The sequence below is a fragment of the Tenrec ecaudatus genome, chromosome 18 (assembly GCF_050624435.1).
Source record: "Tenrec ecaudatus isolate mTenEca1 chromosome 18, mTenEca1.hap1, whole genome shotgun sequence".
Classification (NCBI taxonomy): domain Eukaryota; kingdom Metazoa; phylum Chordata; class Mammalia; order Afrosoricida; family Tenrecidae; genus Tenrec; species Tenrec ecaudatus.
In genome coordinates, this window is record NC_134547.1 from 68,985,178 (window position 1) to 69,057,266 (window position 72,089).

The window sequence follows — 72,089 nt, forward strand, 5'->3', positions numbered from 1 at the left end:
GTGGCCCTTTGTCACTCTCAGGCCTCAAACAGGACTCACCCACGTGGCTCCAATTTTTAGCCAATTGACCGACAGGGCTATATACATGTAACCCTGGCACTAGGGTAGACCCGCACTCCATTTGAGAGGGAAAGGGTAGCAGTGACGCAAGAACCAAGTCCGAAGGGTGAAGAGCGGAGGAGGAGGAATGGAGACAGGAAACGCCGGGAGGACGTGGGTGGGCTGAGTGATGTTAGGTGGAGGGGATGACAATGCATGAGAAGAAATAAAAGAAGTGTGGATTGTTTATAGTGAAACTGAAGATGGCTCTGCACACCTTCATGTAGTTCACAACTGAGAGACAGAGAGAGAGAGAGAGAGAGAGAGAGAGAGAGAGAGAGAGAGAGAGAGAGAGAGAGAGAGAGAGAGCAAAGGGGTTGGGAGGGAGAGAGAGAGAGGGAAGCAGACAAGTGTCTGCTCTACTTAATCTTCTTTACTTAAATGGATTCACTCGGAATCTTGAGGAAGAGCCACTTAGCATGCAAACGTGAAAACTGGTATCCACACGGAGAGCTAGGGAGATAAACAGGTTTACTCTGAGCAGTGCTGGCTGGGCACTGGACCACATGGGGCCTGGACAGCGTTTTTTACATGGACTTTCCTGAAAGACGTGCCCAGATGGGGGCTTAGGAACTTCCATGCTGCCTGCACTGGCTTAGGGCTGTGCAGGAAGACGGGGCAGAAGGGTTCTGCCTTTGTTCCTTGGCCCTGAGCCAACTGTTTCTCCTGGTGTGTTTCAGTTTACCCGGCTGCGACAAGGCTCCCAGAGGAGGGCCGAGGCTTAGCAAGGCGCCCGGCCCAGAGTGAATCTTCAGCCAACACGGATTCTTCCCCTGGCGAGAGCTGATGTGAATGACTGCGCTAGGGCGCCAGGTGCCATGGGCATCTCTGCGCTCGTCTCTTGGGGAACTTCCATGATCTAAACGCAAGTCTTGTTTTCCAGCATGGAGACCCACCGTGCCCTCAGTGGCGACGCTCAGCACCCAGGGGTGTGTGTGTGTGTGTGTGTGTGTGTGTGTGTGTGTACAGGGCCAGAGCTCCAGTTTGGGTTTGGGGCGGGACTTAGGCACCAGTTAAAGGGAAGAGGGATGGGAAAGAGACCAGCGAACCAGTGGGCACTCCTGGGAAAGTTCATCAAGTTGATAAAGTACTTATAACAACACATACACCAGAAAATACCCACCCCACCCCACCCCAAAAAAACCTGACAATGTCACATGTCCCACCCTCTATCTTAGGGCTATGAAAAGCCAGAAACGGGGAAGGAGGGGGCGCGTCTAACAGGTATCTGCAGCATCCCAGTTTGCAGCGTCTCTCCTTTCTGTCCACCCCACTACCCCTCCCCGAAAAAAAGAGAGAAATTATATAAAAGCAGGGCAGGCCACGTTAGAAGGGCTCCACAGCCCAGCCCGGAGAAGGGGCGGAGCCCGAAACACCCCTCGCGTGTCATTGGCCCACCCGTGTAGCAACAGCCGCTGGCGGGCCAATGGGAGCCGCTCTGGGAACTTGGCTGCAAACAGGGCCTAGGCTTTGCCAGGAAAACAAGCCAGAGGGACGCTTCCAACTCCAGTGCTAACTTTTCTTTCCTCCCTCGCTCCCCTCCCTTGTTCCCTGTGCAGTGTATTCCTCCCCAGTGGGTGCCTGCCTTTGCAGTACTCCCCCAAATCCAGACGCCGGGGAACCCGCCTTTTCTGAGCATTCTTTACACCCAGAAGCTAAACCTCGCTGGTCTTGGGGACCAGCTAACGAGAAAGAATCCAGAGAAGGGACACAGTCTTTCAGACTCCTGAGTCCTGCTTGGCCCTAGGGGATTTGCAAACCCCAATGACAAGATGCAGTGGGGCGCGCCTTTGTGTGAATGAATCTGCAGGATCCATGCCCAAAGGAAGGGTGGGGGCCTCGAGGCCAAACACCTCTTACTCGCCAGGCTGTTTCCTTGGGGCTTTGTGTCTTAACTGTGTTTAATTCTCATTTGCAATTCCGGCAAAAGGGCTGCCCTGTCCCTTCTCACTGTTAAACAGAAATTACAAAGCTACCTTGGATTCAGCTTAGACTCTGGGTGACTCCACGTGGGTCGCAGCAAAGCTGGGCTCCACAGGATTTCACCGCGGCTGGTGTTTCTCTGCAGCTAATCGCCAGGCCTTTCTTCTGAGGCACCACAGGGTGGAGTCAACCCAATGATCCCTTTGGTTAACAACCAAGGACTCTCCAAGGTGTCTATTTAACACAAGCAGAAACTGAAGTTCAAAATGGCTAGGGAAAGAGGATGAGACAATTTGATCCCCACGCAGGGTGATAGGATGCTAATGGAGTGCGCAGGAACCCAGGGCACACAGGCCTTACCAGTGCATCCCACCCTGCTGGCTGCTGGCAGCCCATCTGCAGTCTTCTGACCAAGCAGGCTCTTCTGCGCTTGGGACCTGGGCAGTCCTACAGGGGCTCGGTGCTTTGAAGACTCCTACACTTGGTCTGCACTTGGCAATGTGTTTGCAAGAAGGAGCCTTGGCCTTGCCATTTCCCTCTGGGTCTGCCAATTACGCGTCAGGGCTTGAATCCAAGTGTAAGAGGCTCACAGGTGGCAGGTTCAAGTCTACCAAGGGGGCCCTCGGAGGAAAGGCCTGGCAGTGTGCTTTTGCCAATTCAGCCACCAGAAATTTTAAGGAGCATAGCTCTTCTCTGAACATGCACGGGATCACATTGTGTCAGAGTTGCCTGGAGAGCCACTAGAAGGAGGGTCTTATGAGGTTACTGTATTTCAGTGTCCCACGGGAACCTCATATCCTCTACATTTTAGACCTCAAAGAAAGGGGGCTTATAAAGTCTCTGGCTCTCCTTCTCTTTCTCACACACACACACACACACACACACACACACACACACACACACACACACACACACACACACACACGCTCACGCCCTTTAGACCACTGAGTTTTATTATACTTTAACTGTCATCTGAATCTCTAGTCTATTAGATGGAAGTGTATGTATTTATGGGCGTGGGCACCTGTGGGTTTGCGTGAGTTTTCTGCCCACAGGTGCTCACAGAGAGAGGGAACAGGGATTGTCGGCATTAACAGCACACAGGCAGGACTCTAATTACCCGCTTGGATACCCGAAACTGGTCCCTACTTTTATGAAATGCATACTTGCAGGGCTTTGGGGTCCACGTGACTGTGAGGTGGGGGTGGGGCTAAGTTCTAAGGGAGGGGCCAAGGCTGGCAGCAAAGCCAGGCCACGAATGGCTCCAAACCCCAATCCTCTTTCCTGGCCAAAGAGAGGCCGGGCGTTTCTTGTCTGAATTGTGCGGATTTGGCTCTCTGAGTCAAGAGCTTATGGTGCGTCCCTATTCGAGTGAGAGCGGAGATATGGGGAAAGGCTAACAGTGGCGCTGATGTACTGTGACCCCCACGGCTCTATGGGGGGGCCTTGTGGGGTCTATAAGGGGTGTGGGGATGACCAAGAAGAGAAATCACTCATCACCACAAGGACCGTGCTGAGTGGGCAAGAAAGCTGAGGTGCGGAGAATGAATATCTGGGTCAGGACGAACTACTCCGGAGCCTCCAACCTGGGGCTTTCAATTCCTTAGAAGCCCTTTCCACAATCAGTCCAGGTGGAGAGAGATTGTGGTTTAAGGAAATCATGGGTCAAGGGGACAAGGTTGCCACCAGCTAGGACTACTCGCTGCCTGCCCTGCTTTGGTAGCGTCGGCTCAGTGTCCTGAATCTGCAGGCTGCGGAAGGTTTTTTGTGTTCTGAACTGCGGCCCGCGGAAGGTTTTCATTTCACAGGCGAGCAGAAGGAGGCACACAGTCATGCCCGGACCTGCCTCCTGCCACTCCACGTGTCAGTGGACTAGCCAAGCCATGAACTCAATTTTTCTCCCAATCCCTGAATAAGCCCAGACCAACCCCAGTGGGATAGGGTGGATTCAGAGCAACTCTATCAAACTCAGAAACTCCAAATCACCGTCACCGAGTTGATTCCGGCACAGTGGGCACCAAAGTGAGCTACTAACCTCCAGGTTGGCGGATCAAACCCACCAGCTACTCTGTAGCAGAAAAATGAGGCTTTCTGCTCCCATAGAGTTACAGCCTCGAAAACCCACAGAGGTATTTCTACCCTGTCCTCTAGGGTCGCTATGAGAGTGATCAACGTTATAAGACAGAATATAACCTGTTTAGGTTTTCCAAGGCTGTGAATCTTTATGGAAGCAGCCTGCTACACATTTCTCCCATGCAGAAACGAGTTACCTTAAAATCATTAACCTTTCAGTTAGCAGCCGAGCGCGTCAACCTTTGTAGGACCAGGGCTGCTAATCCTTGGATAGTCTGACTCACAGTGATCCTCTAGGCTAGAGGAGAACTGACCTAGAGGCTTTCCAAGGAGGTAATCCTCACAGAAGAAGACGGCCTCCCCGGTCTCCTGGTGAGAAAGGCCTGGTGTTCTGTTGGAGCCTGTTGTTGCAACCTCTGTGCCATTCCGTCTCACTAAGTAAGGGTCAGCTTCTTACCGGCTGTCCCTCTGCTTTACGAAGCCTCGTGTCTTCTTTCAGAGACTGGTCTCTTCTAACAAGTCCAAAGTCAGTGGATCAGAAACCAAACCCAAACTCATTGCCATCGAGTCAATTCCAGTTCATAGCAACCCCGTAAAACAAGGTAGAAGTGACCCTGACCCTGTGGCTTTCTGAGACGCTAACTCCCCGTGGCCGTAGAAAGCCGCATCTGTCTTCCATGGAGTGGTTTGTGGTTTCAAACTGCTGACCTTGTGATATGGAGCAGCGCATCCTGGAACCCACTACACCGCCAGGGCTCCCTTTGTTTTGGAAGCCCTTGGACATGAATCCAGTAGTCACCCCACCCCACCCCCAAGTCTTCTCTGTATGGTCTCACAACAGTTACCACCTGCAACCTACCATCTCCCCTGCCAGTACACAAATAGGAAAATGGAACTGGTCCATCGTGATTCTATGTCACCAACCTGGGGGCCTGGGAGTGAGTTCTGACTGCCTACTTCTATAAGAAATTGACCCACTTTCTCCCCAAACAAGACTTTATCTGGCCCACAAACATTGGTACCCTAACTGAGAAAACTCACTGCCATTGAGTCAATTCTGACTCACAGTGACCCTAAAGATAGAGTAGAACTGTCCCTGTGGGTTTCTGAAGTTAAAAACCCTTATAGGAGCAGAACTCCTCATCTTTCTCCTATGGAGCAGCTAGTGGGTTTGAACTGCTGACTTTGTGGTTAGGGGTCCAATGCACAACACACTATGCCATCAGGGCTTTTTGGTAGCTGAGGCTTCTCAGAATCTCCCTGATGATCAGCACCACCTGGGGGTACTTGTTAAGCACAGTACAAACTCTACAGAGCCCAAGCAGACCTGCTGCTGCACTGTGGCTCCAGGAACACTCAGAGGTGACTGCACAGGACCTCACCTGGGGAGCTCTAAACTGAGGGATGGCTGCTTTTGCATCCTGAGTTTCTGGTGGGTGTGATCTGGAAGACAGTTTGGCAATCAGGAGTTGGAAAAGCTCCCCCATTGAAGCGAATGTGCAACTGAGGTTGAGAACCACGTGGGAAGCTGTGTTGTAAGCAAACCAGGTAGTTCGTGGGACCAGAGAAGCTGGGAACACTGCCCCATGTATCTTTCCCATAGGGATGAGAGGAAAAACAGGCTGGGTATCAAAGTGGAGGATGTTCGGTAGAAAACAATGTGAACTCAGCGTTTCTCTAAAACCAGGCCTTTTGTTGTTGCTAGGTGTCATCCAGTCTGACTTATAGAGATCCTGTGTCCAACAGGATGAAACGCTGCCTGGTCCTGTGTCATCCTCACCAGTGTTTGTATGTTTAAGCCATCGCTGCAGCCACTGTGTCCACCCATCTCATCCAGGGCCTTCCTCTTTGTCGCTGCCCCTTTCCTTGACCAAGCATGATGTCCTTCTCCAGGGACGGGTCTCTCCTGACAACATGTCCAAACAACTTGAGACAATTCCCACCATTCTTTCCTCTAGGAAGGATCCTGGCTGTACTTCTTCCAAGACAGGCTTATTTGCTAATTTGGCAGTCCTTGTCACTTTCAGTATTATTTGCCAAAGTAAGTGGATTATAATCCAAACACATCCATTCTACTTGGCTCTTCCTTATTCAATGTCCAACTTTCACCTGCAGATGAGGCCACCGAAAATACCATGGCTTGTGCCTTTGTCCTCAAAGTAACATCAGATGTTCTTCAACATCTGAACGAGGTCTTATCCAGCAGAATTACCAGATGCAAAACTTGTGGTTTGAGCTCTTGGCTGCTGCTTTCATGGACCTTGACTGTGGACCCAAGCAAGATGAACTCCTTGACAACGTCTATATTTTCTCCATTTATCATGATGTTCCCACCTCTGGGTCCAGTGGTGAAGAGTCTGGTTTTCTTGACATTGAATTGTAATCTACCCTGAAGGCTGCAATCCTTGATCGTCATCAGTAAGGGCTTCAAATTTCCCTGACTTTCAACAACCTAGGCAAACTAGGTTTAGCTGTGGTATAATCTGAATTTTTTGCTCTGTTTTTTTTCTAAGAGATGGAGTTGGTGGTAGTTTGAAGAGAGAAGGTAAGAAAGAGTCAGAACCTTGAAAGTTCTGTATAGACTCGTGTATAAGCTGAGTTTTTCAGCACATTTTTTTCATGCACTTTTTGGTGGTAAAATTAGGTGCCTCGGCTGATATTTGGGTCGGCTTATACTCAAGCCTATGTGGTATATCCCATTCATTCTGCTCGTGGACATCTGCTTCTGCTCATTTTGCATTTGTTGCTCATCTGCTGTATCTTAAAAGAACCTTGCTTAAGTGCCAGGTTGCTAGCTCAAAGATCGCTGGGTAGAATCCACCAGCAACTACTATGAGGGAGCAAAGACCTGGTGATCTGCTTCCATAAAAAGACAATAGCCTTCAAAACCCCACGGGAGCAGGTAGACTCTGTCCAGCAGGGTCTCTGTGAAGTGACATGGATCCCACAGCAGACAACAAAAGGGGCCATGCAAATTTTGGGCTAGGAGAGCTTACAGGTTTAAAATGTCCTGGGCTGGCTTTTATGACTGAGAAGAGTCCTCACTGATTTAAATAAAAAAGAAACAAAAAACCAGGATATACGCAGAGTTTTGCACCTGATCCTTTTCTTCCTAAAAAAGCCCCAGACCAAAACAAATCACAGCCACTGAGTCAATTCTAACTCATAGAAAACCCTAGAGGTCAAAGTAGAACCGCCCCTGTGGGTTTTCAAGACTGTAAATCTTTACTGGAGCAGAAAGCCTCATCTCTCTTATATGGAGAATCTGGCGGCTTTGAACTGCCGATCTTGCTGTTGGTAGCTCAATGCATGAAAATGCTCATTTAGAAATCTTTAGGTACCTTTGTCAACAGTGGATCCCTTGCTATGTTGGCATCTCTCCATAATTCAAACAAACAACCAAATAAGCAAACTGACTGAACAATGGGTCAGTTTTCCAGAGGGAAAGTTAGAGGGCCGTAATCAAGTTTGATGGACGCATTTTTACCATTGACCATTGAGTAAAAATGTACCCACATCCTGTATTAGTCTAGGTACTTTAAAGAAACAAATCCACAGAAACTCATGTATAAGAGAGTTTTATATAAAGGTTAAGTGTGCATCAAGAGAACATCCCAACCCAATGCTGCCCAAGCCCACAAGTCCAACATTAACCCATATATTCAACACCAATCCACAAAGTCCTCCTCCAATTCACAAAACAGATGCAATGATGCCAACTGCAAGAGGAAAGCCAAGTCGGTGAATATGCAAACATCTCAGCGCTGGCAGGGGTCTCCATATGGCTGCTCCAGCAACCAGGGCTGCATCGGGGTAAATCCATATGGCTTCTCCTCAGGAATGTCTTGTACGAAGTGAGCCTTGCCAGCTGAAGCAGGACCTGACTAAGGCAGCTGCACCCTGGTCTGACCATCACAAAGCAGGAGACCCAAGAGCTAAGAAGGCGAGGCTCACTGAGCCATTTATCACTCCGCCTTTCCGTTAACCCCACATGTGTTTATCGGCCAGGTTGGCACAATCAACTACCTCACATCCCAATGTCACCTTCTAATCAAAGAGAACGTGAATGGGCCTGGAAAGCAGTTATCCATCCCTGTCTTGGAAAAAGTCCCTCTCCTTCCTGCCTTGTCCCTCTGCTTTTTTCTTCTCTCTAGAAGGTTCCATAACCACTGCTCACTTCTCTCATCATTAAGCAGCTTTCAACTTTGGCAAGTCTAGTGTTCAGAGATGCTTCTCGGCAATGCATCTACTTTCACAACTGGGAAATGTGACAAGCAAGGAGTGCTTTCCAAAGCACGTGTCCCTGCGCCAGCCCATTCCTGGGCCCCTGGTGTTATTTCAGAGGGACGCGACTCCATTTTTTCCCTCGCCATGATCAGATTCAAACCTGATTACACAACTGCCCAGCTATGTTTTATCCACCACAGAAGGGTGTTGCAGGTTCAGGCTGGTGGAGACTCTGAGGAGGACAGGGCAGGGGGCCAAGACATGCTGCGGGAAGTGCATCTGGGCCTCGCTTCCAACAGCCCTGGGACCTGTTACCTCACCCATTTTATAGATGTGGAAATTGCACCCCAGGGAGCTTAAATCTGTGTGCATTAAAGGAACTGGGTAGCAGGAGGTGACTAACCCCCAAAGTACATTTTTCTTGCATGTGTCAGAGGACTTTTGAGTTTCTTTTTCACCTTTGTGTGATTTGGAACAGGACAGGGGGCAGGAAGACGCGGTGCAAACAGAGCATTCTATTGTGTTCAACCCTCATCCAAGTCCCAGTCAAGGCCCTTATGCACCTTACGCACCTCTGTTCTTGGAATGGCTGAGGGAGGGGCCCATCAAAGACCTATTCTGAGACAGCAGCGTCTTCCTGCAACAAACCTGCCTGTTCTGTGTCTGGAATGATCAGCAGTGGGGGAAAAAGTCTTGGTGATTCCAGGTCAGCTCTAGGTTGGCTGACCTACCTGATATTGAACACTGCTTGCCAAACCCTTGTTGCATGACCCTGAAGCCCTGTGTGGGGATGTCCAATTCAGCGAGCTCAGTCCAGCTCCCAAAGGGCAGCTCGGCTGCTCACTCTTCTTTAAGGAAGAAGCTGGGAAGACTGTTTATACAGATTCAACGGGAGAGGGCTGGGGTCTGCTAGAGGGAGCATCTCGGATGCCTACATGGTTTCCCCTACCATTTCTGCTTTTAGCTTGGGAGTCTTTCTTCCAAAGCCAGTGATTTCTAAGGTTTGAAGTGAAGCTTGAGGGTGATTATTTATTTATTGTGTGTGTGTGTTACTACAGGGAAGTCAAAATAGAGCAATCCCTTATCAACCATATCACTGGAAACGGTCTCACCTCACCTTCTCCAACCACCGTCCCCCCCCCCCCCCAAATGACTGTTTTAATGGTTGCTTTAACAAGGGAAACCATTTTACAGTCCCAGCACCCAACATTCCATTTGTCATGCCGAGGTGGCAGCGTGTTGTTGTGGTCCTGAAAGCCACGTCACTGGGATTTCTAATCCATGAGGCTCATCCATGGAGCATAGATTTCAGTGGCCCTTTCAGGCTATGACAGCTTGGGAAGAAAGGCCTTAGTGAGGCCCTGTCAAAATGAGGCAATGGAAACTTCAGGAAAGAATCACCAGTGGATATCCTCTCACAGAACGCTGCACGGTGAGCCTCTTCGGGTGGAGAAGTCAAGATTCACACTCGTTGCCATCAGTGGATTCCAACCCATGGCAACACTGTAGGGCAGGGTAGAACTGCCCCGTGGGTTTCCCAGAGTCTAACTCTTGATGGGAGTAGAAAGTCTCATCTTTCACCAGATCAGTAACTGGTGGGTTTGAATTTCTGACCTTGCTGTTCACAGCCCAACGAGGAACCACTATGCAACCAGGGCAGTCCCCAACCCCTCCACGATGGGAATCAAACATAAAGATGGGACTGTGTCCTGTTCGGAGGTCACCATGAGTCGTACCAAAGGGACAATCACTAGCAACACGAACAATTTGAGCTGAAAGATTAGAGTATAGATAAACTCAAACGCATTCCGTGTCAGAGTCGATCCCGACTCACAGTGATCCGACAGGACAGGGTAGAGCTTCCCCTGTGGATCCATGAGACTGTGTCTTTACAGGATTAGAATGCTTTGTCTGCTTGGTGGTTTCAAACTGCTGACCTTATTGTTAGCAGCTCAATGTGTAACCACTAAGCCATGGGGATTCTTGACTTCGTGTATGTCTAGGTTTTAAAGTACCCGCTTTATTGGCTTCTTATCATGAGCATGAACACATAGATATGCTCATGTATAAAATATGTATGTGTTAAAATAGTTTATAAAAAGGAAATCTCTCATTTTTTAATTCTATTTTTCCAAGAACTTTTTGAGTGGTTCCAAGTTTTTTCCCTCCACGTACCTGAAAGTAAGCAACGGGAGTTCTAATTAGAAAATAATAATAATAATAAAGATATTATAGAGTTAATATTATTGAGTTTTGTAAATACCTTGAATTGTCCTGCTTTTTCTCTTCCCCTCTCCTGCTCATCTCTTTCCACCCAGCTCCCCAACCAAGCATTTTACTGAATTCAATTTCCCCCCAAATTTCCTCTTCGTATCTCTTCCTGCCTCTCTCTGCCCACGCCAGCTTGAAGAATCAGTTTCATTCCTTGCCTTGCCTCCAACACCATAAATTTAAAAGGAAACACATGGCCCCGGACAGGGTGCTGTCTTCAGGTTTCTACTGCCTTCTTCGGATACTTGCTTGTTGGTTTTGGATCCTGTCTTCCAAGCCCCAAGAGGACACTTTCTAGGTATGGAGTAAGCAAATAAGGTTGTTGTTTCTTGTTTTTCCCCCACTCAGCAGAATCTTGCTGGCTGTGTGGGATGTACGGACCCAGTGGTGCAAGATTTGATTGTAAGCAGCTGACGAGCCCCAGCCATCTGGTAAGAGCGCTCACCAAAGAGGCTGTCCCTTGTGGTTGCTTAAGAAAAACATTTGTAGTCTCCGGGTCACACTGCTTTGCCTTTGTTCTCCTACATGCTGAATTCAGGCTGGCTTTTCCCCAGGGGTCTGGGGCGAGGCATCTCAAGGGGCAGCTAGAGACTTATGGGGGAGACCCCAGCTCTGTGGACCACCTTGGTCTTCTGTGTGAACACTGACCTCCTCAAGACATTTTCCTTGGTTCTTAGGGGGACATAGGATCAATTCTTGTGTATTCACTGATTCTTACGGGGACATAGGATCCTCCACTACTTGCTTCTAGGTGACATGTTGGTGTGACCTAGTCGTGGTGCCCCTCAGTCCTCAAAGTGACATTAAAACACAAAAGCAAACAAACAAATCTGTTTTAGGGGTCAATGGCAAAAGATTTGCCCAGTGCAACATATCATTTGAGTTTGTGAATACAGTGTCCAGGAGTGTTGATTGAAGACTAAAGCGTACCTGACCCAAGCCCTGGTATCTTCAATCTCCTCGTAGGCATGCTAGATGATGAATAAGGAAGACCAAATTAGGAACCGTGGTGTTGGTGAAAGGTGAGGAATAAACCATGGACTGCCAGAAGGACAAACAAATTTGTTATGTTGGAAGTACAGCCAGTATGTTCCTCAGAAGTGAAGATGGTAAGATGCCCTTAGAAGTGAAGACGGTAAGATGCACTTTGGACGTGTTATTGGAAGAGCCCAGTCCTGGGAGAAGGACATCATGATGGAGAAGGAGATGACCAGTAGAAAGAGAGAGACCCTTAACAAGCTGGATTGCCAAGGATGACCGCAGCAATGGACTCCGACATAGCTAGGATTGCGAGGATGGTGTAGGTCCAAGCAGTATTCATTTCTCTTGTGCATAAGGTTTCTATGAGTCAGGACAGACCAGAGGGCACCTATCAACAGCTTATCAACAACGTAATAGAGCAGCCATGCTATCTTTTCCAGGAGACTGCAAGCTTCCTGAGGGCAAGGAATGGGTCCAAATATCAAACTAGGCACAGAGTAGCTAGTTGATACGTATCTATTATTGAGCACTTCAATGCATGCATGAGTGTGGGCTCTTTGCTTAGCCTCTCCCATCCAGTTTAGGAGTGGGGGTTGGCCAATAGACACAAACACAGAGAGAGGGTTGACTTGAAGCCACGGATTTGCCAAGGGAATTTCTTGCCTCATCCTTCAGCGAGGGCCCAGATTTACCCTTGGGACTTACACTATGCAGGGGTTTCAAATAGTTCTTTGAAAAATTGAATTAAGAGAAAGTGCATTTTCCCCACATACTCTTTGAAATCCCTTCATATTGGGGCAGCCAAAGAGAGATGGCAGCCCAGTAGCTGTACATTTACACTGTTAACCACAAGGTCAAAGTCACTCTGTGGGAGAAAACTGAGGCTCTAGGCTGCTGTAACAATGTTTGGTCTCAGAAACCCAAAGGTAGACGGTCAATTCTAGCCTGTAGGGTTGCTATGAGTCAGTATTGGCTCCCCGGACATGAACTAGGAGCTTGGTCTGAGAGGTAGGGTTGTTTGATGGCTAACTGAACTCCGAGGAAGGTTGTGGATGGTCCCAGGTGGAGAATAACCAAAGAATGTCCTTTAGAAGCTCCATCTGAGAGCCTAATTGATTGGGGTCTCCCTTGCTCCCGCCATGGCAGCGAGGGCCTGAGAGGCATGCCTCTGGTGAGCATACATGTTTCAAAACTGTGTGTTCATATTTCTCATGAATAGACTTAGCGTGTTAGCAGTGTAGATCGGCCACACGTTACACCGGGCTGCCCTTCCAGGCGAGGTGTCATCTGGTTGACATTACCCTTGAAGCAGGAAGAGTAGAGGAGGGTGGTATTGTGAGGCCCAGAGGGGCAGTTTCCGTTTTTTCCTCTCACCACCTAATTTTCAGGTAGAGTTTGCCAGGGATTCAGGAGTCTCTTTGGAATCGGTGATGCCTGAGCTCTCCTGTTTGCATTTCCCCCAGAGGAACATTCTGAAGCATCCTAAGACCTTGGCTGCAAAGTTGCTTGGTTTGCTTCCCTCTGAAATGCAGAATTAATGAAGCCTCATTTGAGGACCCTCATCCCTTCCTACTCCTGCTTCATGAGCTGTTAGCCAACCCTCGGGGTGCCCACAACCCTGAAAATATGGTGTGGTGTGTTCTTTTCTTTTCTCTTGTTTTACTGGTGGGCTTTGGGGGAATGCACGCACCCAGCATGAAGCTGGGTAGAAGTTCTGTGGGATGAAAATCATTCATGGAAATCCCTGGATGGACTCCTAAACTCTGGCTCCCCTGACCTGTTGGGTGCAGTTGTGCTGGTTTGTTGGAATTCTGTCAAACTCTCTTGAGAGAAAGGAGACAAATCACTCACTATCTTCCTTTGTTTAAGAGTACATCCTAGGCTTTTCCCACGCCCAGGTCAAAGAAACGTGGCTTGAACAACTGGTTGAGATGAGGGGGAAATGAACATTTTTAGAAGAATAAAAACTAAACACTAAGCTCACTGTCACCAAGTCAATTCTAACTCATAGCAACCCTATAGGACAGAATTAAACTGCTCCTTAGGGTTTCTGAAGGAACTTTGAACTGTGGACCACCAGGGACCCTACACAAAAGAATCATGATGGTGGAAAAGGAAACGTGGGGGACAAGAAAGCCCCTCCGCCTGCCACTTCCCCTTTAGGAATCCTAAGAAGACAAAGCGTCTTCTCCTTTTGGGAGGCTCTCAAAGTGTCTTCAATTGTAAGTGCAGAATCATGTAATGAGTCTCTGGGGTGGCCTCATAACCCAAGACCAGAACTAGTGAAAGATTTCCGCTTCACTCAACCACTGGAAGAAAGATACAAGCATGGCCACCCAGTGCTTCATCAGCAGGTGAAGCCAAGCCTTTCACTCGATGTAGACTGCAGTCAACAGAGAGTTACTGCTCCATTAACCCCTCTGTATGAATACCGGATAGCCAATAAACTCATGAATCATATCCTAAGGTGAACTTTCAGTTGAAGAAAGCTCCTCTCCTCAAGTAGACACACACACACACATAAACAACACACACACACACCCTCCCCACCCACTCATTACCCCGCCCCCCAAAAAAGAAGAGAAAATCCTGCTGAAGCAATGGGAAGTAAATTCTGGTAGCAGGCAAGGCAATTAGGATTAGTGAATTCCATTTCATTTAAAGCTCCAAGATCTAGAAACCATTTATCTCGAAAATTAATAATGGCAGTGACGTGCTTAATGTAGTAACATGTCCTGATATTTTATTAGTAGAAGCCAAACAAAGTAGTATGATGATAGGCAAGCTTTGCACGCGCGTGCGCACGCACACACACGCCTTTTAAAGTCACTATGTTCTGATCGTGGGAGATTTATGCGCCATGTCTAAATTAGTTTCCACTTCAGTTTGGAATGATACATTTAATATTATGACTGTGGAAAAATCAATATTTTTTAGTGTTTCTTTCATTTTAAAGAGCTTTGTCATCTGGGTAATTGTGCCACCGTAAGAGAAGAGCGGGGATGATAAGGTGGCTCCTGTTTCATGGGGAGATCATAAATGGGGCTCCCGGGTGGTCAGGCAGAAGAAGGGAGTGGAGGCCAGGAAGCTCCTCTCTCTTTGTTAAAGCGAGGGAAGGGATGAGATCTATCTTCCAAGTGTGTGCGGTAAGGACATCAGGACAAAGATCCACTGACTTCCCGCTTCTCTCTGAGTGTCTGGAGTTATGCTGGTAGCCCCAAGCAGATGGCCAAGCCCACAGAACAATTCCCTTCTGACGGTTTCTCTGGAGAAGGATTCGTTCACCCACTCGACAGAAGCATACTGTTTTCTGTACCACATACCAAGCATTTTGCAATTGCTAGCTGTATAGCTGCTAGCGGTCAACCGCCGGGGGATCAACTAGAATCAGCTGCGCACAGTTCCCACCTATAGTTTCTGCCCCTCCATGGAGATGTTCAATCACAACCCGCTGGGGTGGCTTTAGAAAAAGGCAAATGCATCCCCACCCCCAGTCCCACCAGCTTCCCGGCGGTGGAACCTAGCTCAGGTGAGAGCTGCAGTGTCTGTGACTTACAAAACAGGAACATACATTATTTTCGACAGAGGTGAGTTATTGAGTATTGTTCTGAGAATTTCTGGTATGTGGTGAGAGCCTGGGGGAACGAGTCATCTTTCCATTTTCTTCAGGTAAGTAAAGTCTTAGCAGGGCCCTCAATATCTTAAATAAGCGTTACCATGGCACCAACAACCAATGCTACCTGGTAGGCACCCACCTTGCCAGGATCTTTCTGAAATATGTTCCGCGATCCTATGAGAGCAGCTTCGGTTATCCGATGTGTGATGGGTAGGGAGGACCTCAACTAGGCACTACCAGGTAAGGGTAGGGCTGGAACCCAACATACCAATGGGGTTGTAACTTGATGACACCCCCTTGGTGCTATAAACCTTTTGGTAGAAGAGAGGGAGATCTAGTAGAGTTGACCCTTTGATCCTTCAAGCCTAGTAGAGTAGACTCTGACCTTTCGCCATCTGCCAGAGCTGGATCTTGCATCTGGTTCCTCTATTTCCTGTTGTTTCACTTGCCTATCCCAGGAGCCATCAGTGGACTCCCGATGATGGATTCAGTAGGGCAACTTTGAACATCTATATCCACCAGCATGTGCTTTCTCTCCTTCCTCAGCTTCTACAAGTCAAGAGAAGCCTGAACGGAACCAGACTGAACTAACCTGTTCCTACAACTGTGTGAGCCACTTCTTGATATAAATCTCCTTCAATCTTCAACAAATACAAGCGTCACTGATTTTCCTTCTCTCTAGAGAGTCACTATGAGTCAGTATTGACTTGACGGCAGTGATTTGGGGTTTTTAGTGTGGTTTGGGGTGGTGCAAAGGTTGACATGCCTGACTGATAACAGGAAGGCTGGCCGTTCCAATTCACCCAACGTAACGGTGCCTCAAAAGAAAGGCTTGGCGATCTGTTCCCTGATGGGCACGGTCTTAAATCCAGCATCGCTTAGTTCTGCTCTGCACGCATGGAATTACTAGAGGTTGGAGTCAATTCTAGAGTAATGGTTTTGCTGAGTATTTATGACAATATCCCAAGTACTGGGCATTTTAATCTTGTTCCAACCCCACATTTACACTCAACACATGCTTAGTGAAGCTGGGCGTTCATGAGTATCCATCAGTGTGTGCCAATTAGCAGGGCAATTCATAATCCCATACAACCACCCTGCGAGATCATTACGCACTGTTATGGTCCTTATGCGAATGCTAAAGAAAACCTGGAGCAGGGAGTGGCTAGTGAACGGTGAAGACTAGTCTCATATCATGCTATATTGTATCTGAGAAACTTGCTTTAGTGCGGGGAAATCAAGGCATTGAGGATGAGTAACACTATGACGCCCTGTCTCCAAAGCGGTGGGTTACTTAGACACTATAACTGACTCAGGCCATTATTAACCACCAACTGGATGCAGCTCTCCAGATGGGGCATCCAGGACCAACTCATGACAATTTCCAGGCTCCAAGCCAGCCCAGTTCTTTTTGTCACTGACAAAGTGGGCGACGTCGGTAAAACACGAGCTTTTTCTGAGCTTGGCTCCTTAATAAAATGGGGATTTCTCTACCTGATTTACAGTGAGACTTAGAAACAAAAGTGCTTCAAAAACCAGAAAACACTGTCTTCCCAAAACGCTCCTATTAGTTTTAGTAAACTATGGGAGAGAGAACTGACTGCCAGAGAAGCGGAGCCATTGTGTGTTTCTTTGCTGGTTACCCATTTCCATGCCTCTGTCCTCTGATGTTGATTCATCCATGACAAGCTTATAAGGGAGAAAGGACAATTGAAATGGAAAAGAGCAACTTTAAACAGGCTTTACCTGAAAGCTTAGGATAGCTCAGGTTGATTTCACTCACCTTGAACTATTCCTTTGGGCAACAAATTGCCCTTCCTAGCCCTCTATTTCTATTTGAAAATGTCATCCGCAGACAAGCCCCAACTCTGTCCCACAATACAGCCTTCCTATGCAGAGTTCCTGTGCTAATGGGGACCAAAGAATCAAGTGCAGTATCTACACCCACACCTACTCCAAGATCAACTGTATTCAACAATATAATGGGGGTGTTCTGCAACTTTAAAGTTCCTGCAAGAGTAGTTGTCCTTTGCAGATTGAATTACCAAAGTAGGAAAACAATGAAGTAGATTTTCAGCTGCTCAAGTGCAGGTACATATTACAGAGACGGATCACAACCTTGGGGTTGCTAACGTTGGAAGATACATCTCTGCTCATAAAATGAGTATTAGTAGCAATCTACACCGACGCATTCCATTTCACAGATCTTTGTAAATCTTCAGAGCGTCAAGAAGGTGTTTGTCTACCGTTAGCTCCCTTGGATCAGGAGGTTCAGGATCATTCTAAAATTAAAAACTAAACAAATTCCTCATCATTTTCCAAAATGGGACTTTGTTTCTTTCTGGGGAGTGGTTTGGTCAACACTCAACGGAATTAGTTAGCAGACATTTTCAGAAAATCACAGCCAAGTCTAGACATCCCCAAATAAATGGGACGGGAAGGGTTCCATGTGTTTGGTCCAGGTCTGTCGGCCACCTTCCTAATGGATAATTTGGACCGCCGCACAGTCAATCGGTTTAATTGCATCTGGGTTGGCCATTAAGACAAATTGGATGTGTGATGGCCATTTGGACATGTCATAAAGAAATGGCCAACGGGGCCGGTCCATCGAGAGCACGGTGTCAGTCCTTGTTCAGTTGGATCTGATCAATGGAGACACCCTGTGGGGGAACCCAGCAGTTCAAGTAGATCACATGGGAGCCTCGGGCTGACTTTGCTGACCGCATTGCTGGGATCAACTGGGGAGGGCAGTGAAATTAGCGAGGTGGTTGACAGAGCATCACCTTATTCCGTCCGTCTGAGAAGAGGAAAGTCAGTACCTCATGACTTGGCTAAATTATCCAGTCAGCAAACCAACAGGTCATCTCTTCTGTGAGTCCGGAGTAATTTGAGAAAGAGGAAGAAAAAAAATATTCAAAATATCCATTGTCTTTGACCTCTAATGTTGTTACAAAAATAGACCTCATGAGGCATCCATTGTGATTAATGCTGGGTAGAGGTAATTGAAGCAGGGCCGAATTTTCTTATTTTTTCTAGATCTCTCTGTGTACTGTGCCTCATGCCGCACCCTTGGTTCTCTGCAAAGTCTGGGGGTCTGTATTTCAACCCCCGCTTGCCTCTGCTACTGGGTCTGTTGCCTGAAATCAGAAGGGAAGGGCCCTTATTAAGTGTATTGTGTGATTATACTTTACTTTGTTGGGTCCGGGAGCAGTCACCGTGGCCAGTATTTACGGCACATTTGATAGATGCTAGGTGCTGCCCGAGGCATTTTAAGCATATTGTCTCATTTAATCCTCACTCGGCAAGGTACGAGGCAATTAATACTTAGAGTTTAACAACCTGTCAAGGTCAAGACCAGCTGAGTAACAAGGTTAGAACAAAGATACAAACTCTGGCCGCACTGATTCCAAAGCTCGTACTCTTAAATATCACATTGCCTTAAAGGATATTCATTATGACCCACTTGGGGCCAGCTGGAGAGCTGCACTTTGTCCAATTTGTTCTTCTAAATATTTATAGTCTGAAATCCAAGAGTATGAAAGGGTGCGGGCTGTGGATTGAAGAAGACACAGTCGAGAGACACGAGGTCCAATTGGGCAGAGAGAGATATGCTGCAGCAGTTCATGTGGGAAATGTTTTCTGGCTCGTTCTTGGGTCCTGCGGATACCACCCCACTCCCTCTCCCCTGCTCCTTGGGTCTCTGTGTTTCCCGTGAGTGGCTTCCTATTCAAAGGGCCCTGAGCAGTGGGATTGAGCTAGATGGAGACCACTACCTGGCACTGACAGGGAGTACCTGTGACCATTATAACTGGGCCAGAGACACTGAGAGCCATTGTGCCGATGATGCAGACCGGTGGCAGATGGGTCACAGTGGATGACGAGAAGCCAGGGGGGACAAGCTGGAGCTACCTCACTCACAGTCAGTGTGTCCAAGGAGTTGATGGTCTTCACATGAACTGATTAGAAAGAAAAAGAACCACTACCCCCCAAAGAAGCAGAACCCTGAATTCTGAGACATCCTCGTGAAAGTGAATCCTTGCCTCCACCCACTTGCCCTATTCATCTGTCCTCAATAACCCGATGGCCTCACCCAGTTCATCACTCCTATCCCAAACTCGATGACTAAAAGCCAGTCACCTCTTCGCCTTATAGTAATTGTCCTAATCATCTCAGAAGGATGGTTTGACTCTGTCCTCTCGCTTTTTATCCAGCTCCCTTGTTCATCGATTCACTCAGCAAATGGGGATCAGCTCGTAGATGGGCAAGGATGACGCCAGGTATGTAGCACTGAATGTTTGTCTGCTTAGCCAGCCGACGAATAAAGAACCGGCTTTATACTGCAGCCAGTGACTTTGCCATTCCAACAATTATTCGGAAAAGTGGCTTTTGCATGAAGAGCAAGCTTTGTGAGCTAGATGATGGTGCTGCGACCGCTGAGAATAGCATTCACTACACCCATATTTGGACCTGTGTACGTGGCTACACAGCATACACTATGTCAGGACTTCAGACATGTGAGCCAGAGAAACCAGTCTCTGGAAAAGGACGCCATGCTCGGTAAAATAGAATGTGAGTGAAAAAGAGGAAGACCAACAGGGAGATGCGTTGTTATAGAGACTGCAAGAGTGGGCTTAAATATTGCAATCACCCAAGACCTGGTAGTGTTTTGTTCTATTGTATGTAGGGTCATTATGAGTCAACTGACGTGATAGCACCTAACCATCCTCCTCCCCCACCCCCATCCCCAGATTTACAAAGTGTTGGCATCAACTCAAGGCATGGAGCAGGAGATTCAAAGCCAGACATTTGGTTACTAGATAAAGGTGGAATGGGAATCCGTCAACATCTTGCAGATGCTAGAGGAGTTGGGTTCTTTGAGATTTGTTGAGATTTTTTTTTTTAGAAGAAAAAGAAAGAGTCGAAATGAAGGTGCCATGTAATAATAGCTGTCTGGTGTGATATCAGGCAGGTGGAACACGCCAGATCTTTATGAGTAAGTCCATTATCATGTCTCAAATGAATGTACCTGTAATCATTTTAAAGGTCACTCCAGGGAAACACCATTTAGCATTGACCACGTGAGTTGTGAGTAAGTTTGAGGATGAGGACCGCAGTGCCTTAATACAATGGCAATCATCGGAGAAAGATCTGAAGGTAAATAAAAGACGATGGCAGGAGCATGGTGATTCCAAAGGAGTAAGTCAAGAATGACAGAAAGAAAAGACACATTACAGAGGTGTCGGGCTGGTCATGTGGTGTTTGGATTCACTAGGTCAGGTAATTGAGATTAGGGTTAAATACTTGGATTTGGGGAAATAAACGTATCATGTAATTAGTGGTATGGAGACTCCAAGAGAAGGAGGATGACTAGAGGTTGAATGGACATGAGGAGGGTGACAGGAGAATGGAAGATGAATCCAGGGTGGTGAACGAGAATGCTTGCGTTCTACGGGCACCACAATAACAGCGGTCACTACCACCAATGCTCGCTATTGCCATCACCACCACAATCATTGACAACTCCACGATGAAGACCATCACCATCTCTACCACCATTGCCGCCGGTTCCTCCACTGCTACCATCACCTCCACCATCACTACTCCCCTGTTACTACCACCTCCCACCTCCCACCACCATTATCACACCTGCCGCCACTGTCAGTTCTGCTACTAAGGCAATCATCTCCACCATCTGCAGCCTCATCATCATCATCACCAACTCATCAATACCGCCAAAAACAGAAGAAAGGACATTCAAGTTATTAAGTACTTTCGGTGAACCAGGCATTTTTACTGACCATTTCATTCCCATGGCAAGGTGATCCTTTAGCCTTAGAGAAGAAAGAAGTTTGGAGAGTTACAAACATTAAAGGAACACACCAACAGTTATGCTTTTAAACATCAGCGATAGCTAATAGCGTCCTGTGTGATACGGAAGAGACAAAGGCAGAGAAAGCGGACAGAATTAAAGAGTCGAAGTACAGCATTGTCAAAGGGAGTCCCAGAAGAGGAGCCCCTCGGGGTGGGAGGCGATCAGAATATGATGGAGGAAGAGCTGCCTTCTGAAACGCATACTGACACCGATGGAGCACGGCCTGTGGGAGTAAGCCTTCGTGACTTCCAATGGCGGATGGGGCAGGACTCAACATGAGACAAACCAGTTCCAAGCATCAATTAATAATTGGAATCTGGAGTGTACGAGGAATGAAGCTAGGAAAATCGGAAGTCATAAAAACTAAATGGAAGTCATAAAGATTGATGTTCCGGGTGTTGGTGAGCTGAGATGGACTAGAGCTGGCCATTTTGAATCAGAGAAGCAAATGGCTCACTCTGCCAGCAATGACACAAGCAGAGGCATGGAATTGCATTCCTCATCAGAAAGAGCCTTTGAGATCTATCCGGAAGTACAGTGCTGTCTGTGATAGGATAATGTCTGTCTGCGTACAAAGAAATCCAATCAATACGACCATTATTCAAATGTATGCGCCAATCGCTAAAGCTAGTGATGCATAATTTGAAGAATTCTACCAGTGTCTTCAGTCTGAAATTGATCACGCATGCAATCAAGATGCGTGGATAATTACTGGTGATTAGAATGCAAAAGTTGGTAACACAGAAGGAAGGAAAAGAAGTTGGAAAATAGGGTCTCAGTGATAGAAACAAAGCCAAAGATCTGCTCAGTGGTTGGATTTCCATTCAAAACCACAACCTGTGCTTTTCAGGGTTTGTTACCTAGCTGCAAGCTACCAGCACTTGGGAAACCCGTTGTCTGTTGTGGCAAGCTGGTAAGACAATACGTCAATGGGAGTGATTCTGGTCTGGCTTGGGGAGGACCACTCCCTTTTCCTCCCAGAAACTAGCCTACCCACCTAAACCATGCCAAAGCTCACTGCTGTTGAGTAGAGTCTGACTCACAGTGGTCCTTTAGGGCACAGTAGAACTTCCCCCATTGAGTTCCCAATGCCGTGAACTTTAGGAAATCAGACTGCCATGTTTGTCTCTCAAGGAACGGCGAGCGGGTTTGAACTGGTGGCTTTTTAGGTTAGCAGCTGAGGGCCAGTTAAAGGCAGTGGGTCACGTAAGTCAAATGGAGTGGAGTGTGGTAAGGGGATAACGTGAGGGTCAGTGAAAAAGTACTGCGGCTCAGGTTCCGGTTCATACATGCTTAGATTTGTTCCAAACACAAGGTGTGTGACCATGTCAATGTTGTCAGTGGATGACTTCAGACCATACACTTGGGTTCCATAAACCAAAAGAACTAAACTCACTGCCATTGAGGCCATGCCAACTCGGAGTGACCCTATAGGACAGGGTAGAACAGGTCCGTGAGTTTCCGAGACTGTAATTCTTCATGAGAGTAGAAAGCCCTAATTTTCTCCTGCAGAATGGCTAGTGGTTTCAAACTTCTCACTTTGCAGCCCAGCGAGTAACCACTACGCCACCTGGGCTCCTTAAGGTTGTCTTACAAAACGATCCGAAACAAAACGTGGTTTCTGATGGGCTCTTCTGGCCCAATGCCGGGCAAGTCAGAGAGGTCAGTTCAGAACGTCATGGCAGCTGTTTGTTGACATTCCCAAGGGTTCATTCTGACAGATTTTCTAGGACACAGGACAACCATGGGGACTTATTAGGATGGTGTTTTAGGAAAACCAAAAAATGCATTAGTGAGAAAACAAAAGCAAAAAACCATGAAAGTTGTGCTAAGGCAGTGGTTCTCCACCTTCCTCACGCCACGACCCTTTCATACAGTTCCTCATGCTGTGGTGACCCCCAACCATCAAATTACTCTTGCTGCTACTTCATCACTGTCATTTTGCTACTGATATCAATTGGGCAACTCCTGTGAAAGGGTCATTCAACCCCCACGGGGGTCTTGACCCACAGGTTGAGAACTGCTATGCTAAGGAATTTTCCCCATCATGCCTAGGTACTGCTCATTCTTGGAGGACTGTCCTATGAGTATTTCACTGGGAAATCCCACCTTGTCTATGCTACATTCCTGATCTCCATTCAGACTCCTTTTTATTCCCCAACCTCAAAGAACATTGAAAGAGAACATAATCTACATCCCTCCGGGATGCCCAAATGGCCACTTTGATGGAGTGTAAGTCAAAGAGCACAGAGTTTGTCAGGGGAGGCTGAGTGAGATGGACACACCACCATCTGAAGTGGACAGAGCTAGATGGAGGCTCTGTCCAGCTACATTCACTTCACGCTTGGCTATCTGGGACAATAAAGGGCTCTATGATTTTGTGGCAGTACTTGACAGACAAGCGTAAAAGGATGGCATTTCCATGGAGAGCTTGATTTTTCCTAGGTTAAGTCAAGAACCTAACTGCAGACTCTGGTGGGTACATTATTTAGAGCTGGACCCCTTTGTCTGAAAAGAAATCCTATAAACTGATGGGCTTCAATAATGTCTTCATTGTCATTTCTCCTTCCTAGTGAGACTTGATCCTTGTGTTTGAGTGCATATGAAAAGAGCTCATGGTTGTCTTCTGTGCCTACAATCTGTCTTGAGAGAATCTGAGAGACAGAGGAGCATTTGCTGTTTAGAAACAGAATAGAAGAAAAACATTTTTAGTCTGATCTCTTCTCTCCTCTCCTCTCCCCTCCTTTCCCTCTCCTTCTCCCCTCCCCTCCCCTCCTCTACTCTTCCTCACCTTTTCCTCCCCTCCCCTCCTCTTTTCATTTTTTCTCTTCAGAGGTGATAGCTAAAACCCAAGGACTTGGCATGCATATACTTAACTGGAACACAATTCTTTGGAGGACTTTTAAATACTTCTAGAGCCTTAGAAGACTTGGGTCTCTTCATGCATTGTGGCTGAAGTCAGACGTTCTACCCAGGAGAGAAGGTAAAAGAAAGCCTAGGTTGGACAGATTGGTTGTAACAATTTTCCTACACTCACAGCTGAAAAACAGTGATAGATAGATAGATAGAAAGAAATATAAAAGGAGTGAGGGAGCAGAGAACAAAGGATTGTTCATTTTATAAACTGGAAATGTGGAGGAACTACGTTCACCTTGGTTGTGTGCGGTCATGTGTGTTTGGCAATAGGAAGAGTGCCAATGAGAAGGTTCCAGAAGCCCCTATGGTTTAGCAGTGAGGAAAGTGGGCCATTTGGTGAGTGTTTGCTCAACTCCTTCAGCCAATAAAAGGAGCCCTTTTGGTCTCCTGGGCCATGGCATTGGGCTACAACGTTCACCATCAGCTGGTCAGACCCAGCAGCCTCTTGAAGAGAGAAAGACGAGGCTTTCTGCTCCACTAAAGATTTACGGTCTCGGAAACAAACCCTCGGGGGCAGTTCTACTCCATCCTGTAGGGTCACTGGGAGTCAGAACGGGCTGGTGGCACTGAGTGTGGTGGCTGAGCCAGCTTGTGAGGGAGCAAACTTGTTCCTGTTCTTTCATCACACAGAAGAGACAATCGTTGTCTTTCAAAATTTCCACGAAGTAGGACAGTGCGGAAAACCACAACAACAGTGTGGAGTTGAGAGACCTTTATTTGAGGCCTGTGGTCTGCCACTTACTGGCAGCTAGCCCACTTCAAGTTCTCTTACTTTTCTGAGAATTCATTTCCTCCTCTGTAAAATGGGAATGTCAAACACCCAATGTGAGGTGGTGAGCATGAAAGGCAACAGCTCAGACCGCTCTAAGGCGGTCGGTGCTGCGTCTTCTAGGAGTTGTAGGTGAGTCCCAACAGTTGCACACAGCTCTGATTCTGATTTCAGTTTCAGAAAAGGCTTGAACCCCTTCCCAAGGTTTCAAAGCTGTATGTTCAGCCAATGAAGGCTATTGTGAAGAATTTGCTTTGGTTCAGGGTTGATTCCATCATTTCAAAGTGAGGGCAACGTCACGTTCACATAAGAACAGGACTTCAAAAACAGGGCTGCTCCACTTAAAGATGGTGGCCCATGGGACTGTTTGGAACACCTGTGGCTTTCCACAGTCCTGCCGATAATCAGACGGCATGCTTCGGGATCCCCAAAGGGTTCTCCGGGTCTCTTCCAAGTGGCCCACTGGTCTTGGACCAACCATTTTTCCCATTCTGGTGACCATGATAAATGGCCCAAATGACCCAAATCCAGGTCAGTCTCAGTTTAGTGATAACAGAACCCACTAGAGGCCTGGCGTTTGAGGGCCCTTGGGGTTGTCAGGGAGTTGGATTCCATAACCCAGGAATAGCTCGCATGGACGTTGTCAAAACTCCTCCAAACTCACTGCCATCGAGTTGATTCCAACTCATCTCAACCCCAAAGGACACGGTGGGAGAGCCCCTGTGGGTTTCCGAGATTCCACCTCTCTGTGGGAGTAGAACGCCTCGCCTGTCTCCCTTGATCGGCCAGAAGCTCGTGTCCGATGCATAGCCACTTCAGCACAAGGAAGCCATTTTTCCAAAGATGATGGAAAACCTTAGCACAGTTCCCAGAATAGAACTGATGCACAGTACACAATAACCAATAGGACCGGTTGCTTCGGGTAGATTCTGACTCGTGGTGGCTCCGTGGTTATCAGCGTGGAACTGGGCTTCACAGGGTTTCCTATGGCTGAGTTTGGGGGAGGTGGGCCACCACGCCTGTCTCTGGAGGCAGCACTGGGTAGATTTGATCCTCCAGTCTGTGCAGTAACCGCCGGATACATGGACACCCACACACTCCAGATCACTGGTGTTAGGTGTCATCAATTCAGGGACAACACACAGTGATCTTACCTAAAGCAGAATGAAACACTGCCCAGTCCTGAGCCATCCGAAGAATCGGCCCTATGTTTCGGCATATTGTTGTAGCCACTGTGTCAGTCCATCTGGTTGAGGGCCGTACTCTTGTTCAATGCTCCTCCACATAACCAAGCGTGATGTCCTCCTCTGGGGACTGGTCTCTCCTAACAACATGTCCAAAGTGCATACGATGAAGTCTCTCACCATCCTGCTTCTAAGGAGCTTTCTGGTTGTACTTCTTCTAAGACATATTTGTTTGTTCTTTTGGCAGTCTACAGTACTTTCCATATGATTGGCCAGCATCGTATTCAAATGCATTGATTCTTCTTTGGTCTATCTTAGTCAAAGGCCAATTTTCACTCTTGACACTCAACAATAATGACATAAAATAGACAGTTACCAAGTATGGGAGCTAGCAAACAAAGAGATGTATCTACCCTAAGAGATTTAAGTCTTAACATCAAGAAGTCAGAACTTCAGCACACGAAGAGGAATAAATCATATCTCTTATGTGAATGTGAAAACTTCAGAGAGAACTCCTACCCCTAAAACCACTGATTTAAAGGAGTCCCACAGAATGTTTCATGGGAATCTGATGGCTCATCAACTCTCAGACGCCCCACAGAGCAGAGCAGACTGGGGTGGAGTTTCTCTCTGATAGTATTTTATCACCAAATGAGAGAAGGGGGCACATTCTCAGAAGGACCCAAGTAGAGAGCCCAGGTGATGTCATGTCTCTCCTGAGAAAAGCAAATAGATACGTGAAGGCTTGGGAGTCTTGATTTGGCTCAGTGACAGGGGAGCCTAGATCACCCTGACTGGCCAGACCTGTTCCAAAGAAATCAACAAACTCAAGAAAGTGCTGTGACGGACGAGTAGGGACCCCGCAATGGGCTCTTCCACTTCCGGCTCATCTGTCAGATTAGTCACTTGGAACCAGCTCAGGCATCCTGTCTGGCCTCTCTGCAGAAGCAACAGTGGTGCCTGGAGCCAACCGAAACACCTCACCTTGCCGTCTGAGGCCTTGCTGGGAAGACTCCTGACTTACCCTCTGTTTGACCCTGGAGCCTCTCTTCCTCTCAAGCCCCTACTTCCCAAACGGGACCACCTCCTTTGAGCCCTTCCTCAATGGCCACTCCTCCTGTCACTCAATCTAATCCCATATAACCTCAAGACTCACCCTAGCCTCGTCATCCCCGAAATCTGGCCAGATGGTCTTTGTAATAAGTCCAAATCATGTCCCTTCACCACTCGGAGCCTCTTGTCCCGCAAGTGTCAAATGGGCTAAGCTTCTCCTCTTCAGGGAGGTTTGCTAAGGATGAAATGTGATCGTGTGAAGTGCGTTGTTCATTGGCAGACTTCTAGTAGTACCTTTTTTTTTTGCCCTTGCTAGCTGGCATAGTGGGTCCCACTTTGGGCTGCTAATTATAAGGTCAGCAGTTCAAAGCCACCAGCCACTCTGCAGGAGAAAGACGAGACTACTACCCCCATAAAGATTTACACACAGACTCTTCAGAAACCCATATTTCTGTTTGACTGTGTCCGGCAGGGTCAGTCTCTATGAGTTAGAATCCACTGGATGGCAGTGAGGCTTTTGTTTTGTCTTGGTTTGCTTTGGTTTTCAAACTAGGGGAGATAATTTGAAACATAACATGGTCCTAAAACCCAACTTCCTACAGGTCAGATTTGGGCCCTCAGAGGCCACAAAGGGGGTACGACCTTCTCTCCGTTTCATAGAGATGGATTTCTCGTTGTGGTCTGATCCTCTCCTTGCGTTCCTCCTGTGTACATACCACAGAGGGGCTGGACTTGGTCAATCAAAGTTTTGGGTCATTCTATGACATCAGGCCCAACTGATTCCCCCTTATCATGAGTGTTCCATTTTGTTCATGGTCAAAACAAATAAATATATCAAAAGGGCTCCAAAAATCCTATAGGGCATCAAGTTTCCAAACTGTCTCCTTGCGGCTGACTTCTGAATCATGGTTTAGTAATTAAAAAGAAGAAAACAGCAAGTTGCGCTTGGCACTGAAACATAAATTGTACCTTCCTAAAGGTCAAACACTAGCTGTGATTAACCAGACAAGTCATCTTTTATCCAGGCTAAAACAATAAGGAATTTTTCACACTATTTATAGGATTCAACCACCACCCCCGCCCCCTCCACCAAACACGCACAACCAACACCACCCTGCCCGTCCTTGCTCCAACTTCCTTGCAAAGTTCACATTTGGAATTTGACTTGCAGTGGGGTTTTATTTTATTTTCAATTTCTGAGATGATTTTCATAGACTGCGGCTTGGCAGTCTGCAGCGGGGCGATACTATAGCATTATCAGGGTGCCGACAGCTGCTCTAGAATAAACAAGCAGCGATGCATTGAGCTGGCAAGACCATATGGTTTGGAAAATAAAATAAAATAAAAACATTTGTTGTCATTTTTGGAGTTGCTGAACGCAACTAGCCGCAGCACACCCGAGCTCCTTGTGTGCGTCTCTCTCTTTCTCTCTTGCTTTTTTAAAAGAAAAAAAATTATAAATGGGAGCAATTTGTTTTGCTGGATGGAGTGGTTTACTGTGCGATGGGGAGACGGGATGCGTTTTCCAGCAGCTGTGGCTCATCTCTGGTTTGGGGTCTCAGGATGGGTTGGGTGTTGGCTAAGGCCTGAGGGTTGGCTCTGTGGAACCAATGGAAACTGCATTTGCTGCTCATTGCGGGCACTGCAGAGGACAGGAGCACAAACTGGGCTCCCCAACTCTACCACCTCTACCATTCCATGGGACTCCATGGAAGGCAAAGGGGAGGCACACCCACCCAATGGCCATGAAGTCAATCACAACTAATAGTTGTCATTGTTGGTAGGTGCAGTCGAGTCAATTCAGACTCATATGCGCTTGTTACATAATCTGGTGTCAGTTTGAGGATTCAGAGTGCAGAGGTGGAGTCTAGGCTGTCAATTGGGCCACAGCCAATGAGGTCTTTGTGTGGGCATGGCCTTCTCCTTGGGATTCTGGGAACTCTTGTATTCCTCTTTGGAGGTGGGAGACACACACCCTCTCTCTGCTCACTCCCTGTGAGACATCCCTGTGGAGAAGACACATGGAGAGAGGCTGATGGAGCCAGACCTCTGGAGTCAGAGAAGCCATGTGGAGCCCCTTGCCAGTGCTGAGATGCTTACATCACCGCTGGATCCACAAGACTTCCCACCCACTGGCCTGTGATCTTCCTGCATTCGGTGTCATTGCATGTGCTGCATGAGCCTAAAGAGGACTTCATAGATTAGTAACACATATATGGGCTGATATCGGACTTATGGACTTGATCTGGACTGGGCTGGGATGTTTTCTCACAATTCAATTGCTCTTGTTTATAAAGCTCTTTCCTATACACATACGCATGTCTATGAATGTGTTTCTCTAGTCTACCCAGACTAACACACATAGCGACCCCATGGATGACAGAATGAAACTCTTCCCTGTCTCGCACCAGCCTCTCAATTGTTGTTATGTTTCAGCCCGTTGAAATCCAGCTGCTGTGCCAATCCATCATGTGGAAGGTCTTCCCCTTTCTTTTGTCACTGTCCTACTACTTTCCCAGGCATGCTGTCCTTCTCTAGGGACCGGTCTCTCCTGACAACATGTCCAAAGCTCATCATAAGCAGTCTTACTATCCTTGCCTCTAAGGAGCATTCTAGCTCTACTTCTTCCAAGACAGCTTTCAATATTCTTTGCCAACACCACAATTCAAATGCATCGATTTTTCTTTGGTCTTCCTTTTTTCACGTGCATTTGAGGCGACTAAAAATACCACGGCTTGTGGCGGGTATGCCTTAGTCTTCAAAGTAGCATCCTTGTCTTTCAACCCTTTAAAGAGGTTTGGGAGAGAAGACTGACCCACTGCAAAACAGCAATTGACTTCTTGACAGCTGCCTCCAGGGGCAGTGATTGTGGATCCAAGCAACACAAAGTCCTTGACAACTTCGGTCTTTTCTCCATTTATCATGACGTTCCTACTGATCCAGTTGGGAGGATTTTAGCTTTCTGCACATTGTGTCATATTCATACTGGAGGCGGTGTTCCTTGATCTTCATCAGCAAGTGCAGCAAATGCTCTTCACTTTCAGAAAGCAAGGCTGTGTCATCTGCATATTGCTGGTCACGGACAAGTCATCATCCAATCCTGAGGCAGCATTCTTCTTGCTATAATCCATATTATCTGGTTTTTTTCCCTCAGAGCAACTCTATAGGGCAGAGTAGAATTGTTCCATAGGGTCACTAAGACTATCAATCTTTATGGAAGCAGACAGCCACACCTTTTCCTGCACAGTGGAAATGAAGTTCAGATCTCTAGTTCACAGCTAGATATTTCAACCACTGTGCCCCCCGGGCCTCTTGATATCCAGGCACAGAACTGAAACTGTTCAGTTGGGTTTGTTTCTGCTGAAAGAGACATCCAGGATTGTGTTTTGTATCGGAAGGTGTGGTACCTTCATCTGGAGATGTGGTAGTGAGAAGAAGGGTAGCCGTGTGCAATAACGGCTGTCAACCCTGGCTTTGTAAAGCTTCTGAGTAACTCCAAAGGCTCTAGGAATACATCCTCCTATGTGGGAGACTCGGAGGCCTATCTCTGTTTCTGGCTCAGTTCGGACTCTTCACCGTTGGCTCTGCCAATGCATCGCTCCAGATTTCTCATACGTGAAGTGGACACTGGGGCAATTTCTCCAGGAATTCCTCACCGGCTCTTTTTGATCATGGGTCACACAATCGTACATGTAACCGGGCATTGCCTGTCTAACACCGTGTCAAAATACTTTTCTGTTTCTGGAGAGAAGACCTTAGTTCTTTGTGACCACGTGACTTCTTTTCACTGATCAGAAGCTCTGCCTGGCAGTTTTAAGTCTTGAAGTCACATCAGATGATGGAAAAAGTGAGTGAATGATCACAGAAGGAGTGAAGCGCTGAAACCTAGAGTAAATGTGAATTCCCCGAGGGCAGAAGCCTCCTTGGTCTTGGGCATTCTGTACTCTTGGGAACTGATTGATAGTGTCCTTAAGGCCCCAAGTGTCCTTGGACAAGCAGGCCCACGTTTCTGAAGCTCATGTTCTCATCTTTGTCCCAGAGGTTAAACTCCTGACTGCAAAGTGCACGCACAAGATAGAGACTCGGTAAATTTGGTGGTGCAAAGGTAAATGCCGTCATCTGCTAACTCAACTATTGGACTTAAGTCCATGCAGAGGCCCCTCGGAAGAAGTCTGGTGATAGACTCCCCAAAACCTTGCCATAGAAAGCACTCGCATGGGGTCACCATGTGTTGGAACCAGCAGACGGCAATGGGTTGATTCCATACTAGTTGAATGAATAACGATGCACTCTGGGGGTCGGGAAAGGACATCATGATAAGGTAGAGTATCAGCAAAACAGAAGAAGGCCCTGGAGAAGATGAACTGACACAGAGGCTGCAAAAAAAAAAAAGAAAAAGGGACTCAAATGTACTAACAGTTGTGAGACTGGTGCCAAACACGGTAGTGCTCTATCCCACTCGACGTGGGATCCTTGCAAGTTGAAACTGACTTAGTGGAATCTGTCAGCCACCACAACAGCCACAACGGAGGACTACACAATGAATAACAGGGTGGGCACAGGGCAGCGGCATGCAGATCAGCAGCTCTCTACTCACTGAACAAACAAATGCGGAGATTGCCAATTTTCATGGCACAAACCTTCCTCTGTGGTTGATGACAAGCCATCAGATGAAGTCCCTGAAGATAGATTTGAGAAGAGACTTCTAACACCAGCACCTTCTTGGTCTGCCTGGTGAGATGGCCGGGAACCACGGTTCCATATCCTATTTGCTTTTGGGAAACTTTCCTGACTGCGCCAGAAGTTTTGGGGACTTCCAGCGTGGCTACGCTGACCTGATTCTAATTCTCTCACCAACATGTCAGGGACTTTTCCTGTATTTTGGCAGAGGATCGAGAAGCATGCATGTGGCCAGGCAACAGATGTAGGTGCGAGATCTGGTAGGCCTGTGGACCCTTGACTGTGGCCATCTGGCAGAAAGCAGGTCCTCTTGCCTTATCCTCCTGAGATCAACCAGATAAATCCTCTTCTCCAGCCTGAGGCCTGCTGGGTTGCGATCCATGCAGACACATTGAAGCAAGCCAGGTGTCAACCTTTGCAATTCCGGGACTTCACAGAGACCCAGACTTTCTGTTTCCTTCCCCAGGTTCATTTCCTACCATCTAGATCTACCATTTCCGACCCCTCTCCGGCCAACAACACGCAAGTAGTGGTGTCAGCACATCTCCGTAGAGTAGGCGAATATATTTGGAATGCTTATTTCTGAGAGCTGTTGAAGATGACTAACAATTTTCCACCACACCGAAGGACTGACAATAAATTTAGGAGTGGCAAATGGAACCACTGTTCAGTTTCCCTCTCCATAAATAAATCACTGCAAAACCTGTACTCCCAAACACCGGAGTGTCGAATCCACGGTGTCCTGTCGATTACCACTGAAAATGTCTTTGTGCGAGTGATACATTCAGAAGAGTCCCGAGCCGAGTCTCAGAAGCTGACATCGAAGGTTTCCTTTAATGTAGCACAAATCAGAGCGGACGATGTGAAAAGACTCCTGTTTCTTGCCAGAGATGCTTTTCTTGCTTCTCTCAGGGAAGCACCTTCCAAACTCTGGGATTGAATCTGCGATCTAAACCAACTCAACTGGGAATGCCTGGCCTACCTAACGCCAGGGTTACCAGGAGCCTGCCCAGGGCATGGACGCTGGTGTCATGTGGGTGTTAGAAACCATGTTCTCTAGCGTTTGCCGGGCAATGAGGCATGCCCCGAGTTTTGTGTTGTTTTTTCATGCCACTCAATGCAAATTTTTATGTTGGAACATCAGTAGGAGGAAGTCTGGAAGGAAGGTGTGCTCTCCTTAGAGGAGCTTGAGGTCCAATTTCCAATCCAGGGAGTTCCTTTCCTGGGCGCTGCAAATGCACACTAGGACGCTCGTCACAGGCACCCTGACCCCGAGATGCTGCACAAGAAAGGGCTGAGGGTCAGCCTCTGAAAGCCCTGCAGGGAGCTCATTCTACTCTCATTGGCACGGGGTTGCCCTGGTCAGAATACACTAGATGCCAACGGTGTTTGCTATTGTTTTAGTTCTTACTGTGAATTTGGGGAAGGCGTCCAGAGCATATCATCAGTTTATAGCCAACAACTCATCAACCCTCCCATTTTGGGTTCCTATCTATCTATCTATCTATCTATCTATCTATCTATCTATCTATCCATCCATCATCTATCTATCCATCATCTATCTATCTATCTATCTATCTATCTATCTATCTATCTATCTATCTATCTATCCATCCATCATCTATCTATCCATCCATCTATCGTCTATCTATTGTCTATCTATCTATCTATCCACCATCTATCTATCTATCATCTATCTATCTATCTATCTATCTATCTATCCATCCATCCATCATCTATCTATCCATCATCTATCTATCTATCTATCTATCTATCTATCTATCTATCTATCTATCCATCCATCATCTATCTATCCATCCATCTATCGTCTATCTATTGTCTATCTATCTATCTATCCACCATCTATCTATCTATCATCTATCTATCTATCTATCTATCTATCTATCTATCTATCTATCTATCTATCCATCTTTAAACAGTTTTATATACACTCCTTCCACATATCATACAATTTGCTAGTGCAATCATATCAAGAAGAATTGTACAATGATTGTCACCTTTCATCAATTTTAGAACATTGTCTTCTTCCTTGTACTCATTATTATTAGGATACTTTTTTCCACTGGGGCAAAAAGATGCACCACTAAACATTCTCCAGTTCAACAACTTCTCCGTGGATGGTTCAGTGCCATTGGTTATACACTTCGTGTTGTGCGACCATTATTGAGATCCTTTTCCAAGTAGTCCATCACCATGAACATGAACTCGATGCCCCCTAAGCAACAACTCTCTCTCCTTCACCTTTGGTAACCATTGGTCAATTTTGTTCTTTAGTAGTTTTTGTGATATAAAATTTACACATTATACGCGTCCATAGTTAAGTCACATGTACCATCTCCCTCCTGTGGAATATTGTCCTGTCTTTCCCCCAAGTGAACGTCTAGCCTGTGACTTCCCCTTCTCTCCCCTTTCTCTCCCATCTATGGTAAACCCCAAAGTCTATTTCATTTTGTGTGAAAATCTTTTTAAAAAAATATTTTTTGTAACAGCAGTCTCATACAATCTTTGTCCTTCCAATGATTGACTAATTTCACTGAGCATAACACCCTCCTGACTCATACATGTCATCAGATGCTTCACAGGTCTGCTCCTCTTGAATATTACATAGCATTCCGTGGTGTCTATAGACCGAAGTTTCTTCGTCCATTCTTCCAGCAACGGGCAAGTAGATTGTTTCCATTTGTTTGCTATTGTGATGGACGTAGGGTGGGGACATATATGTGGTTTCTTGGTTTGGTTTTGTTGCTCTCTTCCAGAGAGGATGTCTGTTTAATAGCAACAACAGTTCAGTACAGTTCATATTTACCAGCCATGTGAGAAGAAAAACAAGAAAAAAAAAACATTAGGAATCTGGAGGAGGAGGATCGAAGGAGTAAGGGGAAACGAGGGTGAGGAAAGACCTGAAGAGGAAGAATGAGCAGAAAGCTCAATGTCGTCGTCAGTTGTGCTGCTCGTTGTGAAAGGCTTTTCAGCCAGGTTGTTCTCTCTTCTGCAAAACCTGCCCTCCATGCCGTTACCGGGCTAACTCCAATGTAACCTGGGGAACCTCAGACTGAATGACATTTTCATAAAGTCTAAAGACTGGCCCAAGTCCCCAGAGTATGGTCGGACAAAACTCTCCCTGCCTTTGTAGCACAAACCACCATTGTAATGACTGTCCTTTTAAATCCCCTTCTATGACCCTGCGACACCATCCCCACCAGAGAGCGGAAGTCTTGAGCTACTAAGATCCCAACAGACTAGTGCTGTACTTGACCTAGTAATGAATGGGCCTTATGGACTTTGATGAGTAAGTGGATGAATCGATGGGTATTCATAACCCAAAACAAACATCTCGGAGATCTGGACCCACACCAACCCTAGAGGACAGGGCAGGACTGCCCCCGTGGGGTCCTGGGACTGTAACTCTTTACAGGAGGAGAAAGTCTCATCTTTCTCATGATGACTATTTAGAGTCACTAGTTTATTACCCGAGCCTTGTAGGATTTGTGCAGGCCTCTGGACATGCACACATTCCCAGGCCCACCTGGTGAGACAAACAGAGGGGTGTTCAATCCTCCCAGCATCACAGTACGTTTTCTCAGGTCCAGGAGGGCCCCTGACTTGCTAAGGCGGGTCACCAGTGGGTCACGATGCTCCCGGTGACCACGCCACTGTGTGGACAAGGCTCTGGGTGGAAGAGTGAGGGGAGGGTGGAGAGTTTGGGGAAAGGACAAGGCAAAGGGCGAGCCCGCATGACAGAAGAGATTTACTCTCGCTTTCTTCTCCTTTCTTCTCTCATTATGGATGAGCCTTGCTGGAACACGTAAGCACAAATAGGAACATGATGAGACATCCTTTTTCCAGGGCTGTGACTGACTCCTCCGGGGTCAGGCAAAGCTGTCCCTTGAAATTCCCTCAGATCTCTTGCTGCAGGGAATCCTGCCAATCATCCCTGGGCTTCCACTGAGAGCTGTATCCATTCGTTCATTCATGAGCGCCTTCCTGCAATTCCACAAAAATAGTCCAAGGGCTACCACAGGCCCTAGAATGGGACATGTAGGCCTGAGAGAAGCTTGCAGGGTGACCAACTGTCCTAGTCTCTCTGGCCTATGTAGACTATTCCAGACACACACCTGCCAGGTGGCCAGTCCACCGTGGGGTGAATTTAGGACACAGCATCACCTACTACACAACGGTTAAGTGCCAAGGACCGCTGATGGCATGATCACCTAGAGGTGCTGGCTAAAATGCAGACCACCAGGCTCTTCTCCACACTAATGACTGAAACGCTGTGGGGCCTTGAACCTAGGAATCTGCGTTTCTTTTTCTTTCTTTCTTTCTTCTTTCCTTCCTTCTCTTTCTTTCTTTCTTTAAATCATTTTATTGGGGGCTCTTACAGCCCTTATCACAATCCATCCATCCATCCATCCATCCATCCATCCATCCATCCATCCATCCATCCATCCATTGTTCATATGTCTCCATCATCATTTACAAAATATTTTCTTTCTATTTGAGCGCTTGGGATCAGCTCCTCATTTTTTGCCCTCCCTTCCCCACACTCCCTCCCTTATGAACCCTTGGTAAATTATAAATTATTATTATATCTTACAACATCCACTGTCTTTCTACACCCACTTTTCTGTTTTTTGTCCCCCTGGGGGGGTTATATGTGGATCATTGTGATCGGCTCCCCTGTCCTCTCCCGACCTTTCCCCTACCCTCCTGATATTGCTACTCTCATTATTGGTTCTGAGGGTTTTAATCTGTTCTGGATTCCCTGTGTTGCAAGTTCTTATCTGTACCAGTGTACAAGCTTGGTGCTAGCTGGATTTGTAAGGTAGAACTGGGGTGCTGATAGTGGGGGGAGGAAAGTTGCATGTTTTATCAGTGCTCTATGGCACGCTGACTGCCTCATCTCCTCCTCACAGCCCCTCTGCATTTTCTCGCACTAGCTAACAGTGGGTGCCTACAGAAGAACCACGGTGAGCCTGGGGCGGGGCAGGGCAGCGTTTCCTTCTGTCCTTCATAGGGTTGCTACGAGTCAGTACAGACTTGATGACACTGGCCACGTTAATAAATGTGGGCATTGCTTGATCTGTAAAGTGCACCTGACAGGAACATCTTCAGAATGTTCTCAAGAGGACCAGATAAGAAAATGCATTCAAGCATCTGGTGCCAAATGTCCCATGGGATTCATTGTGCCTTTAATGACCAAGACTGAAATACTGAAGTCATCATTTTCTTCTCCTGGGCTTGGGGTTCTTCTATTCTTTTTAAACCCAGTAGGCAGAAGCCAGTCTTCATTAGGGATCAGCATTAGACTTGTACTCACTTTACCACTTCTCCATTATTTTTCCAAATGCACTAATATAATGTCACTCCTAGGAAAGCTCCTGTCATTGATTCTGACTCATAGTGACCCTATAGGACAGGGGAGAGCTGCCCCTGTGAGTTTCTGAGCCTATAACTCTTTAAGGGAGGAAAAGCCCCATCTTTCTCCTGGGGAGTGGCTGGTGGTAACAGCTAGAAGCCCTCCTCCCATCCCCTGGAAACTCATAGCCTGATGAACATCTATTCATCTTAAAAAACCCACCTAATGTACTTCCCGGTCTAGAAGGCCATTTCAGGAGTCCCACTTTTCTACGACCCGATTCCCTGGTGATCCTACATGGACATGCAACATATCATGGAAAGAAAAGGTGGGGTGGAAGGAAACAAAACCAACACCCTCAAGCTCACTGCCGTCCAGTCTGTTCCATCCCATAGTGACCCTACAGGACAGAGTGTAACTGTCCTTAAAGGTTCCCAAGGCTACAGTAGGTTCCCCGGGGTATAAATCTTTATGGGAACCATAATCTCATCTTCCTCCTGAGGTTAGATGCCCAATGCATAGCCTACTATGTCACCGGGGATCCTTACAAAAATGCGAGTCTCTCCCCATTTGTGAACTCTATTAGATTTACTGCTATGAGTTAGAATCCACATGATGGCTGTTGGTCTGGTTTGGCGTGGATTTATTATACTCATCCGTATCAGGGCTTGTCACCTATCGCCCACGGGCCATATGCAGTTCATGGCTTGTTGGCAAATAAAGCTTTTATCGGGGCATAGCCACATGCCTTCATTTGTGTGCTGTTGAGGGTTCAGCTGTGTGGGCAGAGTTGGGGACTTGCGACATCAAAGCCTAAAGTACTGACTATTTGGACATTGGCAGACAGTAATTGTTGGCCCCTGACATACGTTACTGCTCCGGAACCCTGCATATGGCGCATCGTCCAGGAGAGGCTCAATAAACATTTCGGAATCGTTGGATGCATGCACCAATGAGTAGATTCTGAATCCATGGGCTCTGTCATTTGCAGTATGCATCGTCTTCCCTCAAAGCATCTTCCTTCTCTAGACCACAGGAGGCTTCAGCCACTCTACAGAGGTGTGAAGGGCCGCCATAAAGATGGAGAAGTCATGTAGCATCTCTGAGCTCCTTGCCTAACAGTGGCCTTCTGCTCTGTTGCTTGTTGTAGGGACTGGGTGGGGTGTTGTGTGTAAACACTCAGCTGAAAGAATGACCCAGAGGAAGAGCTCAACTGAGGACAGTGGTTCTGTTAGTACTGGTTCCTGTCCAGCCCACTCTTTTGGCTCATCACAACCTGTGTCCATGACCCTGCTCTCAGACTCCAACACTAAGTCCTTGTCTTTGTCACCCAACGTTTCATCCATGTGTCCCTGTGGACTCTGAGACGGTGGTCCTTGCCCATTGCTGTAGACTTCCACGCTGGGACCCCATGTAGGGCGAATAATGCTTGCCTTTCCTTGAAAAGCTTGTGGGCACAGATGGCAGCTAGGTTTGGTTCAAACAAAATAAATAAGACAAAACCCAACAACTAAACCAGAAATGCAAAAGAAAGAACATTGACATGAATGAAGGGCATGGTCATTTCAATCTTCCCTGAAGACATACTCAGCATCTCGCAGGCAGCTTGTTGGCATTCTACCGCAGTGTGTTACAAGCTGGTTTGGGTGTTAACCACGTATGTTTGTCCTTCTTTCCTTTCTTACATTGCTATTAAGCCCCAGGGCCCCTCTCTACTCTCCTTCCTGGATCTGGTGTAAGTTCCAGCCACGCGGCCTGCTTCCAGCCTCCTGTTTTCCCTAGGGTCACCACTGCCAACTCCAGGTTTTGCAGCCAGTCCTTTGTCCCAATCCTACGGCCGTCATGGCTCTAGAGCAGTGGTTCTCAACCTGTGGGTTGCGACCCCTTTGGGGGTTCGAATGACCCTTTCGCAGGGGTTACCCAATTCATAACAGTACCCAAATTACAGTGATGAAGTAGCAACAAAAATAATGTTATGGTTGGGGGGGGCTCATCACAACATGAGGACCTGCCTTAAAGGAAGGTTGAGAACCACTGCTCTACGTGCTCTCAAATCCCATTATTAGTTTTCTTGTCTGAAGGATGACTGCGGTCACTGTAGGGAGACGCTCATTATCCATCGCTGTTGAGCAAGTTTCAGTGCAATGTTACCTTACAGCCAGACTGGACAAAACGTCGCCTGGTCCTGCGCCATCCTGGTGATCCTTGGTGTGCTGGAGTCCATGGTCTGGTGATTGTTGTTTGCTCTCAGGTGCCATCAAATTGGTTCTGACCCATAGTGACCTTATGCACAGCAGAAGGAAACACTGCCCAGTCGCTCCCACGCCATCCTCCCATTTGTTCCTATAAGTCCATTGTTGCAGCCGCTGGATCCATCCATCTCCTTAAGCATATTCCTCCTGATCACTAGCCCATCGCTTTACCAAGCAGGCTGTCCTTTATCCAGGGACCTGTCTCTGCTGACAGCATCTGCAAAGCACATGAGATGAAGTCTCGTCACCTCTCTTCTAAGGAGCCTTCTGCTTGTCCTTTGTCAAGACAGATTAGGTGGCTCTCTTGGCATCTCAATGCTAAGCATTCCTTCACAGAGCCTGAACCCCCTGTTAATGGGAGGTATCCAGGTTTGGGGTCCACAGAATAAGTTTTGGTGAAACGATATGCTTGGCCCTTCCCTATGTTAAGCATGTTCCCCGCCCCGCCCCCTCTGCAACGCTGCAAGGCGTGTCCACTGCTATTTCCTGGGAGTTCATTCGTTTGAAGCCTGGTCTATGTAAACATCAAATCACTCACAAGACATGGCAGGCCATCCCGGTGATGAAATCTGCAACGACTTCATTTCTCCTATAATCACTCAAATGATGAGTCCTGAAGTGTGGGCCTTTGGCGGTTGGAAAATAGGAAACAGAGTCAGGATGGGCCCATCCTGAATTGTATGTGACAGCTCCAGCTCAGTGTCAGTGACAAGAAATGTGTTGAGCTAAAAATATTCTAAGCAGATGTAAATCTGGGAGACGTGCCTGCAACACACCCACACTTCCCATTCAACCGACTTCAAGCACCTCTCGCTACATGGTTGCTGTGACCCCGGGCAGCTGTGGCGACCTCTGAACACAGCTTGCTTGCAGGCGTATCTACCTGTAAAGGTACATACATTCCGGTGTCTGCTGGCTTGTCACCTGTCTCTGCCAGATGCAATGGCAGACCCAGAAGGGTAGGAAGAAATGAATCCCACTGCAGGAGACCTTTTCCTTCCACTTAGCCTGATGGTTACACATTGATCTCTTGCTTGTCTCCAGGTCCCCAGACCAGTCTCAAGAGCTTATTCCATCCTGTGGCTGTAAAGCATGCCGCCCTCAAGATTCTAGAACTGGGCTCCACAGACGCTTCCATGGCTGAGACCCTGGAAGCAGATCACTGGATCTTTCTTCCAAGACACCTCTGGATGAACTTGAATTGCCAGCCTTTTGCTGAGCAGCCAAGTACATTCTCCGTAGGCACCCAGCAGCCATCTTTTACAGAATGGCAATCAAAGGTTTCTGATGGTTCACTGGAAAAATCCAGGGAGAGCCGATGGTTGTTCTTGTATTTAGTGACCTCTGTTATCAAAGCTACTAAGTGTATCCTGAGGGTCCAACCCAAGTGATACTTCAGTGTCCTGAGATGTGCACTGGCAGTCTGGAGGAGGCAGCATGAGCTTCCCAACCGCTTCTTGTCATCTTAGGATCTTCTAGGACCTATATATGTATATGTATCTGAGCGTGCATATGCATATGTATAGGTGTCTGAATATGTATATATAGAGATCATGTAGAGTATGATATACACATGTATGTGTATATTACATGTATATGTATGATGCATGTACATGTATATATGATATATACATGTATATGATATATATGATAATAAGCTAATTGATTCAGAATTCACATTTCCCAAGGGTTTTTCTTCACATGCTAAGCTTTCTTCCAAAAAGTTTGGGGTTGCCAGAAACTTACAAGGCTTCCTAAAAGGCCATGATATTTGGGTTGGGAATTGGGAGCTGGCAAATTGGATGGAGGTAACTGACCCAACCCTGACCCGAGTCCCGTGAGGAAAACCCACAGATTAGTCTCGAGAAAGTGCTGAGCCTAAATCCCAGTGGGAGCCAATCAGAAGTAGGACTCTCAGTCCACCAGACTCTTCTCTTCTGGAGAAGGCCAGACTTGGGAGTCAGGCACGATGCAATTGGATTTCTGACGCTGTCACGCACGAGTGCTCTGTCATTTCCAGGACCCTCACTTCATTATATCTGCAGTGGGCACACACGGTGGCTAGACAGGGGAGTAGTTGGGGTGTCACAGAGGATGTTGCACACACAGCGCTCCCATCAACTTTAGGAAAGGTAAAACGGATGGGAGAACATCTGTCTATATCTCATGTCCAAGATCAGGTCATGATCCCTCTTGCCTTGGAGTGCTAAAGGCGGAGAGGCAACACCAGCGAGTGAATCACCCTGAGCTGAGACTCAGTCATGCCAGGTTCCCTAGCTGGTCCTGAGCCTATGAGTCATGCTGCCTTCTTGAGTGGACACCACAGCAAATCACTCTTCCCATTATGAACAAGCAGACATACTCTAGTGTGGTGACGGAAAGTAATTCTGAACGTAAGTGATGTGACCAGACCTGGATCCCACCAGGGTTTAACCCGTGATTTCCTCCTTACAGAGTAATTACACACTGTCCCATGGCAGGCCACGGAGGAGGAATCATTTCAGCAAATGATGCCATCCATCCACCACTCAACCACAGGCCAGGGGTGGAGGCTGCGGCACAACACATCTGGCTTTACTTTGTACTCTGGTGACACCCGGGACAAGCATATGCATCTTGCCTTAAGTATGGGGTGCCCCAGTTCCAGGAGTCAATGTCTTTGTGGGCGTCCTTCTCCCTTTCCAAACCAGACTTGGAGGTTTCCACTCTGACGTGATATGCCCACCGTATGATTAGCCCTCCCAACACTCACAGTCCTCTTCTTGTGCTACCTCCAGCTTAGACCCCAGCAATCTAGACCATGGTCTGGACAGACCATTGCTATTCCACTAAGAGCATAACCGGCCCACCCACTGCCCTTCGACGAAACTGCTATTGTGCGACTGGAGCTTGCTCGTCAGCTTCGACAACGGCAGCGTCTAATGCCATGACTCTGATCCCTTGCCACCCTCTACTCTGCTGGAGCGCTGTCCTCACCATTTTCACTTATATTTTCTTCTGTGGGTCTTATGAGGGGTCACACTCCTCACTTTCCAGAGTAGAAGGACTCAATCTTAAAGCCATTAAGACACGTACCCAGAGTCACACAGCTAATACCTGGTAGAGCCAGAGTGTCACCTGGTGCCTGAGTCTAAATTCCATGGCAACTGGCCTCAGAACTTAGGAAGCCCATGCTTTAAATGATCAGGTAGGCTGAACTGAATTGACGAATATCAGCAAAGAAGACCCCGCTGCCACTGAGTTGAGGTTGACACACAGTGATTCAACATGAAAGAGCAGACCTGGGCTGGACCGTTTCTGAGGAGGTATATTTTTATAGACACAGACAGAGCAGCAGAGGGGTTTGAACTGCCAATCTTGTGGTAATAGATCCAGTGGGTCACCCACTACACAATCAAGAAAATCCACCCAAAGCCACTTATTGATATTTCAAAAGGATTAATACTAAGATTGTACCAATTGGAAAAAGAAGTCAAGAGGTCTTGGTACAACTAGAGAATATTGATATTTTTTGTCATTGGAAAAACAAAATCATAATATACATACATACACAAGAATTCTACCAGAATGCAAATATAGACATGGCAAAGTGAGTTAACTACAATTACCAACTGTATGGCTTGGTGATATAGGTTACCTATGCACTTTCACTGGGAACAAGGTAAAACATGGCCAGTTTCTCTGGAACTTTCCACCAGCCCCCCACTCTTCACCCTTCTATTGTCCATCATCCTCAATCAGTTTTGTCTGGTTTTGAACTTCTTAAAGATGGAATCTTGTAATACGTTCTTTTCTGTGTTTGTCTTATTTTACTCAGTGGAATCCCCATGCGATCCCCCCATTGGTGCTTGTGCTAATAGTTGGTTATTTCTTTATGGCTGTGTAGTATTCCACTGTATGGCTATACTTCAGCTTATTTATTTATTCTTCTATAGACAAGCTTTTGGATTGTTTCTGATATCTTACTATGACAAATAAATCATTCCCGAGCATGCTTGCGTTTTTTTTTGTATAAGCAGGATGCACCTATTTCCAATGGGCATATTCTCAGAAAGAGAACTGTCAACTCATAGGGTTGGTGCCTGGCCAGCTTGCAGAGCATGCACACAGGTTTCCAGAGCAGTTGTGCCATTTTACTCTCTCACCGGCCACATATGCGAGCTCCAGTTTCTCCCCAACCTTGCTAATGCCTGCCCACGTCCTGACACTTCTTGTGTGTTCCTACTTTACGAAATAAAGCCTGAACTGCGGCTATGAAACGCAGCACACATCCATGGTGTCCTAATTTTCTCTTTCTGAGAAAGAATGTGCAAAAGAAGAAAAAAGAAAGAAAGAAAGAAAGAAAGAAAGAAAGAAAGAAAGAAAGAAAGAAAGAAAGAAAGAAAGAAAGAAAGAAAGCTATGCAGGTATTGATGGGTCTGTCCTCCAGGCGAAGGGGGTGGTGGTGGGGAGGTGGGAGTAAAGAAGAGGGACTTTAAAGGCTTTAAGGAAAGGGGCCTTCAACTCGGGATGGGATTTGGGTGAACAGAATCATTATGGAAGCGAGCCGCCAAAGTTTTGTGTCATGCATGATTCTGTGCATATTACAAGCCCTAAATTGTATTTTATAAAGAGACAAGTTCAATGACGGATTTCCTGCCATACACTTAATGAGCTGATGTGTAAGCCCCAGTTTACCCAAGTCATCAGATGGCAAATGTTTTATTTAGCCGGAAACATTAACTATTCATTGAGCCACTTACTCACTTATTCATCCCTTCATTTGTTCGCAAAACAAACATTGATTAAGCACCCACTAGGTGCCAGGCGCTGTTTTCAGCCTGGGGATATGACACCCAGGACAAGCCTTTCTAGCGGCTGCCTAGAAAGACAGCTAATCGAGTCAGCTCATGCAGGATGGCTCTCTGTGTTCAATGATGGCGGGGGGCAGTGTTTTATTACTTATCCATTCAGTCAGCCTTGGTTTGAGTGATTGCTGAGCACTTGGGGGGATGTTGAGGGAGTCACTCTTTCAGTGACTCTACAAGTCTGCAGCCTCGGAGGAGACAGCCAACCCAATGTCACAGGGAGGGATAGCTATGTGGAGCATCAACGCCATGGGTGGTGCGAATATGGGGTTAGGCCCTTATCGCTGGGAGAGCCCTTGACAAGAGCAACCAGGTGGTGTGTGGTCTTCAAATCTCTCAGGCACATGATCCAAGATCTGTCCTGCCCTTAGGACCCAGATATTGAGTTCATGAAAACGTTGGGCAAGGGCCAAGCTAGCAGCTGTGTGCTAAGGACGAGGTTGGCCACGTACCTGGGTGGCACTGTTGAGTTCGCATTATCCCCAGCTCAGCTGTGGTGGTGAGGGGCCATGGAGACCGTTCTGATGGAGATCAGCCCTACAGACAGCAGAGCAAGCTACTGCCTCGTTTTGTTCCATCTTTCCAATCACCGCTGTGTCGGAGCCCAGGCTTACGTCATGCAGTATCTCTTTTGCACGACTTGCCCTCTGCTTCTTTCTTACCAACTCTCTACCGAGCATGCCCACCCCACCCCACCCCCCTATCTCCCAGAAAGGTCCAGTCTTCCCCGACAGCATACCCAAATCATGTGAGACAAAGTCTCACCATGGTCGCCTCTCAGAACCATGCTGGATGAACCTCCTGATTGACTTCGTCTTCCAGCAGTCGGTGGCTTTTTCAATCTTCTTCTCCAACACCACAAATTCAAACACATCAATTCTTCTTCACTCTTCCTTATCCACCTTGTCGCTCTCCCGTGCATATGAGGTGATGGAGAACCCCACGGCTTTGGGCAGACCCCTCTCAGTCCTCAAGGTGGTATCTTGTTTTTCCAGCACTTTAAAGTGCTTTCTTCCCAGAATTTCCCAGCGCGCTTCCTGTCTGATTTCCAGGGAGGGGCTGTCGATGGATCCAGGTAAAATGAAATCCCTTGACACCTTCAATCAGCTCTTCATTTTACCGTGCTATTTTTCCTTCTTCATCCAGCTGGGAGGATCTTTGTTTTGCTTACATTGGAGGGTAATCCATACTGAAGGTTGTAGTCTTTGATCTTCACCAGTAACTTCTTCACGTCTTCTTCACTGTCGGCGAGCAAGTTTGAACTGTCTGCATATTTCAGGCTGTTAAGGAGCCTCCAATTCTGATGTCACATTCTTCTTTATATTGTCTTGCTTCTCAGATTATTAGCTCGTCAGACAGATTGAATAAACAGAGTAAAAAGATACAACCATGACACATCGTTCCTTATTTTAAAATGCAAGTTTTCCCTCTTGTTAGAACAACTATGTACAGGAACCTCTACTTGGTCTACGCACAATTAAGTCCTTTGGAATTGCCATGTTTCACAATGTTACCCATCATTTGTTATGCTTCATGAAGCCAAATGCCTTTGCGGAGTCAATAAAATACAGGTAAGCATCTTTGGGTATTTTTTGGCTTTCAACCAAGATTCACTTGACGTCAAGAATGATATCGCCCCAAATCCATGTCCTCTTCTGAATCCAGCTCCAATGTCTGGCAGTTCCTTTTCAATGTACGGCTTAAGCCAGTTTTTGAATTATCTTCAGCAAAACTTTACTTGTGTGTGATGTTAACGGCATTGTTGGATCATTTCTGCACTCCTTTGGGTCACCTTGCTTTGAGATAAATGCACACATGGCTGGCTCTCTCTCAGTTAATTGTCTAGGAAGTTTCTTCCAAACTTTCTGGTGTAGACCAGGGAGCACTGCAGAGTTCAATCTGTTGGTTGAAATTGTTCATATGCGAGATCCTGTCACACAGCGCATTTAGTAAGCTTAGGCTTCTTCCTTAACTAGCGTTAGTTCTTGGCCATTTGTTACCCTGTGAAACGGCTGAACATTGGCCAGTTCGTTTTACTACAGTGAGCTTGTGTGCTCCCTGCAAGTAATTTCGATGCACTCTGTGTTGTTCAAAAAATGTTACTCATAGAATTCTTCAATACTGCAACTAGAGGTTGACTTTTCCATCACCTCTTTAAGCTTGAGAAATGCAAAATGTGTTCTTCCCATTTGGTGTTCTTTCCCATGCCTTTGTTAAATAAAAATGGCATATTTTGCCTTTTCATCTTCATACTTTACATTTTCTTCTCAAAATGCCCTTTAAAATCTTCTTCTCAATCCTTTCCATCATCATTTCTTGCTTTAGCTTTAGCCACACTGTGGACATGAGCAAATTTCAGCCTCTTCTGACATTGGCGTTGGTCTTGTCTTTCCTTACGCTCCTTTTAATGACCCTTTGCTCTCTTCATGATGTGTCTGATATCATCCCACAACTCATTTGATCTTTGGTCACTAGTGGTCAAGTCATCAAGACCATTCTTTCGATGGTTTCTACATTTAGGTGGAATATACTGAAGGTCATACTTTAGTCCTTTGGGCTTGTTTGCACTTTCTTTAGCTTCAAGGTGAACTTGCACAGGAGCGAATGACAATTTGTTCCTCCCTCGGCATCTGCCCTTGGTTGTTCTTACTGATGATATGGAGTTTTCTCATCATCTCTGTGGCACTTACATCATCTGGTGTCAACTTGGGACTATTAAGAGTGGAGGGGTGGTTTAGTCTCTCAATCAGGTCTCAGCTTGATGACCTCATTTGCAGGCGCAAAAGTGATAAATAGCTCACTGGAGGCTAGATATACTCACTCCCTGTGAGACATTCCTGTTGACAAGACACATGGAGCTACATTGACAGAGCTGACGCTGAAGGAACCACACAAGCACTAAGATGCTTCTACCACCACCGGATCCACAAGATTATCCACGCACTGTCCTGTGATCTTCCTGTATTCAGTGTTAATGCATGGCTGTATGGGTTTAAAGAGGAATTTATGGACTAATATCAACAAATGGGGTAATACCGGACTTATTGACTTGATTTGGAATTTATGGACTAGTGTCTACATATTGATATTGGACTTATTAACTTGATCCAAACTGGGTTGGGTTGTTTTCTAAATATATAACTACTGTTTATATAAAGCTCTTTCCTATAACTACATGAGTGTCTCCCTGGATTTGTTTCTCTAGGCTACCTGGACTAACACAATCTCTTTTCACCAACGTGCTCAATTTGATTCCTGTGTGTTCCATCTAGTGATTGAATACCATGCATAGTTGGCATTCAATGTTGTTCACAAAAGGTATTGCCAAGGAGTACATCATCGGTCTTGCAGATTTCTCTCATGCAATCTCCAGCATCATTTCTATGATCAAGGCCATATTTTCCAACTACTGATCTGTCTTGTTTCCAACCTGGGCGTTCAAATCACCAGTAATTATCACTGCATCTTGGCTGTGTGTTTTAATGCTTTTAGACTATGCCGATGTTGTCAGAACGAAACACTGCCTGGTTCTGCTCTGTCTTAAGCCCATTGTTTCAGGCACTAGGTCACTCCATCTCTCTTCCACTTTCCAAAAGCCTCAGAGTATAGAAGTTGGTTAAAAAAAAACCATCTTCAGATTCTTTAGCTGTGACATTAGTGGTTAGTGTGCCAACTTGAGTTCTCACAATGTGAATTACTACCGGTGAAGGCATGAGCACGCCATTAATGTGGAAACCAGGGCCCAGAGAATTGTAACACCTACGTGGGTGTGCTCTTAATGGTGCCCCTTGGTCCAGGGGAACAAATGATGGTGCACTGGAATGTGGACAACTCAGACCGGGAACGTTTTACCCCAAGGTCTGGGATCTTTGCCAGGACCACTAGTGACTCCATGGGTGAGTGATTGGATGCTAACAGAAAGGTCAGCAATGCAAAGGCTCCCAGCAGCTCGGTGGGAAACAGAGACCTGGGGATCTTCATCCATCGAGAGGACCTCGCAGAGAGTCGCACGGGGCAGTTCTCGGTGGTCAGATTGGGTCACGATGAGTTGGACTTGATTTGATGGCACACAGTAACAACATGACCTTTGGACTGCTGGGCATGTACGGATGTTCACACTACATTTCAGGACAGCAGAATGGGGTGCCTCATCCAGCGATTTCAGAAATCTCCTAAGTAACAAATCCTGACAGTCATCCAGCCGCAGCTCACACTGTGAACCAGCGCCTGGGGTTCAAAGAAGGACTCCGTGTGTGAGGCCATCATACAGCTGGGAAGTGGGAGGAGAGGGGTTTGCACTCAGAGGGACTGACACCAGGATGCCCTGTTCTGAAGTCACGAGGAGGCTCTCTGAGCTGCCTCCCCAGGAGAGGGAAGACTCATTGCGTTGGGTGTGTGCCATCTCCCAGCAAATGTCTTGCACCCTGCAGGGTGATAAGAGTATTTCCACATTCTCCCGGGGCACTTGAAAACGCGTGTGCTCGGTCCCCATTGAGGTGAGATGCAAAAGTGATCTTTTAACCCTGCTCTCTTTTGAATCCGTCACATTCCGGCTTCATGAGGTCGTCTTTATTTTATGTGATGTCAGGCTTTCTCAGCTGGGCTCTGTCCACTCTTGGTGGGGCCCCTTTGTCCAGGGGATCAAATGGCTTAGTCTCTCTAGACAGGCTGGGCAGGGAGCCCTGGCTCTCACGTGGTCAGCGGCCAGGTTCAGTCCGAGAGCAGGGGACACAGTCTCTGCCCATACCCGCCCCTCTCATAAGCAGATGGAGTTCTTGGTGAGATGGAGGATAAATTCCTTTAGGAAGTTGTTAAGCTCTCCAGCACTCACCACTGTGGTATTAAATGTGCCCTTCCCTGCAAATTGATCATGGCTGCTCTCTCTCTCTCTCTCTCTCTCTCCTTTTTTTGCCTCCAGCTGACCGAGTATCTAAAAGCTTGCTACATGGAGAATATTGCTAACTGGTCTTACCCTCAACGTGGCTGGATGGTAATTTTGCCCAAATGTTGAACTTGCCCCCATGTCCCCTCCTTACCCCGAAGTGACACAAGGTTACTAAGAATAAATATCCACTTCCACATGCTTGGGTCTTTCAGAGGTTAAAGGACTTGTTTCTTTGTCTTCGATGTCCCCCCCCACCCTTCTTCTTCCCCTCGCTCAATGATAATTCGAGAGCCACCCCTGAAGGATTTGAAATGCACTCCTTTGCAAGCTTTCTGGGTGTCCTGGGACCCACGCTCTAACAGGCAGGGTGCCAGGTGGAGCGAGGCGGGCCCTCTCCAAAGGACATTCTCGGAGGACTCTCGGCCCTCCTCACGCCTCATCTGTGAGAGCCCGTCTCTGGTAGCGAGGAGGCTGGGTGACAAAATGCAAACCAAACAAATAATCCATTTCCAAGGTTTGCTTACAGTGGGAAGGGCCTATTTATGAAACATATATTGTTCAGTTTCAGGGGGAAAATCATGTAATCATTGCAAGAGGGAAGCATGGAAAGTGCTTTATTTTGCATAAAAATCCCCTTGCTCTATGATTTATGTGGCTAGGGCTCTCCGACTGGGAAGCACGGGGCCTTCGGAGCCCCCCAACAAGAAGGGTAGCATTTAAAATGCAGAGAGAATCGCTGGTCACAAGAAAACAATGGAGTTTATAGACCTGCCACCATGCTGAGCCAGGGGAGCCACGGTGTGTGTGTGCGGGGGGGGGGGGCGGGGGGGACGGGGGGGAGGTTGGTGGTGATGGTGGTGGAGCAGAATCCCAGGATAGAAGCCTATTTTGCTTGTGGAAGAACGCGAAGAAAGAATGATCCTGGGCCGTGTATCCCTGCCCAGAGCAGACAAGTAATTCCCCTTAATTAATATTTGAAGACCCAGGTCAGTTCTGTTGAACTTACACATGGTGCCAGCTCTCCCAGCATTGATTTAATTTAGCAGGTTCTTGGTGGATGGGAAGGGCTGCCTCTCTCTGGTGGAGCGTGCTTTGTGACTGTGCCCTGGTGTTTAGGAAATGTCCTCTAGATGGGTCTAACACCCTTGAGACATCAGGGCTAGAAAGTAATCGGTCTTTTAGGCCAGGACATCTTTTCACTGCTTGGGTTCTCTACATAGCCTCATGAAAAAGAAGTTGACAAGCAGCTACTTCAGCTCGTGCAGGGCTTGGAGGTAAACCAATCTCCCAAGAATCCCCTCCACTGTCAGAAAACCCAATGGAAGAAAGTGTTCACTTCTGTGGGACCAAACATGGGGCCGCTTTTACATCTTAGTGTTGTATCATTTCCTGCCAACCAAAAGGTTGGGGGTTTGCGCCCACCCAGGGCTATCTCAGAAAAAAGCTCTCTCCGAAAGCTTACCCATTGAAAACTCAATGGGGTACCGTTCCACACATGAGATTTGGCATGGGACCAATCCACTGGAAGGGAACTCATTTCCACACCAGATATGACACAAGAGACTACACTCTTCCAGGCAGCCTAGGGATTCCATGTCGCTCAGTGCCTGGGATTTGGAAATCAGACTCAGTATCCTTATCAGAGCCCCACCACTGGCTGGACGTTGGACATTGGACACTTGGAAAGTTACTTCCTCGTTTGAAATAGGAGAACAGTATATCCTATCTGCATCAGTCAGGTAGACGTTGTGGCAGTAACAAACAGCCCCCAAATCTCAGCAGCTTAAAATCACCATGGTTTCCTCTCGGCTCACACTTTGCATGCAGACGGCGTAGATCGGTCGGAGTCTCTTTCACGCAGAACCAAATCCCAGGCACTGAGCTACAAGGAGCCCACATTCCCTAATAGCTTTGCTATGCAGGCGTTGTGGCTTAATTCATCAGATGTGCATCTGCAGCGCCGGTGGCACAGCAGTTACACATTTGACTGCAATCTGCAAGGTCAGAAGTTCTAAACCCTCAGCCATTCCTCAGGAGAAAGATGGGACTTTCTACTCCCGGAAATAGTTACAGTCTCAGAAAATGACAGGGGCAGTTGTGCCCTGTCCTGAAGAGTCACCATGAGTCAGCATCAACTCGAGGGCAGGGAGACATGTGGCATAAAGTGCAGGAAGATGAACCCCTCAAAATCTGCCTGGGGAAGATCAGCCTCCTTGAAGTAAAGTAGAGGGTCAGCGAAACAGAGGAAGACCCTCCACGTGGTGGATGGACACTGGATGGCAACCGTGGCCTTAATTTAGCGAGGACTGGGAGGATGGTGCTGTTTGGCTCTGTGGTACATATGGGTTGTTATGACTTGGATCTGACTCGGTAGACCCTAAAGAAGCCCAATAGCATCCGTTTGGCAAAGCAGCAGTGGGAGGGACAATGAGGCTGGGAAAGATGAGGGCCTGGGAAAAGGAAAGATGGATCAGCACTGTCACCACAACAATGGAGCCAAGCATCCCGGTGGTCACCAAGGCGCTAGAGCACCAGGCAATCATTGGTTCTGCTGTTCATAAGCTTACCATGGCTGGTGCCAACTCAACAGCAACTAACGGCAAGGACAAGTTGGCAGATCATCCGAGGCATTCTCTGACTTGGACCTCCTTAGCTCCTTCTAGTGATCTTCATGCTACAAGATGTTAGGTCTTTTGAACATTCTAGCTCATGGTCCCTGAACATTCTACCTCAATGTCCCTGTTAATGTGATTCACCAAGAAGAAGCACGGCCGGCTAGCTGAACTCAGAACCCCACAAGAGGACAGAGCAACCTCAAACCTCATCCCTTCACCCTGCGAATGCATCCTATAGCACACTTTCTCTTTGCTTTCTTGGCAACAGCCATGCACTGACAAATCTACTATGCATGGATCACTATCTCTTCTGTGCACTTTTCTGTGAGGCTGCTTCTCCCTAATTCCACACTTGTGCCATTAGTTCTTGGGTCGCAAAGAAGAAGGTTTACATTGTTCCCCATTAAACAGCATCTGTCAGATCTGGCCCAGGTTTCCATCCCAGTTGTAATTACTTCAGATCATGGCCTTTCGTATCCAACAGTCAAACAAACACTCTGGAATAGGAGAGGTGTAAAAACATCTGCCCAACTAGAAATTCTGACCGATAGTCAAGCCTTGGAAGCAATCGTCTCAGCCCTTGGGGGGTGGGGTGGGGGAGCATCTTTTGGTTTATTTTCAGCAACTTAATATAGGAATAATTGATGCCCAATAAAATGCACATATTTAAAGAATACCCTTTGGTAGGCTTTCACATCTGTGTATAACTGTGAAACTGACTCTGTTAAGACAATGGACATGTTCATTACCCCCCAAATCTTCTTCATGGACCTTCTTCAAACCTTTTTCTCACCTAGGATCTCTCCTTCAACTACTCATGCTGCTCTATTGATGTAGGTAGTGCCAAGAGTGGTGCTGGCACAACAGGGTAGAGGCGCCCAGTCTACTCCCAATGTTTGTCATGCCTATACTAGAAACTGCCTGAGGCTGGTCCTTATGGGGGAGGATCCACTAGATATCACATGTCTCACCAGTTAGGTCATAGACAATTATGCAAAGCACAGGTGGGGCTAGGGTGTATGGACCTAATGGTGGCCAAACTGCAGACGAACCATTGGCTCAGGTAGCCTGGTGGGAAAGCTCCACCCAGCTGCATCAACTGTGCCTAATTAGATCCATCAAATCCTTCGTTTAGGGAAACTGGCATCAGAATCAGAACATGTATATGGGTGGGGGGGGCATACATATTATCATTCTCCAGCTATTACAGTCAATTCAGTCTCTCTATCTATCCATCCATCCATCCATCCATCTCTCTCTCAATTCCTGGATGGGAAGAATAGTGCCCTGGTGCATAGTAGTTATGCATTGGGCTGGCAACTGCAAAGCCAGCCATTTGAAACGACCAGCAGCTATGCAAGAGAACGATGAGGCCTTCTGCTCCCATCAATATTTATACCCTCAGAAGCTCATAACGGCAGTTCTCCCCTGTCCTATAGGGTCACTGTGAGTCACAACAGGCTCTATGTGGCAGGGAGAGGCCTCGACCTCAAAGGTTGGCAGGTGGAATCCATCCAGAAGCAACTTGGAAGAAAAGTCTGGTGAACTATCCTTGATAAAGCAGCCATTGAGAACCCCCTGGAACACAGCTCTCAGTCCACCAAACAACCACATCATCAGGCCCCCGTGAGTCAGGGCTGACACAACGGCAGCTGACAACATCAGCAATACACCACAGCAGGCAGTGGACATCTGCTGCGGGGCCATCTGAGAGTCTGGTGGGGAACGTCTACAGCTATGTCTAGGTCAGAGGGGTCCATCGGGTGAGGCTGGCTTGCTTGTCCTCGTGGACTTGAGACTCTTTCCTCAGGGAGACGGAAAGCAAGTTGAGGACAAGAAGTCAACTAGGAAGGAGAGAAAAGACGAGGGTGAAGAGTCAGGCGCATGAAAGACCTGATCCTCTGGGGGACACAACTGTGTGTTTCAGGGTGCAAACCATGGGCATTGTTGTGCAGACACTCTTCTTTGTGCTTTTGTTTGGGCAATGAGAATGTTCTCCCCCATTCCCTTTTCCACTTGAACTTTCCAGTCCATGCAGCAGCGGGAGCACCTGCTCCAGCAAATGTGTCTGGAAAACACAGTCTCATCAATTAATTACAAACTCTTGTCTGGAGCTCCGAGGTGGTGTCTTGAACACGGCAGGCAGGATCCTGAAATGGGGAGGTGTCACAGTGTCTTGTGTATCAGGCGAGGAAACCCAGCTTGCCTGCGGTCACCGCGGGACTCACCTTGCCGAAGGACTGCCTTCTTGGTGAGTGAGCAAGGAAGGGGAAAGCGATTTGGAGACATCCAAATTCTATCGACCCAGGCTGTACAAGCCCTGCATTATTCAGCTTCAAGAACTAATGTACGATGCATGCTATTACCATCAAACTTCTGTTGCAAATAATTCATGCTTGGGACTTTTAAACGATATATTATTAACATTATCACCCGCAGAATTTGACTGGGTGAATTCTTGGAATTTGATGGAAATGATCACTCCAGCGCTCAGGATTCTCTCTCAGTGTTTAAGCATTTCAGCTCTCTGTCGGGAGAAGCTCTTAAGTAAGTTAAGAGAAATACCAATGTCAAATTTGAAGAAAAAAAAAAAGCGTTGCTTTGTCTCTTGTACAATCATGACACTTTTCAATACCACTCAGCCCTGACTCTTTCTGCTTGTCACAGGTTGAGTTAGTTAAGGTTTATTGTGCCAACCTGGCTGATAAACACATGCGGGGTTAATTGAAAGGTAGAGAGATAAATGGCTGGGTGAGCCCCCACTTTCTAGTTCTTGGGTCTCTTGCTTTGTGAAGGTCAGACCAGGGTGCAACTGCCTTAGCCAGTTCTCTGCTTCAATTGGCAATATTCACTTCCTGTAAGACATCCCCAAGGAGAAGCTGCATGGACCTACCCCCCATGCAGCCCTGGTTGCTGGAGCACCCGTGTGGTGACCCCTGCCAGCACTGAGATGCTCACACGTTCACTGATTCAGCTTTCCTCCTGCAGTCAGCGTCATTGTGTGTATTTTGAGATATGGAGGAGGACTTTGTAGATTGGTGTTGGACACATGAACTAATGTTGGACTTGTGGGGTTGGGCAGCACTGGGTTGGGATGTTTTCTTGATGTGCACTTACCCTTTATATAAAACTCTCTCTTATACATATGTGTTTTTGTGGATTTGTTTCTCCAAAGTACCCAGACTAACACACAGGTCATGAATATATTGGTGGCTGGTTGGTTAGACCCTCAAGGAGATAGATTGACACAGTGGCTGGAAGAACGTGCTCACAGGTGGGAACAATTGTAAGGAGGGCTAAGGACCTGGCAGCGTTTCCTCTGCTCTGCATAGAGTTGCTATGGGTTGGAAATGACTCAATGCCACCTAACAACAACAACAACAACAGGTGGTTAGTGTAGGCAATGTCAACTTTCAAACTAGAACCTTGCCCCACAGGAGATGGATCTTTGAATCTTCAGAAACACAGAGGTGTAATGACACCATATTGGGTTGCTAACCACTGGGTCAGCAGTTTGAGATCGCCAGTCGCGTTGCAGGAGAACGATGAAGCTTTGTACTCCCCAGTCCAAATAATTTTGCTTGAGAAGAGACATGTAGCAGTGTCTGGAGATTTGCTGTTGTTGTCACAACTGGGAGCAGGCAGGATGAGCGCTATGCCCGTCTCTTCCGGGTGGAACCCAGGGTGTTGGGAAACATCTGACAACAGGACAACCCCATCCTCCCATGACAAACAGTTGCCCAGTTGCAACGGTCTGTAGTTCCAGAAACAGAAACTCTGTTTCTGACTGAACTTCAGTTTTCTCATTTGTAAACTGGTGACAATATCTACTTTTCAGAATCAACATCAGGATAAGGACGCCTACAAAGAAAGCAACCGGTACTGGCCCCGCTTATCCGGATGACTCCTCACAGCGGGAGCGTTTTCATGGACTACACGGCTACGTGGACGACTCATTTTCATGTAAGGGGTGTACAACATCAACCAAAGCTGAACACAGACCTCGGCTGCTCATAACATTACCCGACACCCCCTCCCCCCTAAAAAAAGTGTTGAGCATTTGACAGGCAACTTCAAGTCCTGCCTGCAATGCCAATATCACCTTTAGAAAACAAAAGATGAGCAATTCTGTGTTTCAGAGTGTATAGTCCTGAAAGGCAATGAAGAGATACCTTCTGTGAACAGACATCCTGGGGAGAGTTACAATCCCATTGCTCAGCTAGGGTTGGGATCGATCTTTAAAGGTACGAAGGACGTTGGTCGGTGTATTAGGTGAGTCTTTCAGCAAAAGATGTACAAATTTAAGCTAAGTCGAGGCCCTAAGAAGGCCTAATGCGGGGTTAATCTTTGCCTGATGTGGTGTTTGGGTCCACATAGCCTGCTTGCATTTACTTTGCTTTGAACATAAAATCACAGCCCCTTCTGCTTGGCAATCTATAACTATATTTATGTCATGTACACACTGCTTTTTGAAATCATTTAATATACAATAGAGCAGAAAAGGGATTCTGAGACCTCACGTTCCAAACTTCAAATTTTCTGGATGATGGAACTTGGACCTGGGGAGGTAAACTAGCTGGGCAAAGATATCACACTGGTGAGATAAAGTCCCTGGTTCTCTCCATTGATGCCAGCCCAAATCACCTCAGGCTCTCACCTAAAGGTAAGGTGCCCTTGCCCAAATGAAGGGTAAAAAGAGAAATCACACGCACTTTCCCTTCCTTCTAATGTCAACTGAAAAGCATTTTGAAAGTCTCTTTTGGGGGCACCCTTTGGAACAGCTTCTTGGTAGCACTTTGGCAAAGCCAGAATGGGGTTGAAACCAGAATCAAACCCAGCCAACCCCTTAGCAGCTTTGTTAGGGAATTTGGGTAAATATGTGTCATGCACAGAAAACTAGAAATTATCAGAGAGATGTTTTTGATGAGTCCCCACTTGCTTCAAAAGCTTCTCCAAGCCCGGTACATCCTGCCCATACAACCCAAATATTAGCTTGATGAATAGGATCTTGTTTCGGAGATGACACTGCTTAATTTCCTGTAGCCATTGTCAAGTTTAAGTTCATTAGAACCCTCAGCTCAGCAGTAAGCATCCTTCCACGGGAGGTACCAGTGGCAACAATGTGGAAACCTTGTAAGGTGGTCGCTGTGATCTGAGGTGCGGTGCTATGTATATTTTGCACTTCTTGATGAACAGTGAAGAAGGGATCCCAGTGGGATCCAGTGAGCTATGACCAGGTCAGAGAGGTCCACTGGGGGTGGGGGGTGCTGGCTTACTTATCCTCATGGACTTGAGACTCTTTCCTCAAAAGGACAATACGCTTGGTTTCCACTTCACTTTTCCATTAAGCAATTAGAGAACAATGCTTAGAAAAGAGCTTTGTGTTGGATATAAAAAATAAAAATAAAATGCCTGGCCATTGAGTCAATGAAAATTCACAGTGACCCAATACGACAGGGTAAAAGGGCATCCATGAATTTCTGAGCCTGTGTCTCTTTACGAGAGTAGAAAGCCCCAGCTGTTCCCTGAAGAGTGGCTGGTGGTTTAGAACAGCTGACCTTTGGGATTCCAGCCAGCAGGTAACAACTATACCACCAGGGCACCTGTGGCATATGGGTATTTTTTTTGGGGGGGGGGAGAAGGATCTCTCGAAGACCTGACCTAAGCCATGGTATTTTTTAACGGCCTCACATGTGTGCAAAAGTTGGGCATTGGATAAGCAAGACCTCAGGAGAATGGATGCCTTGGAATTCTGACTCGGGGAAAGAGCGCCGGACATGCCGTGGACTGCCAAAAGAGCAAACACGTCTGTCTTGGAAGAAGTATCGCCCACCACCAGAATGAGGCTCAGAGGCACGGAGAGAGAGATTTTGACTCCCATCATTTGGAGAGCTTGTCGGGAGAGATCAGCCCCTGGGAAGGACATCGAGCTGCTGTAGTGGAGGGGAAATAATTATGAGGAAGGTTCTCAACGAGATGGACGGACACAGCGGCTGCAACAATGGGCGCGCCCACAAGAACAATTGTGAGGATGGGGCAAGACCGGCTGTCTTTCATTCTGTTGTGCAGAGGGTCGCGATGAGTCTGAACCAACTCGCCGGCACCCAACAACAACAAGCTGCCCTTGCGATGCGCCAGCTCATCTCATATGGAGCTCCTCAAAGGCCATAAGATCTCGCTCCAGGCAAGGAACTCCGCCTGAGACTGCAAAGCAGATCATTCATCTTGAAGTAAGCCCGCCTTGACCTGTTCCCTAAGCCAGGTCTCTGGCCAAATGTCCCCAATAGCACATTGGCACCCAAGTTCCCAGCAGTGTTTCTCATGACAGTTTATTAGCACCAAGCTTCGAACTGAAGGTCTTCCCTTCCAGCACAGACTCTGTATCAGGACAGGGACTTCCGACTTTCCCTTTTCACTCTGTACCCCAACACGCCAAGGACACAGCAGAGGCTTGATCAATGATGGTTAGATGTATGACGATACCAGCGGGCATGTACAATGAACAGAGAAATGGTCAAAGAAAGCTCAGCACAGGCTCAACGTAGAGACAGACAAGACGGGAGGTGACAAGTCTTCTCTTGACCAACTTGGTCGGCAGAAGGCTGCATCTGGGTCAGGAATAACTCACTTGAGAAATCTACTGCTGGGCATACAGCCTTCCTCACCCAGGGGCTGGTCCTTGCTCATCTGGAGAGAATTATGAATCGCCCTTACATGGAAGCATCCAGGGAAGCTGCCCCAACCTAGGATGTCATCACAGGCTCCCAGGAGGAAGCCTTGTGCCTCCCACCTCAGTCGTCAGCAAGGACAAGGCTGCAGCTTCTTGGACAGTGGGGTGCCTCAACATGGACGCTGGGGAGGATGAAGTAGAAGTCAGAGAGGCAAAGGATTAAAAACGCATTTGCTGACCGCCACAGCTCCCCTGACCCACCCACGGGGCAGCCTCTGCCAAAACTCCCCAAGGGAAGTCCTGGGATTACAAGTGTCTTTTCTCTCTCCCTCTGCCTCCGGTGTCTGGCAAAGCCTCCAGAAGAAAGAATTTCTTGGTGTTTATTCAAGGCAGGATGATTGAATGTAAATCATAGGCTCACAAAGAAGTATGGAATAAATCTGAAAATCATGCATCAAGATCCAGGGAAGGGAAGAGGTGTTCTAGCGTATGCTGGTGGATAACCCAGACCCGCTAATTTCTCCTGTTCTCTAACGTCCAGAGTTCAGCTTAAATCGCTTTTCCTTGCTCCCTAAAAGATGTATCGGGACCATTGGAGAAGATCCAACACCTCTCCTATGGAGCACATCTTCTTATTCTGTGTATTTTCTGCACCCACCAGCACCCACAACTAGAGTACGCCATCCATGGAGACTGCACTGCATGTCCTCATTCATGGAACAAACCTGTACTGACACCTAACCAAGAGTCGCTGAGTGCACTGGACCCGGGATATCACAGCAGTCAAGACCGAGCTGATTCTGCCATCAAAGAGTTCACCCTTGAGAAGCTTCACCACGCCCGTGGCTTTATTCTTAAGCCTGGCTCTTATAATGAGAGCCTGATACATATCTGTTGAATGGATGAATCAAACGGCCATGAAAGGAGTCTGGGAGGAATATTGTTATTTATTGCTCCACAAATACATTTTCTAAAATTGGACCACAGCCGCAGTGAGAATAGCCCATACTGATTTCTAGAGTCCAGATAAATAATTCAATCTGTCTCTGCTCAGACGATTTATCAATGGGAAAAGAAGCTTTAAAAAACATTTGCTTTCGGAAGATGGAGCTAGCCCTTTAAATAGAGGCTCTGGCAGCGAAGGGCGGCTGCTTCGTTTAACGCCATTAGACAGGGTGCCATCGCTGCACTTTTCATGGCTGCTGCAGGGCTGCTAGGAAAAAGAACGACACTCAGGTCAGGGTATCCGCCCAACAAGAGCATGCACCTATCAAGAGCATGGCCTTCCCAGCACTCTCCTTCCTTGCTAACAGACCTTAGGCTTTGTGTTAGGCTCTGTAGACTAGAGAAACAAGTTCATAGACACTATGCGTATAAGAAAAAGCTTTATATAAAAGAGCAACTGAATATTGAGTAAACATCCCAGCCCAGTCTAGATAGAGTCCTTAAGTCTGATATTAGCCCATGTGTCCGACACAAATCTACAAATTCCTCTTCAGACTCATGCAACACATGCAATGACACTAAATGCAGGAAGATCACAAGCCAGTGGGTGGAAAGTCTTGTGGGTCCAGTGGCAGTGGAAGCATCTCAGTGCTGGCAGGGGTCTCCACATGGCTCCTTCAGTTCTAGGGCTCTAGCGAAACTCCGTATGTCTTCTCAGAAGGAATGTCTCCCAGATAGTGTGCCTGTGTCCTCCCTCCAGAGAGCTATTTATCTCCTTAGCACCTCCAAATGAGGTCATCAAGCTGCAACCTGATTGACAGGCTAAACTCCACCCCTTCACTCCAACTGTAAGTCTCAAGTTGACAACAGGGTATGTACCTACCACAGGCCTCTTTGGAGCAGTAACATAGCCTGGTTTGGACAAGGCATTGTCCATTCGTGGTTGCTTAGAGTTATGGAACACCACACTGGCTAAGCAAACCAGAGGGTGCTCAGCTTCAGCGTGATGGGAGTCATTTATTTCCTGATCAATGGAAAAGGCACAGCTGTACCTGCCACCTCTTCTCCCATCTCCCATGCTCCTGCCTTGAGAGAGGATGTGAGTCAGCAGCTAACAGGATGCTATAAGGCAAAGGCCATGAGAATCGCAGAGAGATGGGTTTTGATATTGTTTAGCTACCAAAGCGGGGTGCCTCGATCAACCTCAGCTTGATTGACATTTGTTGGAGAGAGCTGTCTTGTTGACTGTAGGATGTTTATCAGTGCCCCTGATACCGGCCCACTACATGGTCACAGCAAATGGTGACAACCAAAAAATGGTGCCCTGCTCCCTGGGTTGGGTAGGGACAACAAACATTATGCAGTCATTACTGCATTCCTCCCAGGAAGCAAAATGATCCCCATTTGAGAACCACTATCATAGACTGAGGCATGGAATCTCCTCCCTCTGAACTTCACGCAAAAGGAGAAAATGAAAGCAGTCCTTCCTTGTTCAGACCACCAGAGCTGAGGTTTTTTTATTAACTTCTAGACAAAAGTATTCCTCCCCATATATGCAAGATCTTCACGACTGGTATCTGTGTGCTACTTAAAACTCCTTTACCAGGCTACGGAATGAGTAACTTCACACAATCACCTACTTGGGTTCTTCTCCACAATGCGGTTGCTTGGAAGATCTGAGCCATGCTATGGTATTTTCAGCCGCTTCATAGCCTTGCAAAAGCTGGACGATCCTTGAGGAAGATGGTGAAGAACTGATGTCTTTGAGCTATGGAGCTGGTCAAGAATATTAAGTGGGCTGCCAAGCGAGCAAACACGTGTGTCTTAGAGGAAGCGTAGCCAGAATGCTCCTTAGAAAGGACATGCCATCAGGAGTGACCGGTTCTTAAAGAAGGACATCATGCTTGGGAAAGTTGAGGGTCAGCAAAAAGGAGGAAGGCTCTCTGTAAATGGACTGATACCACGGCTTCATCACTGACTCAGACATCACAACAATCCAGTTGCCGGCGCAGGACTGCAAACTGACATTCTGCTGAACTTAGAGATGGTCACTGTCAGTGTGACTCTTGAAACCAATAGCAAGAAATGCAAGGACTCCTCCCAAGACTAACTCAGTTTTACGATCCACCTTCTTAACATCTGTGTATTCATTTATTATTCTTGATTAGCCCATTACTCTGAATACTGCTAGCTATGAGGCAGCTCAAAGTAGTTAGTGGCTCACAGCATTGACTCTAAAGCCAGGCTTTCTGAATTCATATTTTGGCCCTAGTTCCTTCGAACCTTGGGCAGGTTACCTGGGACAAATGACTTAGCTTCACTGAACCTCAGATCGCTCAGAGAGATCATCGCAGATCATCTCATATGTAAGATGGGATTAATAACAAGGTCTGCCGATAAGATGATTGAAAAAGGGTTCAATGTGCTGATCCAAGTCACTTTTTTAAAGTGAGATGATTTTAAAAGATGGAAACACTATAGCTGTGAACCCTAATACTGTGTCTGTCAAGAAAGAAGAATCGGATAGAAGATTGGGAAATGGTGAATGGTAGTACACTGCAGGACACATTCTCCATCCATGGAGCATTCTCCACTGCCAGTGAAGGGGCACTGAACTCAGAATAACCAGTGGTCCGGGTTTTTTGTGATGCAAACGTGAAATCATGGATTTTTACTTATATTTTCCATAGTAAGGATATCTTGGCTTTGTCATATAGCTACAACCCAGGAAAAAAGGGTAGATGCCTGTGAAGGTCAGCAACCGCATCCTTCAGCCTCCAGAAAGGATGGGCTTCCGCAGCATGTGCCCATTGGTTATGTGCATAAAGACAAGCCCAAAGCAGCAGCACCAGTAGACAATCTCCTCATTGATTTCCGCCTTATGCCGTGTGGGAGTGCTGCCTTCTATACCCTGCCCATTTTTCATAGCGCCTGGAAGACCGTGTTCCCTTGAACCGTTCTCTTGGAAAAACAAATCACAGCCCAAGAGAGTTGAGCGCCTCAAAATCACATTTAGGACGTTCGATGGATTGGGGTCTTCAGGAAGGCATTTGTTGTGTTTGTGTGTTCCTTATGCTGCTCCCAACACAGCGTCTCCATCTTCATTAAAGGAAGACCCAGGACGCGCGCTTTCAGAGCAGGATGCGGCCCACGATGAATTATGCCTGCGGAGCGAAGACAAACCATTGGTCATGTCTTGAAGAGGCACCATCTCTTAAGAGAATCGGAGTGGTTTCTTGGCATCTCTCTCTTGTCCCGGATGCTGGAATCACAGTGAAATCTCTAAGAGCTGAAGTTTGTAATAATTACAACTCGGGCCCTACTGTCCTCTTGGTATGGTGTGAGTGTTAAGAATGGGATTCTGCCATTTGAATTATTGATCGCCATGTTCGCTCAGGCAGCCATTCTCCCTTCCAGATAGGCAGTAAATCTCAGCTGACAAGAACTCATGCTTTGAAAAATCCCAGCAAAGTCCAGCACTTCGAATACAGCTGTGGACACTCTCTCTTGAGCTGAGAGCAGTCTTCCCAGGACATTCCTCACAGAGGAACGGTAAGCACCAGCAGTCTGAGATGTCAGAATGGGAGTGGATGATCGTGGAGATACTAGCCTTTGCTGCGGTGGCCTTAGAGGGTGCTGCCTCATGGACTGTAGCATGCCCTGAAATCACCCGGGAATCTGCTCAGTACATTTGGGGTACAGCCTGAACTTCTACATTTCCAGCAGTGCTTAGGGGATGCTGATGATGCTGTCCCATAGGGCACCCATGAGTTGTAAAGTGCAGGCACATATGATGTCCTAGGAGGTCAGCGATAGGCCTGCTATGCCAGTGAACGTGTTACTGCAGGCTGGAGCCTGCGAATGCTCCACTCCCCGAGTGCGGAAACAAGACAGAAATACCTTATGCAAAAAGATTCTTAAGCAGTATGGCTCAGTGAGAGGGGTATCTCAGAGGGAATTGATGGTGGCAATTGTACATGGTTGGTTACTCAGAGAATAACTCAGGAATGACCTGTATGAAGGGAAGCCTCAAAGCACCCACACAAAGGTTCAAGGAACGCAGGGTACAACAAAAGGAACACATGAGAAACGAGACAGGCAAACCCAGGCAAGTTGAGGAAAAGAGGAATGGACCCAAGAGAGAACTCAAGACCTTAGGAAGCCACGGGAGGGACAATCACCAATAAAAATAATTAGAAACAAGAAAACGAACCAGCTTAAAATTACATATCAAAGGCAAGACTTGTCGAAGGGAGTTCAAGATGAAATGATAGCAAGGGAAGACAGGGGAGTGCCGGGAAGAGTCAACATAGCTAATGTATATTGAGCCTGCACGTGCGTGAGTGTGTGAGTGCATACTGTCAGCAAATTAATTTTAACTCAGATTGGCCCTGGATGGGTTTCTGAGGCTGTAAATCTTTAAGGATGCATATAGCTTCCATTTTCACCTGAGAAGAAGATGAGTTCCAATGCTTCCTCGACAACACCACTACGGTTGCGCTCTCTCTCTCTCTCTCTCTCTCTCTCTCTCTCTCTCTCTCTCTCTCTCTCTCTCTCTCTCTCTCACACACACACACACACACACACACACTCTGTGGCAGTTATACAATCTCCTGTCAACTTGTGAAGGGGTAGATTCTAGCCTGTCAATCAGGTTGCAGCTTGATGACCTCATTTGGAGGCACCAACAAAATAAATAGCTCCTTAGAGGCCAGATACAGACACTTTCTGCTTTGTCTTCCTGCCGACAAGACACATGGAGCTACGCTAAAGCCCTGGAGCTGAAGGAACCACGTGGAGGCCCCTGCCAGCACTGAAATGCTTCCACTGCCACTGGATCCTCAAGATCTTCCACCCACTGGTCTGCAATCTCCCTGCATTCAGCATCATTGCATGTGTTTCATGAGTGTAAAGAGGAATTTATAGATTTGTGTCAGAATTATGGGCTAATATGGGACTTATGGGCTTGATCTGGGTGGGCTGGGGGTTTTCTCAATATTCCATTGTTCTTTTATATAAAACTCATACACATATGAGTATCTATGAATTTGTTTCTCTAGTCAACCTAGACTAACACACACACATACATGCACGCACAGTCTTGGCTGCTAACTGACAGACAGCTGAAAGCCATCAGGGAGGGCCATGTGGTGGTCCACTTCCATAAAGATTCAGCTTTGGAAACTGGTAGGGCAGTTCTACACTGTCCATCATGACACAGTGAGATTACATCCCATGGCAATATATACACCCACTTTCATACAAGGGGGGTTTGAAAGAGCTTGTGGAAGAATGGAACGCTAATAGGAAATTTCCACAGAAATTAAAAATACGTACATATTGCTAGCAAAGCTTATGCAGTGATGTAAAAAACATGAAAAGACATAGTTAATGATATCCTTCAAGAAAGATAAGGATATACTACTTCATAATTTTAAAGAGTTAACAGACAGTAGAGACACATGTATAGCTCTGGACAACAAAGCAGAGTCGACACACATGCAGTTGCTATGCCTAAAATAAGCACACAATGACGTCATCAAGAACGGAATATATAGTTCTATTCCAGACGAAAGAGAAAGGTAGCGTGTAGAGGGCGAATTATTGGGAGGCCTGGCGAGTTTAAATGGTTAAATACAAAATGATGATCTGAAGTGTAAACTCTCATCTAATTCACAATAAAAAATGACAGAAAAACAAACAAACAAGGATGGAGCTTTTGACAATAGCATTTTGGTCACCCTAAGCAAGTGACTAAAGGACAATGATATGGTGGCCATTGTGGTCAGAGGCATCCAGTGCCAACACATTCTGTGACTTGGTGCCACCTCTATTTCTTGGAGTTGGCTTAGTTTAATGGGTCAATGCATTGCTAATCACCAAGCACCTACTTCCTGCTGCTGAGATTGGAACCTTGCAAAACATTCAGCCGTATCCCAAGTCCAGTCTAAGCATCCTTTTGCTCACCCATCCTCCTCAAAACCCCCTTTATCCCACTCACAGGTAGGGCATCCTGGATCCTTCCTGCAGCCATTCATCCAGTCAACAAATGCTTATTTGAGCTGACCACACGCTAGATACTGAGCAAGCAGAGGGCTCGGCGATGGGAAAGGGAGACGGCATCCCATCATCGCACAGCTTCAGCCGAGAGAGGCATGAATCAAGCAACCGCCTGGGTATGTAACTAATACTCTGCGTATCAGTACTATGAAAGAGGAAGTCAGGGGTGTCACGGGACACTCGGAAACGCTTCATGCAAGCACTTGGCAGGGTCAGGGACACTTGCCATGAGGGAGCTGAGCTGATGATGAGGCTGGAAGTATGAGCGAGATGGAGCTGATTTGGCCTGCTGAAGAATCCAGGGAGAATATCCAAGGAAATTGGTAGCATGTGTGAAGGTCTTGATTTGGGCAGGAGTATAGCTGTTTTGAACAACTAAAAGGTCAGTGGAGTACAGTGTCAAGACTGAGGGGAGGGGGGGGTGCAGAAGATGCTAAAGAGGGTGGTGGAATCAGGCCACGGCCTTTAAAACTTTAGTCAGGAGTTGGCACCAATGTCATAGGCAGTTGGAGGCATTTTTCTGTGATGGGGTAACACAATGAAGCTCGACTCCTCACATACGTTATTTCATAGCCTTCTGGCTGGCCTCCCTGCCTCCATCCTCTTCCCACCATAATCCCATCCAACAGATAATTCTTAACACATTATGCTGCTGCTCAAAACAGGCTAGGAGCACTGTGCTGCCCAGAGGAGAGACTCTAAACCCCGTCATCTGGAAGTTGAGATCTTCCATGACCCAATCAACCTTTCCTATGTTGCCTTATTTTCCGCCCCCATATGCACAGTCCACTGCAGCCAGACGTGTGTATTTACCAGGCACGGTCTTGGTTTACTCATGATTCCCTTTGCTGAGTTGCCAGAAAGCTCTCCCTTTTATGTGAATTTTAAAAACGTCAGCATGTGTCAAGGCCATCGCATACAGTAGGAAGAGCACGGGGCTTCGGTATTGTGCAGAAATTGATCCAGATGCTGACTCTACACTAGCCAGCTCTGTAACCTCTGGCAAGATGCTTAATCTCATCATTTTGCCAGTTCCCCATTATTAAAAAGGGGATGGAAAGACTAATTCAACTAGAGCAAGTACATGTAGGAATTAAATGAGATCTCTCTCTATCTTGATATTATCTTTATCTTTCACCCTCGGTGCCCCCCAACCCCATATCTAGAGCTAACTCTTGATCTACATGTATACCTGCATCCACATCATGACTAGTGGAGGGTTGGGGGAGGTAAGGGGGGGAGCTTGATGAGATGACTTGACACTCGATGCCAAACAATGGACTCACGCTTATCAACAATCATGAAGACAGTACATAATGGGCATCATTTCATTGTGCTGAACCTAACGTGTCCATCAGAACAGACAATAATAACAGAATGTAACATATAATAACAGAATGTAAACATATGCCAATAACAACAGAATGAGCAACAATAATAACAGAATGTAAACATATGCCAATCAAGGTTAATGAAAGTTTAAATAGTCATAATTACTACTTGTTTTATGATTAAAACTGCTGAATTTGACCCTGCTACTACAGCAACAACAACAACAACTATGACGACCACTGTTTTTATTTATACTACTGGTATTAGGCAAGTATTAAATTCTCTGTTCAACCCTCTTGGGTCAGTAAATTTTACAAGAAATCCCCCCCGTTTGAAAGGTCTCATTTTAAAACTACTTGTAGTAGTTACACAGTATCATGGCAACTTGAGGGTATTAAGGGTGAAGGGGTAGCATCTAGCCTGTCAATCAGTAACAGCCTGATGGTGCCTCCTTGTGGGTGTGGCCTTCTCGTGAGGATTCTGGGAACTTCCTCTCTTTTTCCCTGGAGGCAGACCACACACTCTCTTTGCTTCACCTTCCTGTTGGTAAGCCATGTGGAGCCATGCTGAGGCTTGAGCGAGCCATGTGGCAGAGGACTGTGCCAGCCTATGATGCTTCTACCAGCACTGGATTCACAAGACTTTGCATCCACCGGCCTATGATCTGACTGCATTCAGCATCATTGCAGTTGCTGTGTGAATCTAAAGAGGAATTTATGGAACTAGTATTATACATATGGGCTAATATCACATGTGGACTTGATCTGGGATGGGCTAGGATGTTCTCTCAATATACAATTGCTCTTTGATATAAAGCTCTTTCTTATAAATAATATGTGTGTCCTTGGATTTGTTTCTCTAGTCAATCCTAACACATTATGGTACCCAGAGTAGGGTATTAGAGAAACAAATCATGAAGATGGACAGTGGAGGTTGTTTGACCTCTGCACTATGTGCCCCCCCCCTTTGGGCTAGTCAGAGGTCAGAGAGGACCACAGTGTTGACTCAATTGTTTCATGGATAGGACATGGAAGTTAAGGTTTTGATCCGTAGCAGTTGTCTTTGAAATGGTGAAAATGAGTGTGATAAATGTAAATTTTGAGCTAAGGGGACAAAATTAGCCCTAGGACTTTTCCTCTGAGACCATGGTGCTTAGTCAAAATGGCTGACACAAGGTCAAAATGGCTGACGGAAAGCCAGACCCTGGCTTGATGCGGTCAGAGGCCTAAATTTAGATAAGGATTAAGAGAAGTTTAGGTAAGGATATAATTTGACTTTTAAGAATGTGTTTAGGATCTGGCTCTACTGAATGTATACTGATTTCTTCTGCCTGTTGTTATTGAACTAATGTGCGATAGAAATGATTATTGGGAAGTAAAAATAGAGAGTTTGCAAGCCTACTTGCTTTTATCATTAAGTTGGAGCTTTAAATGGGTGTGGGGCACCCCTGTAAAGAAGGGTCTAGAAAGATAAGCCCCACCCAGTGTCTTGAGTGCCCTGAACAATCACATTTGAAGAGACTAGCCTTGGAAGCTGTTGACAGACTGAAGGGGGAAAAAAGAACACTTTGGCTTTTTGAATTTTGAACTGGTGGATTGTACCTGAAGTTTGAAAAAATTGGATTCAGAAAGAAATTCTTTGCTCTAAAACTGAATGTTAAAATGAGCCTGTGAGCAGCCTGAAATGCTCTCTAGGGCACCCCCTTGATCGACATGTTGAGTGGCTGTGGGAGAAGTGCAGCAGTAAAGAGATGGGTTGAGTCTGGCCAGTGACACTCGCGGACCTAGTTCCCAGGGACTAGAGGAGAAGATGAGAGTAAGTTGGCTGATCTGAAGTTCATGACCGAGCCCAAGGGATCTAGGGCTATTGAGAATTTGTGAAGGGGCTCGTGGGTGAAAGGCAAGGTAGCCAATGGGCACCCTGGTGAAACTATGTGAGGTGGCCCACACTGAGTTGACCAGAACCTGACCAGATGAAGACAAGATATTTAAGCTTGAGAATTGGTGCATATTGCTGCTGACTTTATGGATGGCCTGTCCTAATTTGACATTGCTTATAGATGTGGACTCACAGGTTCCAGCTGGAATGAAGATTCTTCACATCAAAGAACATGCTTGTCTCCTCAGAGGAAGTGGGCAATATAGAAATTAGATACCCAAAATTGGGGGTCAAAGGCATGAAGTGGCTGACTTACAAACTTTCATAGGTGGGAGAATATGTTTATAGAATTACAGGGTTAATGTACAGGTGTTCACTTAACTGCAATTGGTAAGCATAGAATAATTTTGTTTTGTCGCCTATAGAGTATTATGCTTACATGAGGCTGGCACATTTTGAGTTGTATCATTTTAGTTTTATCCTGTTATGCAGAAATATGATTTTACTATTGTCCTTGTTTTAAAAATTATATATGGCTAAAGAGTTGTGTAAAGGTATCAAGTTGACAAGGGTGGTCTGTGGTAGCTACATAATTCTTGTGTCAATTTGAGGGCATTAAGCACGAAGGAGTGGAGTCTAGCCTATCAATCAGGTAACAGCCCGATGGTACCTCCTTGTGGGTGTGGCCTTCTCATGAGGATTCTGGAAACTTCCTCTCTTTCTCCTTGGAGACAGGCCACACATTCTCTCTGCTTTGCCTTCCAGTAGCAAGGCAGGTGGAGCTTTGCTGAGACCTGAGGGAGCCAGTGGCGGAGGATTGCACCAGCCCTGTGATGCTCCCACTAGCACTGGATCCACAATACTTTGCATCAACCAGCCTGTGATTGTTCTCCATTCAGCATCATTGCATGTGTTGGGTGAGTCTCAAGAGAAATTTATGGACTGGTATCAGAAAATGGGCCAATACCAGACCTGAGGACTTGATATGGGCTAGGTTAGGATGTTTTCTCACTGTATAATTGCTCTTTGACATAAAGCTCTCTCTTGTACACATATGAGTGTCTCTGGCTTTGTTTCTCTAGTCAACCAAGCCTAACACACTACTCATTTAGCATCACTGGCATACATCATATGTACACCTCGGAAGAAGTATAGCCAGAATGCTCCTTCGAAGCAAGGATGGTGAGACTTGGTCTCGCAAACTTTGGAAACGTTATCAGGAGAGATCTGTCGCTAGGGAATGACATCGTGTTTGGTAAAGTGGAGGGGCAGCAAAAAAGAGGAAGACCCTGACCAGACGGATTGACATCGTGGGTGCAACTATGGGCTCCAACACAGGACCCATTGTGAAAGTGGCTCGGGACCGGGAGTTGTTTCATTCTGTTTTATGTAAGTTCTCTACGAGCTGAAACCAACTCAGCGTCATCTAACAGCAGCAGTGCATTGTGACTTCTTCCTGCTAGTTCCATTCCTTTGTAAGAATGGCAGCCACGAGCGTTGGTAGTGCACTTTATTTTTAGCTGGGCATTGTGCTATGAAAACAAGATTCTAACGTACACGCCAAATGATGTAGAATACCGCCTGGTGGTTGGTTTCCTTCACCCATCAACCCATGGAAGCTTGGTACTCAGTTAGGATAGCAAGAATTTGAAACTGGGACTTTCTCATATGATTTCCTCTATATGGTTTAACTTTGGGTAAGTTACTAAGGGGCATGCAGACGCCCTCTCTTTACTTCCTATCTAGATAGTAACTGATGTCTCTCAGCCGAAGGCCAATCCCAAATTCTACTCACAAAATGGGATTCTGATTGAATGAGTCTAGGGACCAGCATCATAGAAGACTCGACTTAGTGTCACATTGCTTGGACGCCCTGGGTGTTCCTTGTTTCCTCTTCCTTTCCCCAAGTGGGGTGTGTGTGCGGTATATGAGGAACTCCCTGGACTATGTAGGTCCTGCTGTACATTTCATTGAACACCTTGACCTCTTTCATGTTTCCAACCATTCATCCACAAATAGTGAGGGAGTCCTTTATACGCCAGGTCCAGAGCCATGCTCCAGCAATACAGAAATACATAAATCCAATGCCATCTTCATTCTTTTTGGGCTGACAGTGACCCTTCTGCAACATCCACTGATCCCAATGTCATGAGCTTCTTTTCGCCTTTTCTGTGAAAATATCAACAGTGTCTTCCAGGGTGTGTCTTTTGGTGGTTGATCATGCAATATACTAGACCGGTTCTATGTGTCCTTTACTTGCACCTTCTCTCATTAGCATTCTTCCAGTGTAATTACTTGCTTAAAGTTTACTTCCCACACACTGGCCCTCGACACCAGAGAGATTGCCTGTCTTGCCCCCGACCCTATGATCAATATACATTTGTTACTGTTGTCAGTGCATGGCACGTTCTGACTCTAGTGACACTGGAACAGAAGAGACCTGTGCCCTCTTTATAATTGTAGCTATGCTTTAGTTCATTGTTGCAGCCACGATATCAATTCGTCTGGTGGAGGGTTTCCTTCCTTTTCCCGATCCTGTACTTGACCAAGCATGATGTCCTTCTCCAGGGACAGGTCCCTCCTGATGACATGTCTAAAGTACAAGAGACAAAGTTTTGCCATCTTCATGTCTGAGGAGCATTAAGGATATACTTCTACCCAAAACATTGGCTGCTGCTTCTTGCAGACCATGGCGCACATTCAACATGCTTGCATGCAGTAGGAACACAATACATGCTTAAAGATTACACAAATCCATTGGGATATCTGCCTCCTTTGTCAGAGGCAGTCCTTGGTCCCTTGGTGCCATGTGTAGTAGTTTAGAGATCAAGCACCAAGCTCTCGACTCAGATTGCAGGTTGAATCCCGGTGCCAAGACTCTCATTTATCGTACGTAAGTGGGGATGGCACAAGGGCCAACCTCACTGGGTTGGATTGGGCATTCCAATAACAAATGATAAAGGGCTACTGGCATTAGCCCAGTGTCTGGTGCATAGTACAGAATGAACATTGTCCCGTTATCACCGATCCTTTTCAGTGACAATTGGGACAGGGTATCTGGTCAGGGCTGGGGTTGTACACTCTTCTTTGAGAGAGGAATATGTCTTGGCTCACCACCTTCCCTGCCCCCTGGTGCCCTGGTGGTGACTGAGGGAGATGCTCCTATCTGCCATGGGAAGCATATGAGGTCAGTTTCTCCCTTGGACACTTTTTGGAAAGTTTCTTCCTCAACGGAGGGAAACTGTTGGGCGCGCAGTTCTGCTACAGGCCTGTCTTTCTCAGTGACCCGCTCATTCCATGTGCATGAATCACCATGACTTCAAGTACCCTAGAATAGTCCTCATGTGTCACATACATCTGTGATAGGTGCCTGTGCCAGGGTGAGCACATATGGAAAATGCAGACTTACACATTGCCCAAGACTGTGGGCTGGGCCTGGGGTAGTTTGAAAAGGTTCCCCATGATCTGGTGACTCCGGAGAAGTAGATTATAACTTTGTGTTTGTTTTTTTTAGAGGAAACTATTATGAATCCCTTTGGAAATCAGACACAACCTGTTAACTAT